At 40.2% G+C, this 72,089-nt stretch overlaps 1 protein-coding gene across 5 annotated transcripts; it reads left to right on the top strand.

Moving 5' to 3' along the window:
• Positions 1-18,034: 18,034 nt before the first annotated feature.
• On the top strand, positions 18,035-62,229 carry NUP58 (nucleoporin 58; the record flags this gene model as incomplete). Of its 5 annotated transcripts, none has more annotated exons than XM_079722042.1 (16): positions 18,035-18,141; positions 22,266-22,408; positions 23,696-23,731; positions 26,499-26,648; positions 27,260-27,397; positions 29,077-29,187; positions 30,886-30,910; positions 32,220-32,285; positions 32,605-32,779; positions 36,117-36,196; positions 38,769-38,887; positions 39,308-39,390; positions 42,338-42,539; positions 47,933-48,031; positions 49,623-49,718; positions 62,147-62,229. In XM_079722042.1, the coding sequence occupies 16 exons, from the start codon at positions 18,035-18,037 to the stop codon at positions 62,227-62,229; spliced, it is 1,713 nt and encodes a 570-aa protein (XP_079578168.1). The 5 variants fall into 5 exon arrangements, with proteins under 5 accessions (XP_079578168.1, XP_079578165.1, XP_079578169.1 ...); XM_079722039.1 differs by lacking the exon at positions 62,147-62,229 and adding an exon at positions 51,004-51,327; XM_079722043.1 differs by lacking the exon at positions 23,696-23,731.
• Positions 62,230-72,089: the final 9,860 nt, after the last annotated feature.

Here is a 72,089-nt window from a genome sequence, read left to right as displayed (position 1 = left end):
GGCAGAGAGATAATGGAAAAGTCATTATGTAGACTATGGAGTTAGACAAACCTGGATTTAAATCTTGGCTTTACCCCTCATGAGCTAAGTGGGCACTCAAGCCGATTTCCTCCTCTGTAAATGGAGATAATGTCCCAACTGGCAGCGTTAAGAAATGAGTGATAATTCTGTATAAATTAACATATTTGTGAACTGTAAATACTGTGAAATCATACCGTAGAGTTGGCTATACTGACATACAGTTGCTCAATAAATGGCAATTATTACTTTTCAAATACAGTGGTCTGAACAACACAGAACAAGTCACTAGTTACACAGCACTACTTACAGTCAATTCTTGATCGTGACTAAACTACACAGAGTTCAAAACAGCTAAATAAACTGAAAGAAATTCGTTTTTAGTTTTCAAATACGATTACTTTTGCAGCAAATTAACTGTCCAGGTGAAGGCTATGCATAATAGAAACAAAAAGTTGGCTATGTTCAAATCAATCTTTTAAGAATAAGTTATAATTTAGGAAAATATTATAGTCTACACAACAATTCTCAGAATGCATTGTGAGGGCCATGCCTGTCCTGCTCACCTGTCCTGTGTGCCTGTACAGTGTCTGTAAAGTGCCTGACACATAACAGGTACCTAGTAAGTATTTGTTTAATTGCAGTCTACATACAGCCACTTAAGAGAGCAGGAGTGGTCTAACGCTAGAAAAATAACCCAGAGTAATAAAGGAGCACAGTAGAAAATTAATCTTAATATGAAATTAGGCAGAAATCTTTTAGTCCTTAAAAAACATCATAAAAAGACCTTACTAAACCACGAGCATGGGCCCACTGTGAAAAGGTAAGACTAAATCAGAAAACTAAAGAAAAGTCCATCAACTGGTAGTTACAGAGGAACATCAGGCCAAATGAAAGTCACCAGAAAGAATCGTAAGGGAATAAGGGAGGGCTGCTATGACTATAGAAATAAAAACAAAGATATATACTCATAAATTTCAGGTGGAAAGACTTAAAATAAGCCAAGGGAGCCTAAAGATTTTCTAACATTCTGTTCTCTCTTACCGATCCCGAGGAATGGGGTTTGTTCTGATTAAATTCAGTTCACTTTTACTGTTTTTCTGTTACATGCTCTGCACTGTAGCAAGCATGATGAAAGGTGCAAAGATGAGGTTTCATTTGGCGCAGAAGGAAGTCACGTGCATACAGCTCCTGTCTGTGTGCAGAGATAGTACAAAGACATCTGGAACCTGGGAACCGGGACCAGACCCTGATCTGATGCCTACTCCAGTCCTCTGCATCGTCTACTAGTTTGGTTATTTACTTAATCACCCTTCTATCTTCAAACTTTAAGCGGCAGCAACTTGAATTCTAGAGTTACTTTACCTTTCTGCTCTTAAAGACACAAAGAGAAACTTTTTAAATGGGGTTACTTTTTAGCATCTTTAATTTTATTAGATATAGTACATGCCATGTTAAAAAAAAAGTTTTAATATAAATCTATGTCCACCTTAAAAAAGTTTGTGAAACATTTGAATGACACAGATCTCACGTCTTCCCTGGAACAAATGAAGAAGACGGATGTCTGCTCTTTCCCTAAATGAGCTATAACTTGAGGATGGGCAGCAACTGACCGATGGTTTCGGCAAAACCCGGAGAGTCAAGGTTCACAGTGGTCCTCGTCCCGATTCTGTTAGGCTCCGCGCGGAGCTTAACAGCATGCTATTCAGTTCTTCTGGTCTCGACTTGTTTCCTGCCCTCCCAAAGTGGAAGCTGAACTTCAATGTCGTCGGTAAAGTAACTTGGCAATATTTTGAGGTCACTTCCTTCCGTGTTCACAGTTGTACCAGAATCATAAGAATATTTGTTTGTTCTCAAAGTAAATGCACACAAAACTGAAAATCACACACAAAACTGAAGCACGGGATTTAATCAGCTCAGCTGGAGAGCATTTCCATCACCCGTCCTCCGTAACTCGTCTGCCCAACTGACTTGCCACTAAAGACACCCAAGTGTGAAGCGGAGCCGGAAACCCCAAACCCCCGGGGAAGTGAGGTGGAGCCGAACGCCGGTCCCAGCTCCCCCGACGCCTGCACCTTGCATCCGTGACCCGGGACCGCAGGACCCGAGCAGGGGAGGTGCACCGGCGCCCAGATGTGCTCCGGGCTACCAGGCCGCAGCAGCCCCGACTCCGCCCGGGAAGCCGCAGCGCTGAGGGTCGGCCGCCGGCCCCACGGAACGGACCCCAGACCCTCCGCACCCAACTCCGGACCAGAACCCCGCCTCACGCCCGCCCAGGCCGCCCCGCGTCCCCGGCCCATCCGCCGGCCAGCCGCACCCCGCCGCCCACGCCAGTCAAACCGCCCAGCGGCGAGCGGCCCTCCGCGCGCCCACCTTGGTCGTACGGATGTGCTCCATCCCGAAGACGCGTCCGCCGGCGGCCGCAGCACCTGCGCACCATAGAGCGGATAACCCGGGCCGCGGCGCCTCTGACCCGGTAGGCACCACCTCCAGCCGGCCGCGCCCACCGCGCACGCGCAGCTCGCTCGCCGTCTCCTGGAAACACTTCCGCAAACCGGGGCCGCCGAGAGGGCGCGGCACGGTGGGCAGAGCGGCGGCGGCGCTGAGAGAGCGGCTACGGTATCGCCTGGGGCCGCCGTGAGGACCACAGCGCCTCCTGTCGGTGGAGGCCTTCCAACCCCCGAGAGAGCGCGGTCCTCTCCTGGGAAACTGGCTAACAATTCTCCCCCGTGGACAGGGTCGTGTGGACGTGCTGTGCGAAGAGAATTCCGTGGGTGAGGGCGAGACAGGGTGACACCAAATTTCAGTACTTCATCTTTTGTCTGAGCTGCAGTTCTCACAAGAATCTACTCTAAGGAAATAATCAGATGTATTTATTGTAGCCTTACTCGAATCCATCACAATCTCCAATATTATGGGATTGTTATGTAAAGTGTGGTATGTCCATACACTGTTGATATCAGCATACCTTAAAAATTATGTGAGTAGGGACTTCCCTGGTGGCGCACTGGTTAAGAATCCGCCTGCCAATGCAGGGGACACGGGTTTGAGCCCTGGTGCGGGCAGATCCCACATGCCGTGGAGCAACTAAGCCTGTGCGCCACAACACTGAGCCCGCGAGCCACAACTACTGAGCCTGCGTGCCACAACTACTGCAGCCACGTGCCTAGAGCCTGTGCTCCGCAACAAGAGAAGCCACCACAGTGAGAGGCCTGTGCACCACAACGAACAGCAGCCCCCGCTCGCCGCAGCTGGAGAAAGCCCATGCACAGCAACAAAGACCCAATGCAGCCCTAAATAAATAAATAAATAAATAAATAAATATTTTAAAAATTATGTGACTAAAAGTAAAGGCTGAACAAACTGAAAAATCAGCAACTTTATTTAGGTCTATGAAAGAACTGAGGTCACAGAGCAAACCACTGACCCCCAAATTAGAGAGAGAGAGAGAGAGAGACAGGCAAGTACAGAGAACAACACCTTATGGGAGCAGAAACCCACCAGCAGCAACCTCCCTGGGAACCAGTGCCGGACAGGTCGTTTCACCCAGTACATCGTGTCCAACTATCCAGGAGACAAGACATACTAAAAGGCAAAAACACAGTTTGAAGAGAAAGAGCAAGCCTCAAAACCAGACTCAGCTGCGGCCCAGATGTTAAAATTATCAGACTGGGAATATAAAACAATTAGGATTAATAGGCTAAGGGCTCTGATGGGTAAAGTAGACAGAATGCAAGAGCACACAGGCAATGTGAGCAGAGAGATGGAGATTCTAAGAAAGAACCAAGAAGAAATGCTACAGGTAAAAAGCACTACAACAGAAGTGAAGAATGCCTTCGATAGACTTATGAGTAGAACACATGTGATGCAGGAAAGAATCTCTGAGCTTGAGGATACCTCTATAGAAGGCTCCAAAACTGAAAAAGAGAAAGAAAAAAGACTGACAAAAACAGAGCAGAATGCCCAAGGACTGTGGGACAACTACAAAAGGTGTAACATACATGTAATGGGAATATCTAAAGGGGAGGAAAGAGAGAAAGGAACAGAAACAAATATTTGAAACAATAATGACTGGAAATTTTCCCCAAATTAATGTCATACACCAAACCCTCAGAGAACACCAAGCAGGATAAATGCCAGAAAAACTACAATCGTTCTTGAATCATGGAAAATCAAAGATTAAAAACAGAAATCCTGAAGAAAGCAGGGGCGGCAGAAACCCTTATCTACAGAGGAGCAAGGAAAAGAATCAGATCTGACTTCTCTTCAGAAAGCGTGCAAAGCAAGAAGAGAGGGGAATGAAATAAAGTGTTAACAGAGAAGTCCACCAACCTAGAATTCTGTGCCCTGTGAAATGCTTACATATAAGTGACATTAATGACAACAATGAAACAAGGGGTGGGAGGGAGAAGTTAAGATTAGTTTATTAGAAAGTACTCACACTACAAAAACAAGTTATGCTGTAGAGGAACATTACATAACAAAAGTGTTGATGCTGAATTACTGAGTGAAAAATAAACCGGTTATAGAATGGTAGGTTCAATGTGAGTGTGTTGGGTCATTTTTATTTATTTAAAACGAAATACTGGGGCTTCCCTGGTGGCGCAGCGGTGGAGAGTCCGCCTGCCGATGCAGGGGACACGTTCGTGCCCCGGTCCGGGAGGATCCCACATGCCGCGGAGCGGCTGGGCCCGTGAGCCATGGCCGCTGAGCCTGCGCGTCCGGAGCCTGTGCTCCGCAACGGGAGAGGCCACAACAGTGTGAGGCCCGTGTACCGCAAAAAAACAAACAAACAAACAAACAAAAAAAACCCGAAATACTTACATTTCTAGATGGTTAGGATAACAGGTGACTTTTGTAATTCCTCTGTTTCAGCCATGCTGAAGTGATTTCAGCCTGGAGTGATTTTGCCCCCAGGGGACATTTGGGACATCTAGAGACATTTTTGGTTGTCACAACTAGAAGTGTGTGTCAGGCGGTGCTACTGGCATCCAGTGGGTAGAGGCTGGGTCTGCTGCTGAGCACCTTAAAATACACCAGACACACCCCGCCCCCAGCCACCCACCAAAGAATTATCCAGCCCAAGATCTCAGTAGTGCCGAGGCAGAGGAGCCCTGCTCTATGTTCTCCAAGTGTTCTGTCCTAAGCAGCTTCACTCTTTTGTAACTACAAAATGCTATTTTTAAAACATCACCACCATTTTTACATCATCTTTCTTACTATGTTTGGTGCTACAAAGGCCTCTCTACCCTCTAGGTTTTCTTTTCTAATTAAAAATTATGTTTTATTTTGCCAGTGTTTCATTCATTTATTTTATTCAAGTCTTCTTGGTGTTGCTTTGTTTTGAGTGCAGGCTATGTTTCAGAGAGATTTTCAAAGCAATGGAGATACTCACGGGGAATACATAATGAGGATAAGATTGCACGACCTAGAAACCAGCCTCGTACAGTATCACATCCAAAAGACACAAATCCGGCTAAAAAAAATTTGAAAACTAAAGCAGGTCTTTTCCAGAAGAAAAGGGTGAATTATATTGCATAACATACATCAAGACTTCCTTGATAAAACCTCTTTTTGTATTATTTTCCCTCAGATTTTTGTCATTTTCTCCATTCCACATCCCCAAACACGTTATCCTCACAACCCTATCTCCCTCTTCCCTTAGCATTTCTCACTTTGTCTCTATTACCAATTCTCATAGAAGGGTAATAATAATCATAACTAACGCTTAAATGATTACCAGGTGGCAGAAAGAGTACTAAGTGCTTTACCTGTACTATGGGGAAAATACTATTACCCTCCTCATTTTAAAGAAGAGGAAAGTGAAACACAATGAAGTTAAGTACGTTGCCCAATATCACACAGCAGATAAAGCCTAGATTCATGACATAAAGCCAGACAGTCTGTCTCTAGATTCTGTATTCTTAATACTATTCTATATCGATTTGTTTTTCAAAATCCATATAAAAGTTTCAGTTATGGTAATATGATAGGCTAGGAAATGACTCTGCTTTTTTAAAAAAGTAAAATAGTATCTAAAATAGAAAATCAGGGCTTCCATAGTGGCGCAGTGGTTAAGAATCCACCTGCCAATGCAGGGGACACAGATTTGAGCCCTGGTCCAGGAAGATCCCACATGCCACGGAGCAGCTATGCCCATGAGCCACAACTGCTGAGCCTGCGTGCCACAACTACTGAGCCCATGCACCTAGAGCCCATGCTCCACAATGAGAGAAGCCAATGCAATGAGAAGCCCGAGAACCACAATGAAGAGCAGCCCCTGCTCGCCACAACTGGAGAAAGCCTGCGTGCAGCAACGAAGACCCAGCACAGCCATAAATAAATAAATAAATAAATAAATAAATAAATAAATAAAATATATTAAAATAAAATAGAAAATCAAATCCTATAAAGCACCTATAAAGTAACTGAGAGGAGAGTGAGGACTTACAAGTGCAAAATATAAGGGAAAGTGTGTACCCAGAAAGGTAAGCAGGATACGGAAATTCCTGCAAGAGGACCATTTCCAAACCAGGTGAATTTAGTACCTGTTTTGATGCTCTCACAGGACGTAAGGTCCAGAAGTCAAAGTCTAGAGCCCACCCCATGGAGGAAGTACAATGGGCGACTCTCCCTACATAAAGCCTGGGCCAGAAGGAAATGCAACCAATCCAATGCCCAGAATACTGTGGGAAATTCCCCTTGACATTAAGAAACAAGAGGGGGGCAATAATCTCCTGTCTTGCAAATATTATGACCACAAAAATGTTATTAGATGAATTTACAACTTAGATTCATACCACCTAAAAACCTTTCAGGAAAACTTCAAGTTGTGAATGTAGTTTTAAAAGTTTGGGATTAGGTCTTCCCTGATGGCGCAGTGGTTGAGAGTCTGCCTGCCGATGCAGGGGACACGGGTTCGTGCCCTGGTCCAGGAAGATCCCACATGCCATGGAGTGGCAGGGCCCGTGAGCCATGGCTGCTGAGCCTGCGCATCCGGAGCCTGTGCTCCGCAACGGGAGAGGCCACGGCAGTGAGAGGCCCGCGTACCACAAAAAAAAAAAAAAGTTTGGGATTAGTAGTGCCTAGGAATGTTATTAAAGCAAACTCAAATCCTTTTTGGGTGGAATGCCACTCTACAATAGGTTTTAAATAATTCTTACAATTAACTTTCCAAGGAAAATTGTTAGTCACAATAAAAGATAACTAGCACACAAGGAAACAATTCTCAAGAGATAATTTGCAAGAACAGCATGAGCAGCAATAAGAGCTTTTATAACTCTCAGGCTTAGTTTATAAAACAATTATGCTCAATGCTCATTATGTTTAAAGAAATGAGACATGATGAAAATATCTGCAGTGTATGGGAAAAACAGTATCTTAATGAGCAGACATGAAGAAGAACCAAATAGAACTTTTATAAATGAAATGCAAAAATTGAAATGGAAAACCCACTGAATGGGTTTAACAGATTAGACACAGTAGAAGAAAGAATTAGAAAACTGGAAGTTACTTTTGAATTACCCAGAAAGGAATACAGAGAGACAAAAAGATTGTAAATAGGAAACAAAAGTTAAGAGAAATGGAGGGTAGCATGAAATGGTCTAACATAAGTCTTGCCACAGTTTCACGAGAAGAGAAGGGGGAGAGAGAGACTGGGGCAAAGATAATATAATACCTGACATTTTTCAGAATGCATGGAAGACACCAATCCACAGAATATGGAAGCTCAATGAATTCCAAGAGGAATAAACAAAAAGAAATCCATATCTAGACGCACCAAAGTGAACTAGAATCACTATGGTGAATTCACTATGGCAACACCAAGGACAAAACTGGAGAGCTTAAAATCATCCAGACTAGAAGAGGAACAAATTACCTCCAGTTGATCAACAATTAAACTGACAGCTGACTTCTCAGCAACTGAGGAAGCCATATAACATTGGAATAGTATCTTCAATATTCAGAAGGAAAACAATGACAATCTAGAATTCTCTTCCCAAAATATCTTTCAAAAAATGAAAATGGAAAAAAAAAACCGGACATTTTCAAACAAAAAATACAGACGGAGAGTTTGCCATGACCCATATTAAAGCAAATTATTCAAAAGTATACTTAAGGATAAGGAAAACGATAACAGATGGAAGATCTAAGATAAAAAAGAGGGGCTTCCCTGGTGGCGCAGTGGTTGGGAGTCCGCCTGCTGATGCAGGGGACGTGGGTTCATGCCCCGGTCCGGGAGGATCCCACGTGCCACAGAGCGGCTGGGCCCATGAGCCGTGGCTGCTGAGCCTGCGCGTCCGGAGACTGTGCTCCGCGGCATGGGAGGCCGCGGCAGTGGGAGGCCTGCATACCGCAAAAAAAAAAAAAAAAAAGAAATGAAGTTTTTTTAATGTAAAGAAATTAGTAAATGTAAACAAATATTGATGGCACAAAATTTTAATAAAGTTTTAAGAAGTTTAAAAAGAAAAGAATTCAAATATATGAGTTAGGCATGAGGTAAAATACTCTAAAATACTTGTATTCTCCTGGAAGACTGTAGGAGTGTTTGTTAATTTTAGCCTTAAAAAGTTATATTTACATACGTTTTAATTTCTAGGGTAGCTGCTAAAATATAGAAACAGTACATAAGTTCCAAGGTAGTATAAGAAGAAAATGGAGTTTTAAAAAGATGTATTTGCCACAGCTTAAAAAGAATATCAATATATAAGTTTAGCAAAATGTGTATAAGATCTCTATAGAGCATGTTATAAAACTACATGGATGGATGGATGGATGGAAGGATGGATGGATGGAGAGATAGAGAGTTAAAGAGATAGATACATAGATAGGTAGATAGATATTACACACACACACACACACACGCGCGCACACAAGACCTAAATAAATGGAGAGATGTACTGTGTTTACAGAATAGAAAACTCAATTTTGACAGTTTTTTGGAATACTGGTCAGATATTTTGTTGAATGCCCCTCTACTGGAATTTGTCTAAAGTTTTTCGCATAGTTAGACCAGGGTTAAGGGCTTTGCGGGAGAAGACCAGACAGATAAAATGCCATTCTTATCACATCATATCAATATCAAGTCATATTGTCAATATAATTTATCATTGTTGTACACCTTGATCGCCTGGCTGAGGTAGTGTTTGTCAAGTTTCTCCATTGTAAAGTTACTATTTTCCGCCATTTCTATCCTCTCCTCTCTCAAAGGAGCTCACTATTCGAAGTCCATACTTAAGGAGGAAGGAGTTATACACCCCGTCTTTGAGGGCTGAGTTTCTACATAAGTTGTTTGAAATTCTTCTGCACGAGAAAATTTTCTGTTCTCTCCCATTTACTTATTTACTCCATCATTTGTTTATATCAGGATGGGCTCATGAATATTCATTTTATACTTCAGGCTATATTCTGATAGTTCTTCATTTATTTTCCTGCTCAAATTGTTCTGGTTTTGGCCATTAGCAGCTCTTTCACTTGGCTCCTCTGTCCCTTTGATATACCCCCATCAATACTGGGGGTTTTGTTTGTTTGTTTTTAGCACTTCCTTACTTTCTGGTGCTACAAGAAGCTCCCACCTCATTTTGCATCTTTCCCACCCCAGCCCTTAGAATGAACTATTTCTCCAAAGAGCTCTGGTCCTTTTATTGAAGAATGATATTAGAATCCAAGGTCTGGGCCTTAGGTATGCCTTTTCCTACTGGAATGTTAGCAAGAGTTGTTTTGGTTTTTTTAATTTGTTTATATTTGGCTGCGTTGGGTCTTCATTGCTCCACACGGGCTTTCTCTAGTTGCGGTGAGTGGGGGCTACTCTTCGTTGTGGTGCGTGGGCTTCTCATTGTGGTGGCTTCTCTTGTTGCAGAGCATGGGCTCTAGGTGCACTGGCTTCAGTAGTTGTGGCTCGCAGGCTCACTAGTTGTGACACAGTGGGCTTAGCTGCTTTGTGGCATGTGGGATCTTCCTGGACCAGGGCTCGAACCCGTGTCCCCTACATTGGCAGGTGGATTCTTAACCACTGTGCCACCAGGGAAGCCCCAAGAGTTCTTTTTGTTTATATACATTTTCTGTTTGTTTGTTTTCTTTTCCTATCACTTTGTTCTGATTTTGTGGATCTCATCTCTCTAGGTACATAAGGTATTTGTTTGTTTGACTGTTTGTTTTTGCTTCCCCAATTATCTCCATTCCCTCAAGGTTTCTTTCTAGGTTTGTTGTTTTGGCTTCTGACTTTCATGTCAGAACTCTCCTCTAATATCTGATCATCTTTGATCATCCTTTCAAGTAGTAAAAAGTTAATTGAGAACAATCTTTGTTGGAGAGCTTGATAATTGGCCAGGATTGCTACAGAATGCTGGGGTGGCGATGTGGCAGTTTTATTGGGGATCTCGCACATCACAACTTGAAGGTCTTGTGCATGGGAATGGACACAAGGAGCCCTGGGAACAGATGTCCTGTTAGCAGCAGTAGCAGAGCCTGAGTAGAAGCTCCAGTTGGACACCACACACAGGATGCAAATGATCCAGACCATCTGCTTCTCTGTTGCTAGCTCTCCCCCTGGTGAGAACTACAAGATAACAAAGAGCCCCAATTCCTCTGTCACTACGAAGGGGTGGATTCACTCAAGGGAAATGAATAGACACTATAAAGGAGAAGAGTTTTGTTCACTGAGACTCATTTTTATTCTTACTAATGTTCCTAAAGCATAGGGTCCAATTTAAGAGGACCTCTATGTGCAGCAGTGTCCCTAAATTCTAACCTTCCCTAAAAAAGTTGGATCAATAAAAATTACCAGATTAAGTATTTTCTGCTGTCGTTATCACATTACTTACACAAACAGGTCACTTAATACAGTTACAGCACCAAGGGAGGAGTCCCCGAGACTTATAAGCTAACCTGAGGGAAGGCCAGCCAGCCAAGAAGAGTTCTGTCTCTTAGGGTTAGTCAGACTGGTGAATATCAAAATACCAACTTGATCATTGACCATGAGAAACACACGTTAAAGCAGACAGCAGTGAGGGTCAGCGTATTCTCTTCCTATAAAGCTAAGTGGACACTCTGCATTGAGAAGCTTGCTTAGTTAGCATGAATTCAGGCAAGGGAAATGACCTAAATGATATGACAGGCTGTTGTCATTCAGCCAAGATCCTGATGCAGCTGTAAACCCATCTGTAGTTGTGATGTACTGACTACAAGACAAGAGAGCAGTGTTTCTGGGCCAGGAAAGCCTCTGGGGGCAGCCCTGATGTCTCATTATTATAGGGGTATGTTATATATCCCCAATCTAGTTTCTGAACATCTCTGCGCTGAGACCCCATTTCTTTAGAAATGCCACCTGGTCTGCTAAGTTCCTATCAAGATGTAGCCTGGAAGCCATGCTGTCTTTTGGAGGGAGTCTTAAAACATCTGTGATTTGCTTAATTTTGTCTTGATGTGTATATTTATAATTTTCTTTATTATCCAACTTCTAGGAGACACCTAGATTTTGCCTTATATGTGCCTACAAAGACTACTTAAAATAACATACTAGTTATTGATGACTTTAATAAAATATAATTTTCTTAATTGACCTTGCATTTAAAAATGGAGGGTTTTTTGCATCAAAAATTAACAAATACACAAAAAGCAGTAGGTAAACAATCATGATGGTTTGAAATAATGAGGAATCAGTCTTCCACATTCATTTCTCCCTAACGCTTAGTGTTTATTTTTACACTTTTTTTTAAAACCCACTTAGTTCCCCTATAAAATACACAAGAGATGTCTGATGCTATGATTGTCATGTGAGAAAACATTTCATATTTTAAAATTAAATGTTAATGCTTTTATAATTATATTTACTGCTTACCGTCTAATGGGATATTATGAAAGCAATCACACTTCCTAATCTGGGTGTTTCTTAAATAGAAATAAATCATTAAAAGAGCAAGAATATTTCACTTGGCTGCATTTCTCAGCTTTTATTTTTAGGTGGATTACTGCAGAAGCTGAAGGCTATGCTCAGAATTCTTTCTGGAATCAAAGCTGTTTGAATTCAGATCTCATATCTGCCCCTTATTAACTGTGAATTTAGTAAAATTATTTAACTTCTCCAACTCCTGGTTTTCTTTTCTGTAAATAGCAATACTTACCTTTATCCCCTCCATGGAGTTATTTGTTTTGGTTAAGTGAAATAATGAACCAAAATCCATTAAGCAGAGCAGCTGGCCTTAATAAATTCTAGAAATAACAGTTGTGTGTACGTGTGTATCAAGCAGAGTGCATCGTGGAATCCCCAGAGGTATCTGTATACCTCCTGATCCTCAAGTTAATGCTGAGTTCAGAAATTTATTTGGATCAGGCTGTGTTCATTTGGGGAGACTGAGTGAAGGATGAAATATTTGTTCTTATCTGAGTGCACTGCATACTGTATTCCAATGATCATATTTGGTATTCTATAACCTGTGATTGAGGAGGCCCAGCCAAGTGCATACCTCCAGATGAGGCCACGTACAAGGCTGCTTCAGTCTCATGCTGAAGTTGAGACCTAGTATAATGTTTCCAGGTCAATGTGAACCTCACTCTCTCAGGATATGAGGGTTTGGAAGCTTGTCCCTTATTCTGTCTTAAAAGTTATTTGTAATTTTTCTGCTTTTCCTAACTGTGTGACCTTCTCTCTGAATCCTTTAGATAAGTGAATCTTGGTGATTTACCCCAGGGGCATATGTGTCTGCTCTTTCTGTCCATTTGTAACCGCTCTCAACTTTGGTCTGTACAGTGGCCGGTCGTGCCCTACTCTGTGTAACCACTTTATGGAACACTGGGCTTTTCAGGGGTGAAGTGGGCAGCAACTTTCTTTTTGTCCACGGCTGCCCCCCAAGCCTGCTTTGTCAGCTATCCTTTACCCTCTCCTCAGTGGGAGCTTGAGCTTGTAGAGAAGGACCGGTCACCCTTGGGTTTTAGAACAATCTGATTTTTAGGAGTTACAGGCTCATCCCACTTTCCCCCCATTTGCTTGCTAGCTCCTGCCTCTGCTCCCTGGGAATCAGGTCTTACTTGGCTAGCTCCATTATAATCTGGCATCACTGATGTAGGAAGGCCCCCTCTTTCTCCCTCGGGCACTCAGTCAATTAGTTAACCCTTCACCCATCCTCTGGGACCTCCAGACCGCCTCATTCCCTGAAGGAGCTACCACCCTCTCCAGTTTGTTTCTTAATGAGCTAGCTCTTGGTTTCCGATATACCCAAGGGCTGGCTATTCCTCTTTTAGATTCGCTTGAAACTTCTCAGTATCTGTACAATGTATTTGTCTTCTTATGTCTCCCCAACACGTACATACACTTGTGCTTGAACTCCGTTGAGAGGATTTCGATTGCTTGCAACCAAAAGAGGCCTAATTAAGGTATGGGAAGACGGATCAAAGGGAATTGGACAGGCTTGGGGGAAATTTTATCTATGCTATGGGAAGTCTTAAGAATGCATTCCTGCTTCACAGAAGTGGATATTGGTCTACGAATATGTGCTAGAATATTAAATTAATGTCATTAATATCAATTAATATTATCAATATTAAACAGCATTTATTGTTATATTCCAGTCCTATAGATGTTCTGGACCTTGGTTCATCTTGGATATTTCCTATGTTTCTCCAGTAACACGTGTAAAATTCATCTTTTAGTGTGGATTCCTACTAAAGATGGTATCCTAAATTTAGAATAATAGGGACTCAACTATAATGGCTTAACACAGAAGTTGATTTTTCTCTGAAAATAAGTCAGATGGTAGGCAGACCAGGGTTGGTTCGGTGGTTCTATAATATCATTGACCACCAGTGTTCATACTGTTTTTCTGCTACATCCTCCTTAGCGTATGACTTCCATTCTTAAGTTCCTCACGGCCCAAGATGGCTGTTGGAGAGCCAGCCATGTGTCTTGAGTTCCAGGCAGCGGGAAGAAAGAAGGAGGAGAAAGGCAAGAGGGATGTATGCCAGCTCTCTCCTCCTCTAAATGAGCCAATGCTCATCTCATGTCTCCCACTTACATCTAATCAGCCACATTTACCTGTAAAGGAAGCTGGGATTCTGGTTAGTGTACCACCTTGAACAAAATTGGGATTATTATTATTTTTTAAATAAATTTATTTATTTATTTACTTTTGGCTGTGTTGGGTCTTCGTTGCAGTGCTCGGGCTTTCTCTAGTTACAGCAAACGGGGGCTACTCTTCATTGCGGTGGCTTCTCTTGTTGCGGAGCATGGGCTGTAGGCGCACAGGCTCCAGTAATTGTGGCTTGCGGGCTCTAGAGCGCAGGCTCAGTAGTTGTGGCGCACGGGCTTAGTTGCTCCGCGGCATGTGGGATCTTCCCGGACCAGGGCTCGAACCCGTGTCCCCTGCAGTGGCAGGCGGATTCTTAACCACTGCGCCACCAGGGAAGTCCTGGGATTATTTTTAAGGAAAAGGGGAAGAATAAAAATTGGTGGCGACAAGACAGCTTCCCTCGTTTATTTTATGCTGACATCGCCAAGCTTCTTCTCCTGATCTTAGCTTATCCACTATGATCATCAGGTCAGGAAGGCGAGTTTTTCACGCCCCATGCCCCACACTCACCCATAGGAAGGATGTAATTTCAAAGTAAATGACCACACTTTGAATTAAATATATTTAGCTTCATGGAAAACTCCCTATAGTTCTTTCACTTTTCTCATTTGGGGGATGATGGGTGAAAAGTTTATCAGGAAACAGATCATCACTGTTCTGATCTGTTGTTGGGAACTTTTGTTTTAGCTTTAGTCTTTCCTCCCCAACTTTACATTTTGAAAAACTTCAAGCCTAAAGAAAAGTTGAAAGAGTAGTACAGGAACACCCATATACCTCACCTATAGAGTCACTGATTGTTAATATTTAGTCACAGTTTCTTTATGGATCTATCTCTCTATAAATTTTGTTGTTGTTGGATCTTTTGAAAATTTAGTAGGATTTTTAGAGGAAAAACACTATCTAAATCTTTAAAGTCAATACAGCCCTTCTAAGAAATTCAAGATAGAGAGACACTGGTTATAGATAGTCTCTAAAAGATAACTTCTAACTTAGATATTTCAGAGGATCAAACCGTACTTATTACAGATCCCTTTAAATAGGCTTGAGAATTTCACTTCCTCTCTGTGTTAGACCCTCTTAACTTCTCAAAGGGTTATCCTGATCTCAACACACCACTAAAACAAGCCTATTTAGATATTTTAATGCAAATCCAAATTAGAATTCTTTACAGTACTATTGCCTTTCAGATAATTCAGCTTGATTATAACATTAAGAATGTCATCATACAGCTAGTAAATCAGCAAAAGATGGGGTATCTTAACAGAATTTTCACAATATAAAACACAAGGCGGGGGGCTTCCCTGGTGGCGCAGTGGTTGAGAGTCCGCCTGCCGATGCAGGGGACGCGGGTTCGTGCCCCGGTCCGGGAGGATCCCACATGCCGCGGAGCAACTAGGCCCGTGAGCCATGGCCGCTGAGCCTGCGCGTTCGGAGCCTGTTCTCCGCAACGGGAGAGGCCACAGCAGTGTGAGGCCCGCATACCGCAAAAACAAACAAACAAACAAAAAAAAACCAAGGGGAAGCAAAATGGCTTACTGTCGAATTTAGAATTCAAATCACTAGCTTCATCCTCAGAAAGAAGCAATTCACATAGAACTGATACATGGGTTCAGGTCCCATAATGCCCAGTAAGAGTATTTGGAAACATGCTTTGGAACAGGAAGTTACTCTTGTCAGGAAAGGAAGGTAAAGCCAAATTCCAGTGCTCCATGGTTTTGCCTGGCTGGAAGGGGTTTTATCTTACACAGGCATGAAGCTTATGTTATTGCCACCTTACTGTGAAGTTTTCAATTGAATAAACAAACAATTGGGCTTACAGAAACTGCTTTCTTTGGAATTTTATTTCTGTAGAGCATACAGGTGAGAATTTTTCTTTTTGCTAATAGGACAAACAGAAGAAGGCATATAAGATTACAAAGCCTCTTTGAGGTCCAGTCTTGCATTTGGTGCCTCTAGAGGCATGTGGTAGATTGTAATACTGTTTATCAAATATTTCAGTTTCCATTTCTGCAGTGTGCCTCTGTGTGGGATTTTGGGGTTTCTGCAGCAATAACTTAAACTACTGTGACAGATACAAGACAGAAATGCTGTACTAAAATTTTTTAAAAATAAAGTTTAAAAAATAGGTTGTCAATTTGAGTGGCTCCCCTCCAAATTCTCTTCTCTGAGTGATTTTCTTACTATTTTCTTTTATAAACTTATTTTTAGAACTGTTTTCGATTTACAGAGTTATTACAAAGAGAGTTCCTATATACCCCACACCCAGTTTCACCTATTATGAACGTCTTATATTAATCCCTACTACATATTTACATGCTCTTTCCATCCAGCTAATCTTACATGTGTTGGTAATTAACATATATGCACTTAAGTGCCAGGAATTTTGCTCTTACTAATTTTATGTTGGTATTCTTCAAAAGTTTTGGAAAGAATATGCAATGGAATTAACACATAGGTTGCCACTTTCTACCTTTTTACAAAAATCATCTGGATCTATCTTTTTTTGTTTCCAAGTCAAAAGTACGCTTTGATTTTATATCCCCAGCTCTCTTAATGACCATCCTATACTCATCACTGATAATAGCATTCTCTAGACCACTGAAGCTCAAAAAACCCACAATATTTTTTCTCTTCCTGTTTAATCACTATGAACTTTTTCTTTATACAATAGTTCAAATACGTCCCTTTTCTTTTTTATCATTCCCACAGTGACTGCCATAATATTTGAAATGCAGTTAATTTTTAAATTATACACAGAGATGGTGTATTAGGCTGCTCAAGCTGCAATAAGAAAATACCACAGACTGGGTGCTTAAACAACAGAAATTCATTTCTCACAGTTCAGGAAGCTAAGTTCAAGATCAAGGTATTCATGGGCTCTCTTCCTGGCTTACAGAAGGCTGCCTTTTGGATGTGTCTTCAGAGGCAGAGAAAGTGAGTTCTCTGGTGTCTCTTACTGTTAGGGAACTAATCCTATCATGAGGATCCCACCCTCATGACCTCATCTAAACCTTACTACCTCCCAAAGGCTCCATCTCCAAATACCATGGCATTGGGGGGGTTAGGGTTTCAACATGTGGATTTTGGAGGGAAACACTTCAGTCCATAGCAGGTGGCAATGCCCAAGCTCAATGCAGGAGAAAGTGCTGCATTAAGGGGAGCTGTGAGACGTCAGGTTAGAAAGATCCGTGATGTGTAAGACTCTGAGCGCCACACGGGAAGTCCCACGGTTTCTGATCAAGCAGTGTCCTGGTGGGAATTGTTTTAGGAAAGCAAATACGGTGGTTGCTTATAAGACGTATTTTATTGGAAGAAATCGCAGGTAGGAAAACCCTCTGCAAGAGTAATGTAACAACCCCTGATGGAAAAATAAGGATCCGCATTATGAAGGCAGCACCTCGAACTCACCACCGCCCGCAAGCCTTTCCTCATCCCCCCGTCAGAGGGAATCTCCTCTTTAAAGCCCCATTTCCCTTATGTTTAAGGGTTGCTCACGAGGCAAGGATATAAGCAATAACTGAGATTAAACAGCCATAATGCAAAAGTTACGTCAGCACAGACGCCAAAACAGGAAGAACCGAGAGAGACACTGTCCCATTAGGATCTCCAGGCACCGCCCCCTCCCCTTCCCCCTCCTCTTCCCCTCCCCTCCTCTTCTCCCTCCCCTCCCCCTCCTCCCCTCCCCTTCCTCCCCTCCCCTTCCTTTCCTTCCCTTCCGCCCACTCCCAGCGGCCCCTGCGTGGCTGTCGCGGTCCTGGAGGTTCGTGCGGGCGGCCGCAGTATACGCGCCCTGCGCCATCTCCACACCGTCGGACCGGTCTTCGCGTCCGCTGGGCTCCGCGTTCGCGCAGGGTCGCGGCTGGGTGGGAGCGATGCTGCCCGGCCCGCTTGGTCCTTGAGGCGGGAGCGGCGAGCCGAGCCATTAGCTTGCCGACTGCGCCAAGCCCGCAGCCATGTCCGGGGGGTTCTCCTTCGGGAGCAGCACGCTGGGCTCCTCCACCGTGGCCGCCAGCGGGAGCGGCACGGGCGGCGGTTTCTCCTTCGGGACCGCGGCGTCTAGGTAACCGCGAGCGGCCTCCTTCCCGGCGGGGCTGGGGGCGGGTGGCCTGGGGGTCGCGGGCGGCCGGGGCAGGGGGCGCCGGCTTCCACGCGGAGGCCCGGCCGCGGTTTCGCCGCTTCTCTGGGCCCATCCCGGCGCCCGGTGAATGTCGGAGGGATGAATGGAGCTAAGGTTGTTGGATCTAAGCTCTTTTTAGAAAAAGAGACTTAATAGGAAATTGTAAGGGGGACAATGACAAGTTTCTCCCCGATAATTGAGACGCCATTGCAGGATATATGTTTTGGGACATTAATGATTTCGTGGTTATTTTAAACGCACTTTCAAACCTTTTGTGCCTTATGGGGCCCTATCTGTTCTCTTGGGTTTTTTTTTGGTTTCAAAATACTTGTTACAGCATTTTTTGGTGGTAGTTTTGAACAGTATGTGCAAATTAGTGTATCACAGGTGAGGATATTGTGCTGACTCTCATTGTCTTTTACTTAAATTGTGAAATGTAGGCGCCATAGTCATCGTCTTTGTGCAGCCTGCTACCTCACCTCCTCAAGTGATAACAATTTGGCCAGCAGACGTCCAGAAAGAGGCATTTAAAATAAAGATCATTTTAATGATGCGAGGTTTGCTCTTTAGAGCTCAAACTTCTGAAGATAAAAATGGAGATCATTAAATCAATTAGTGTGCCTAGAATGAGTTACAAGATAGCTCCCGAAGCTGGAAGATCAAGGCAAAAAAACCTTCAGTTTTGTCTGTATGGGAGGGGGTAGGGTGGGCAAAGACTACACAGTGAAGTCAGAAATCTGGAGTTCTCCTTAATAGCTCCTGTGCTGTCAGTCTGTGCACTTAATCAGTAAGGCCTGATCATTTTAATGCTTTACTTGCCATTTGCTTCATTTCCAGGGCCACCACCCTGTTGCAGGCTCTTGTCATTCGTGGAACAAATATTTGTTGAACGCATTCCTAAGTAGTAGGCTCCCCTTTAGGTGGTAAGATAAATAAATCCTGCTCTCCTGAAGCTTACATGAAAGATCGTAATACTTAATGACTCCTGCCAGCTTCTCAACCAGTAACCTTCTCCTGTTAGATGAAAACTGCTCCCATCACCTCCTACTTTGATTAGTTCCCTGGAATCCCAGTTGCTGTCTCAACTGCTTTTACATCAACTTCTTTTTTTTTTTTTTTTTTACAACGTTGTAGCCAGATTAAAAAAAAAAAATTCCCATTGCCTCCCTTCCGTGATTTTCCACTATCCTTGGAATGAAGTAAAAATAAACCTTACCATGGTCTGCAAGGCCCAGTCTGGAACCTCTTCAGACATCCTGAGCCCATCTTCTCATTTCTGTTTGCTCCAATTCAGCGATCCAGACCCAACTGTAAAAAAAAGAAAATAATAACATCTACAGGCATACAAATAAGTAACTGAAACAATTTCAGTGAAAGATACTACCCTTACTCTTTGATATTTTCTATGCACTTTGATATTTTCTGGGTTTTTTTTGGCCTGATATTTTCTATTCTGTTCCGTTTCCTTTTTTTAAAATGCTGGTTGTGAGCTATTAAATTGATTTTTTGCTCATCTCATGGGTCCTGATCTTAGTTTGAAAAACACAACTTGGGCTTTTTCTCAGTTCCTCAGGTGAAGGCCAAACCCCTTCCCACTTTAGGGGAGTTCCCTCTGCCTGGAATTGCCCTACAACCTCTTGTGCTCAGCTGATGCCTGCTTGTGGGACTCACGTGCTTACATCGGAGGGAAGCCTTTTCTGACCTGTCAGTGTAGAGAGGTTTCCATCCCTTACCCTGTACCATAGCACTTACCACAGTTGGATCAGTTCCTTACATTTTTTGTTGACTTGTTTACGCTCCATGATGGTGGAGATCTTTTCATGCTTGTTTTCCAGGAGACACAGTGGAGCTCAATATGTTATTTGTTGAATGCATGAATGATTGATAAATCTCTTTCTCTGGTTGGAAACTTCCTGAGGGCAGGGCCTGAGTCTCATCTGCCACTCCGAGTCCCTGTGACAGTGCCTAGCAGGGCTTTTATAAATACTTGTTGAATGATTGAGTAAATGAATTATTAGCAATAAACTAGAAAAATTCATACATGCTGTAGAAAGGCTTGGGAAATTAATAAAAGGAGAGACGGTCTAACACCTGCCCATTGGAGTACTGGTTTGGAGGCCTAACATTCTTTTGGTAAATGCACCTAGGTTAGGTTAGTTCCCAAGTCCACGGTAAGGCAAGATTCCGTTCCTCATCTGGCAGGGTCTGCTGGCTTTTCAACATCATGTCCTTGTTGAGGAATTGGCAGATAATATTGGTTGAGGCAATAATTGGTTAGGTCTGAGGTAGCTTTTTGTTTTTCTTTAAGTGAATATTTCTGCCACAGAAATTTCTCCTTTGCTTCTCTGGTAAAGTAAGATTTTACTCTGGTATATTTTCTCTGGTAATGTTTTCAACTTTATGAACTTGTGAAACACTTCATTGTCTTAAATTGTCAAGAAATTTTAAATACTTTGTCTTAAAAATACATACTTTCACTGTATATCTTTTGTGTATTTATGGAATAGCAGTAAAAACATGGGTTACTGACTTGTTTGGGAGGAAGGGTAGCATAATAAACATTTCCTTAATTTGATTCTTCATAATTTGCCAACAAAATGTTTCTTAAAAATACGTTTTGGTTCAGTTGTGCTTTAATTCTGGGTTAGACCTTGCATCCCTGCTCTGCCAGCCCCCTGTGCTTATATACACCGAGGGGCACGTACACACGTGCTCATAGGGAAAGACACAGTTAGGGTGCAACCTCTCCTTTTTCCTGCTCAGTGTTGATGACTGGTTTCAAGTTCTCCTTCCTTAAAAACTCCTCCTTCTCCGTTCCCCTCACAGTGATGAACTGGCATAGAACCTTGTACATGATATGTTTAGTTGAATTTATAAGTGCTCCTTATGATAACAGTAGCAACAGCGTTTATTGAGTGAAGTTCATTTGCCCTTCACAATCTCTAAATCTTTACAAAAAATCTTAGGTGGGTACTGTTATTCCCATTTTGCTGATGAGGAAATAGAGGCCCAGAAACGTTATGTCGCACAAGTACCAGCACGTTGGAGAGCTGGTACCGGAGCCTGGCCAGAGCACTACTGCTTGCCTCTTCCATTGAAATGCCACAGGCTTTGCAGCTTTTTAAAAAAACTGACATGCAGTTCCGCCATGGTGTTTATGTCTATGTGGAAGGCCAGGGAGAGAAGTAATAAAGATACACATATAGCATGAACGGGATTTCCCATTATGTTATACGTGTTGTAATCTCTCTTAACTCTCCGACATAATTTTTGAAGTGTCAAATTGTCAAGATTTTTTGGCTTGTTTTCGTAATTTGTTCTACCATTTATAGATAGCAAATTTGAGCCTCTGCAGCTTGCTAAGAACAGTTGAAAAGCTGTAAACTTTGTTCACATCACTTGTTATCATCAGCTGCTCTTTTTTAAGCTTTCAGAACCTCTGAAGAGGGTTTCTGCTGATCTTACACAGTCTTTGCAGAGGGTAGCTTTGCTTTGCAGCTTCCTCGTGCCAGGGTATGTCTATTCTTGTCCCTCATCCCCACCCCCAGGGCTGGTGATACAGCAACAGAGAGGTGGCGGGGACAGCTTCGAGTAACTTTCCTATTTCTGGGCATGTCTTTATGTTAGCAGTCGGGGAAGAACAAATGAGCTTAGCAGTGTGAATTGTACATACATAGTTCAGAAGGAAGATGATCCATATTTGTAGGATTTCCTATGGCTGTTTTAAAATACGCTAGCTTTCAAACAAAAACTGGTGAAAGCAGAATATATGTGATCTTGTTTATGATTCCTTGGCATCTGAAATCCTAATTGCTATAGATTCTGCTTTTCTTGAAGACTGGTGTTGCATTTTTTAAGAATAATTTTGTATGTGGATTTATTTTTATAGAGAACAGAAAAATATTTGAACGTGGTTGGTTGAAGGTGAGTTGTGATTACTTTTGTATCCTGTGGAGATCTGTGAGATGCTTAAATGGAGAAATAGTTAACCTCGAGGAGCTAACTTGCGTTTCCCTTAAATAAGTATTGGCCCTAGTAGACTTTGTTTTGTGTTTTCTATGAACAAGCAATCCTTCTGTGGGGCTCAGTTTTGGGAGTCTCGGGAGCACGGCAACTCCAGTGACAACATCTGCTCCTTCTGGTGGTTTTGGAACCGGGCTCTTTGGATCTAAACCTGCCACTGGGTTCACTCTAGGAGGAACGAGCTCAGGTAAGGAGGGTTGTCAGATTCTCGGGGAGTGGGTTTGGGGTCTTCATTCTTTGCAGGTTCTGTCCGGTGTCTCCTCCCTTTACAAGGATCGTCACTGGTGGTAGACCTAAAAAATGGTAGATACTGAGATGAAAAGGCAGACAGGGATGTGGGATCAAGGGTCAGAGATAGGGCCAGCCATTAGCTGTGACTTACTTCAGTGTAAGGAAGGACAACACACACATACATTTAAGAATGAAAGGAAATAGATCTATTTAAAAGTAATGAATTAAAGTAATTCAAGTTTATGTTAGATTATATAATGCAGTGTTTTATCTTGGTGAAGATTGAGTCAAGTTTACAGTTTGGACATTAATTAATTTAGCATATGGGACAGTCAGCTTCCTATTTTGCTATAACATTATAATTTACATTCCTAAGAGATGTTTCAGATTTTTTAAATTATTAAAACAATTGTTGCACTGGGAAAAGGGCAGGAGGTAAAGGTTTCTGGTGGACATTTCAATAATAAAAAGTTTTTTTAAAAAAATACAGATATTTTGTTATTATAAGCCAAAAATATGCTTCACTGGATCCACCGTTTTAAAAGTTTACTTCCTTATTTACCTTTATTCTTTGCCCTCAGAGTCTCTTGGTCTGTGTTACCACCTTTTGCATTGAGCTGCTAGCCTTGACTGCAGCACTTTCCACAGCTACAGAGACCGTGGAAGAACTGCAGGCGTAAACGTGAGACCAGCCAATGTGCCTCTTGAGACAGTGCCGGTGTTTTGGTTGGACTAGCTTTTTTTCCCTCCTTGCCGCGTTTTGTTATAGGCAATAGTTGTTTGCATTTTACAACTCTTTTTTTTTTTTTGCGGTACGTGGGCCTCTCACTGCTGTGGCCTCTCCCGTTGCGGAGCACAGGCTCCGGACGCGCAGGCTCAGCGGCCATGGCTCACGGGCCCAGCCGCTCCGCGGCATGTGGGAGCTTCCCGGACCGGGGCACGAACCGGCATCCCCTGCATCGGCAGGCGGACTCTCAACCACTGCACCACCAGGGAAGCCCCGCATTTTACAACTCTTAATCCCTAATGGATCAAATTATACACAGCCTGTGATACGAGAACCAGTGCTATAGAAGGAACGCTGTGTTAGGCAGTGGTTGTGGTGGAAGATACTGTGATACCCGTTAGTCTTACCAGCAGTGTTATCACTCCCTGAGGGTGATTCCAAGTCTTGCCCTGTTACAGGCCAAAAGAATGCCATCTGCCACTGATGATTGAAGTTTATTTCTCTTTTTGTCCCCAGGAATAGCAACAGCTGTAACTACAAGATTAACTCCGAGTAAGAATTTTTGAGGAAAGATCCCAGATCTGTGGTTTTTCTACTCTTTCCTAATCTCTCACAGAGCTGGGCTATAGAAGAAACATATAAGGAACTGAATATAGATCATAGATACTGACTTTTCAAAGAACCGTTCAGTATTTGACTACTTTTTAAAAATTGATGATTATGTAATCCTTTTTTAGTTCAGAAAAAAATTTTTAATACAGAATTGTCTTTTTCTGTCAAAATTTATTTCACATTTATATTTTTCAGTCATTTAAGCCCTTTTAGTGAAAAAAGAACCAAACTTTAGGCCAGAAGTCTTGGAATTAAGCGCTAGTTGTACCTCTAAATAATTGTGAGGCCTTAGATGGTCCTATCTGGCAGCTTTTAGTTATCTGTCAAATGAGGGTATTGGAATAAAAAGTTTTTGAATTCCCTTCCAGCTCAAAAATATCGTGGTTCTCTATCGTGATATGCTGCAGGGAATGTGGGTAACCAGGGTGACAGCACCCTGACCTGGATGCCAGGAAATAATGGCACGAGAGGACATTGAATGGACGAGAGGACAGTGAGGAACCTCAATTAAAATTACTTAATTTAATTAAATATAAACTTAAAATTGAAATAAAGATTGGTGAACTTTCTTCACTTAGATGCCGCTTACCTGTTATCAACAGAAAGCACGTCTGTCTGCCACCAAGGTTTCGGACAGGACTGGTTACAAGGGCAAGCAGTTGGATCCTGTCCTGAGATTTTAGAGCCTATGCGTGTTTTCAAAGCACGTTACTCTGGCACGGACTTCCACTTGTGGCAAGGACGATCCAGAAGCATAGTTTCTGACTTTTTTTCTCTGAGTGCCTTCAGGAGAAGCCAAAATGCAGGTCATTCATAATTTCTCCGTTTAGTAACTTTGAATAACTACTACTTCTTGGCTGTGGCCGTGAGTCTACACAGTGCCTTGATCACGGATTATAAGCCGAATGTGGTGGAGGACCCTGATGAGGGCAGGGGCCCCTGGTCCCTGCGCAAGACCTTCAGCCTGTTGTGAGGTAAAGGGAGCTGGCAGGCAGGACGATGGGTTCTTGTGTCATCTGATACGCGCTCTAGACGCAGGAAAGGCACTAGGAAGGCTGAGGAGGAGGAGAGAGTTGTTGATTGGCGGGGCAGGAAGCACTGTTCCAGGCAGGAGTGGAGAGTGCGGAGGCCCAGTCATTAAAGGATCCATGGAAATAGGAAAGGTACTTGGCTCTTGGAATTCAGGGTTCTGAGGGTAGGCGTGGTAGGAAGAGGAGATTGGCGGAGCGGGTTAGGACCACATAGGAAAGGGTTTTGGGTACCAAGCCTTTAGAATCTATTTTAAAGACTAATGTATAGACTTAGTGGGAACCTTAAGTTGGGGGAATCACCAGCATATTATTTTGTTCTTTTTTAAAGTAGCTGAGATAATTCCAAGAGTAGATGAGAGGTTGGAGGAGACTGATCGTGGAGGTTATTGTAATAGTTCTTGAGAGAGAGATGGCCTGAACTAAGGTTTTTGAGGATGTTTGTAATCCAGGGATATCTCTGAAGTGGAATTGACAGGACTTGTACTGATAGAATACAGGGGAGCAAGGGGATGTCAAGGATGATTATGATTTCTGGCTTGAGCAACCAAATTGACCCTGGGGGATTTAGGAAATTTTTTTATAGGGAGATGTGTAGGAGTCCAGAGGGACATCCAGGTAGAGCTAGTCTTTGGAGACTCAGGTAGATGTAGATTTAGACACATAAACCTATAGTGAGATTCTGAAAGTGGGTGAGATGTTTCAGGAAGTGAGGGAGCGAGAATGGAGCCATAGGCAGTATCATTTAAGAAGTGAACAGAGATACACAACTAGTATGTGTAAAGCAGATAGACAGCGAGGACCTACTGTATAGCACAGGGAACTAGATTCAACATCTTGTAATAACCTATAATGGAAAAGAACCTGAAAAAATATGTGTGTGTGTGTGTGTGTATGTGTATAAAATTGAATCACTTTGCTGTACAGCTGAATCACTGTAAATCAGCTATACTTCAATTTTAAAAAAGAGGCGAGGGCTTCTCTGGTGGCGCAGTGGTTAAGAATCCACCTGCCAATGCAGGGGACACGGGATTGAGCTCTGGTCCAGGAAGATCCCACATGCCGTGGAGCAACTAAGCCCGTGCGCCACAACTACTGAGCCCACGTGCCACAACTACTGAAGCCAGTGCGCCTAGAGCCCATGCTCCACAACAAGAGAAGCCACCGCAATGAGAAGACCATGCACCAGAACGATGAGTAGCCCCCACGCGCTGCAACTAGAGAAAGCACGCACACAGCAACGAAGACCCAATGCAGCCAAAAATAAGTAAATCAATTAAAAAAATAAAAAGAGGTGAACCGAGGAGGGAGACAGACAGAAGGGACTGGAGGGCACTGACAGACACAGAAGCAGAGGGGGAGGATTTCAAGCAGCAGAGAAGATGTTTTAAATAGTCTTGGAGAAGAAGGACTGTTTTCTGTTGAGTATAAAGGAGAGGAGGGGGAAGTGCCGTTTTAGGTGTATCTAGAGGTAGGGCTGAAATTGAATTTCAGTATTACCACATAGATGGGATTTTCGTCTTTAGTACGCACCCTGATTTGGTGAATGGCTTTTCTCTCTCGTACGTATATAAGTACATAGACCTTTGTTCCATCTACGAGAAGTAGACCTCTAGGTTCCAGATTGGTACCTGTATAATACACATGCGGCTACAGTAAGCTGGGCTGTTTTTTTACAGGCCCGCCGACCACCACCTCTGCGTCCACGGCAGGCTTCAGCTTAGGCTTCAGCAAACCCGCGGCGTCCGCCACACCCTTTGCGCTGCCCGTCACGTCTGCCTCGGCTGGCGGTCTCACGCTCTCGTCCGCTCTGACGTCGACTCCTGCAGGTGAGGCGTGTCGGGGAAGGGTGGCATTTTCTGGTTGAGTTCTTACTTCACTCGGTCAGTGAATGTAGGTATCCACCTTTGGTAAAGATAACTTCAGTTGGGGAGAATTTTTATTTCAGTCATTCAGCAGTGTTGACCTACTGAATTACTGGTTTGTGAAGACCAGCCTTGAGCATTAAAGCAGCAGAGGCCCTCTTGGAAGTTGGTCTCTTTACAGAGCAAAGCAGGGGAGCGGGTGAGAGGGCACATGTCTGCATTGTTTTCAAGGTGCACTTTGGTGACAGGGAAGGGTAAAGAGTTTGCATAAACCTTGCTTGGCTTAGGATTCATCCGGTTTTGAGTGTGGAGTTGGTAGCCTGGGTTGAAAACTCTATTACTGTCTGGAGTCACTTACCTGATACCATGCTGGTATTAACCAAAGCCCTTATTCCTGTCACTGGTTTTTGCTTTAAAGGTACTATTTCTTTCTGTTCTTAAGTATGTATAATGTCAGCTTTAGTGAGTGGTTTTTCTCAAGAGCCAAGTTTATCATGACGTCAGTTTTTAAGAAAGTGTCTTGTGTTTTCTGTGATGCTCGCGCTCTCGGGGGCTCACGGGCTCTCTGTTTATAGCGTCCACAGGATTCACTCTCAGCAGCCTGAGTGGGACGGCAGCCGCAGCCACCACCGCACCGGCAGGCCTCTCTTTAGGGGGAGCCTTGGCGGGTTTGGGAGGGCCGCTTTTCCAAAGCGCAGGCACAGCGGCATCAGGTAACTGTGATATTTACTCTCCAGAAGAGTAAATATTCATGTTTAAATTTACTCTGTCTTTGTTTTGGTCTTTTGTGCAGATCATGTGGTCTCTTGAGCCTTTATGTTTTCCTTTTAGTGTAAAAACTGAATTATAAAATAAAGTTCATACATGATTGCCATATTTTAGAAATGCATTTTCTCAGCATTGACTGACGAGGTAAGGAGGCAAGAAAGAGCCTGCTTCCGGAGTCAGTAAACTATTCTAGAGAAATTTGTCTTTTTAATAAATGGCAGTTGGATAGTCTTGAATCCTTTAGCCTCTAAATTCATTGTGGCACAACTTGACCTCATAAGCCGGGTTCTGGGAATGGCTTTCTGTTGTAGATGTTAGGAAAGGGTGTTAGAGTGCTTTGAAGTCAGGACATTAAAAACAAGCATTAAATGATTTTTTTATAGTGAATTTTGTAGGTGTCTTCTAATAACCAAATGATGAGATGACTATAACGTACATTTCTTTGCAGGATAAATATTTAAACATCTTTCCCAAAGATTCCCATGGGAGCAAAACACAAAAATAATAGAAACAAGAGTTAGAGGGTAGTTTTTATGTCTCGTTATTGAGTTTTTAGGTCTGTTCTGATTTTTCTTAGGCTCTTTGACACAATATTCAATGCTTACTTTATGGTTATGTTAACCTAAAGGTGCCACTGGTTTTTTAAAAATTCATAACATTTATTCAGCTCTGTTTTTTCACACATTGTCAGGATTTAAATCCAGTTTTCATTTATCCCATGCTCTTATCCAGTATATCCTACTGTTTCCTGTTTTTAAAGTAAGTAGCATCTTGTCTAAAAAGAACACAATTGTGTCAGCTTGAGAATGCATGGACTTATGTGATTTACCAGTGCAGGATCTTTGAAATTTTGCTACTTGATTCACAGGTACACATTGATGACTTAAGATTACTAGAGTCTAGCTCCAGTTCCTTCTGTCTGTGAAGTAGGATTTAAATAAGTGAAGTCTACTTTTTTTTTTTAAGTTTAATGGAAAAAAACTTGAGAACGTGAAATTTTGATGTTTGAACTTCAAGTCTTTAATTATCAGTTCTTTAAATTTCATTAGTAGTAGAACTGTTTGCTTTATATTATACTAAAATCTTGTGAAATCATGCTAGATTATTTTATTTATTTTCCCCCAGCTTTGTTGAGGTATAATTGACAAATAAAATTGTGAGATATTTAAAGTGTACAACATGAAGATTTGACTGTATACATTGTTTCCCCCCCATCAAGTTAATTAACACATCCAATACTAGATTATTTTAAAAGTATAGAATTCCAAAGCATGATTGGAAGACAAGATATATTCACCTGAAAATATGCAAACTAAAACTGCTTTGATAGAGAGGGTTTACAAACAACAAATAAAATCAAGTATCCACAAATATCCATGAACAGATATATTCTGGCCGTTTTAATAAATAAAATCACATCATTCAAACTACATATACCATTGAATCCAAGCAAGATTATCAGTCTTTGTCCAAAGCCTGCTCTAGACTTGTATCTTACTATTTGTCTAAATCAAGAATGAAAATAATCTGGGATCCAACTTAAATGTATTTGAGTGCTTTGGTCAGTGGGGAAATCATTATAAAGACTGAGGAACTTCATGAGTGGCATCTGGCTTGCTTGTAGGACTTGGACAAAATGCTTTAGGTCTGTCTCTGGGAACTGCAGCAGCTACTTCAGCTGCTGGCAACGAAGGCCTTGGAGGTATAGATTTTAGCAGCTCATCAGATAAAAAGAGTAAGTAATGTTACTCTTAATTTCACATTCTAACAGTCCTGTTGAGGGAACTTAAATTCCTAGGTCTGGAAGATTGTTAGTTAAATATTCAATAGTAAAGGTATTATTTTTAAGTTTGCAGTATATTTCACAAATTTTGTGTGTGTTGTGCATTTAAGATTTTATTTTTGTAGACAACTCAGATTTGTATGTGCATATGTCTTATGTAACTATCTTAATGAGTGTCTTAATATGCATTTTAAAAATCGGGGCCATGTACATGTTTTGTAACCTGTTCTTTCTCGTGTAATATATCACAAGTTTTCGTCAGTGTCCGTAGTTCTTTACAAATATTTTAATGCTGCTTCATGTCAGTTTTATGAATGGATGTGTCATCATGCAGTCAGCCATCATCCTGCTGTTAGTGTTTGTTTCCAGATCTTCGCTCTGGGAAGCGTCACTGTATTGGGTATCCTTGTAGAGAGAGGCAACCTAGTGTGGTAGTTAAGTGTCGGCTCTGTAGCTGGTTTGCTGGCTGCAGATCCTGGCTTAGCTGTTCACAGCCTCTGTGACCTTATTCAGGCTATCTCGGTGCTTTTGTAAAGTAGGGGAAATAACAGTCCCTGCTTCATGGGGTTGGTTTGAGGATTGCTGTTTGTAAAACCTTAGGAGAGCCAGGCACACAGAAGATGCTGTGTGCTTTTATTATAAATTTTGTTCATATTTTGGTTATTTCCTTAGGGCAGATACCTAGAAATTGAATCATTGGCTTATAGGGAGGGACATTTTGGAGTGTCTTGGCATATATTGTGAAATTGCTTTCCAGAAAGGTTTTACCAATTTATTTACTCACCAACCAGTATGAAAATGCCCTTCTTGCTGTGCTCTTGGCATGCCTAATATTCTTCAAAAATTTTTTTCCAACCCAAATTCATTTTGCGGTTTTTTTGTGGTTGTTGGTTCTGTATGTGTGATCTGCTTGTTTTTTGTTTCCCAACACCTGTTCTGTTTCTGGTGAAAGCATGTCCAGCTGGAGTGCGTATATACACACTGCACTGACCGCTTGGAAGGGCTTAGAATGGCATGATGCCCGAAGCTGTAAAATATTCAGTGTCCTATGTCTGTATAGGGATTTAAAAAATTGGACATGGGTTTTATTGTAGGAGATACTTGTTTTAAAGTGTGAATTACTATCCTAAAAGTTGGTAAAATCCTTTTAATCTTAGAAAATTTGGATTTATTTCTCTTTGAATGAAAAATTTAAACATAAGGTCCTGTCTCTTGTTTTTACTTAATTTTCTTTGTAATAACTCCATAATTCAAAAAATAGCCTTAGATGTTTTAGCAACTTATTTTTTTTTTCTCAGGTGGAGCAGCCTGTTAAGAGGGCCTTAAAAAGTGTCAGATAAAGCTCTCAGGAGTTAAACTCCTAGGCAAGAAGATTTTTCAGGGAAGATAGTTGAAAAAGGAAGATTCTTGCCCTTGAAAGAAATAGATGCAAATCAGCTACATAACTGTGTTTATGTGTACATAAACATGTCTGTAACATGCTGTGTTTAGAGTTTGTGACAAGTCGTGACATCACATGCTGTTTAAGAGGCATTCTAAGAAATCCTTAACAATTTTTATGTATACCTTAGTTTGTGTTAACTTAAAATTTGTATTTGGAATACATTGATAAATAACCTGTTTTTACACGAAGCTTCTTGAATTTTCTAGGTGATAAAACAGGAACAAGACCAGAGTAAGTTTACAATTTGACTTTTAAAATATTTTAATTAAAGAGTTTTACTTATTAAACTATAGGCCAATGTATGGTTGGAAGTAAATGGAACCTTATAGGTATTTAGAAGAAAAATTCTTTTAAAGTTTTTGTCAAAAATGAAATAATAAGCATAGGCTCTGGAGAGATTATGGAAGGTCAGATCTTTAAGAAAATTTATAACTATTTCTTTCTAGGAAATAATTGGCTTTTCCCCAAATAATATAAATAAACACAAATATATGTATGTGTCTTTTTAACTTAGTAAATGTTGAACAACTCATGGAACTTTACTCTTGGAGCACTTCTTATTTATATATACAAATTAAAAATGTATATATACTGTTTATTTTATATATAAATTACTGTCCCAGCACCATTCACTGTTGTTGAAGAGGGAGAATAACCTCCATGTACGTCATATATACATTTGAAGATCATTATTTTCTTGCCGATTGTATTCTCATATAATTTCTATTACACATAAATAAAGCAGGACGAAGCTCCTGCCTCCCAAACATCTTGTGTGTATTTGTTACGTAAATGGGGAGGCAGCGAGAGCCTGCCGTTTGCCCAGGGTTATGTCCCCGAAGTCGTACAGATCTGCGGCTCCCGCCATTACAGCCCAGTTTCATTTATTGCTGTCTTCCTTAAATAGTCATCAATCCTTTAAGCTACTCCTAGGTCTTATTTTGTTGAAGAACAGATTGAAGTTGTAAAATATTGTGAGCAGCTCATTGTGAGAAGTTTTGCAGACTTCCTTTAGTGAATGCTGTAATATTTTTGAACTGAATGAAAAGTCAGTCATGGAATTTTTGAGCTGGAGGAACTTAGATTAATATCTCATCCCGCCTGTAGTATTTTCTTATTTTGTTCTTAAACATTTAGTCAAATGCATCTACGTGTGCTTATTATAATAGATGCCAATCTCCTTAGAAAAGAAACCTCCATGTCAGATGAATTGTTAGTTATTTTGTAGATCACGAAGTTTATTGTTCTTTATAAAGAATTTCAAAATCATCCAAGAAGACTGTAAATGGGGAATATTTGCTCTGTTTTCTTGTATCTTAACACATACTGTTGTAGAACTCAGCTGTCAGCTTTTTTTTTCTTTAACATCTTTATTAGAGTATAATTGCTTTACAATGTTGTGTTAATTTCTGCTGTACAACACAGTGAAGCAGCTATAGGTATGGAAGACCTAAAGAGACATTTCTCCAAAGAAAATATACAGATAGCCTTCAGCTTTTTATGATCTCTGGTGTTAATGCGCCTGTGGCATCTTTCTTAGGGATAGTAAAGCGCTGAAGGATGAGACTCTACCCTCTGTCATCTGCCAGGACGTGGACAACCTGCAGTAAGTATGTGAGGTGTCATCAGTAGATGAATCAGACTGGAGTGCCGGGAGGTGTTTCAGGGGGACCCTCTCCTCCTCCTAAGCGTTTTAACTTGGGGAGCATCGTGGTGCTTTTAGAAATCAGGGAGAACGCAGGACAATGGAATTAAATAAATAAAGGAATTTAAATTCTGTAACTGCCATTCTGTGAACTTTAGGTGAATTTTTAATAGTTGCTTCTTAAAACACCTGGACTTAAAACTCTGACCAGCCTACTTTTTTTTCTGTATAAAACCAAAGGTGTATTTTTTTAAAACTCAGTTTTATTTATTTTTTTTAGGAAATTTGTGAAGGAACAAAAACAAGTCCAAGAAGAAATTAGTAGAATGTCTTCAAAAGCAATGCTTAAAGTGCAGGAAGATATTAAAGCTCTGAAGCAGCTTTTGTCATTGGCTGCCAGTGGATTACAGAGGAACACTCTCAATATTGACAAATTGAAAATAGAAACTGCTCAGGTAAACTGTCATTTTATTGTAGGATTTTTGTTTATTTTTTTTTTCAAATAGAAATAGGTCTTTTTAAAATTATGAAGTTTCATACAGACATGCTATAAGAAAACTGTGTAGCGCATATACTTTTAAATTACTAATAGTTACTGGGTTTTATTGAGTGTTTACTATGTATGAGGCAGTATTCTAAGCAATTTAGATATATTAACCTAGTGATTTTTCACAACAGCCCTATGAGGTAGGTACTGCTATTACCTCAAACAAGAAAACAGAGAGCTTTGTTTCTAAGAGCATAGATTCAGACCCTGGTAATCCAACTCTAGAGCTTATGCTCCAGATTGCTTTGTTTCATAAGCGTGCCTACTGCCTAAATTATTATACAAGAGGGAAAAACACATTTTTTTAATCTGTCAGTGGTTAAATATAAATTATACCATGCTTTATAGATATTAAGTTCCAGTGACTTGCTAGTTTCGTTAGGTCTTAGTTAATAAAAATGGTAATGAGGCTAATACCTTCTGTCACTAATGTCTACTTGCTTCTTGTCCCGGCGGTATAATATATAACGTAAAATATCTTCTTTACATCAGTGCGGAAGAATGATGATAGATGATTTACTTGTTTTATATTTCACAGTTATACAGTATACTTGATCTGATCATTGCAACCTAGAAATCTTTCCCTAAAGTTTTCCCTGATCTGTTAATGAACTTTATGTGATATGCCTTTTTAATGGGTTTATCAGAGTGCTATGCTCTTCATAAATTAAGTGGTAATATTTTAAGTAGAAATTTTTAAAGTGCTTTGTGTCTTTTTATTGAAATGTAATTGACATATAATGTTATTAGTTTTAGGTGTACAACATAATGATTCAATGTTTGTGTCTATTGTGAAATGGTGACTACAAGAAGTCTAATTAATACCCATCAGCACAAATAGTTACAATTTTTTTTCTTCTTCAGATGAAAACTTTTAAGATCTACTGTCTTAGCAACTTTCAGGTATACAGTGTAATATTGTTACCTGTTGTCACCATGCTGTAGGTTATGTACCCAGGACTTACTTATTTTGTAACTGGAAGTTTGTACCTGCTTATGTGTCTTTAAGTCAACTATTGGAGAATACTTTGTGACATTTTTAATAAATGTGTTACCAAAAAAAGCTAATCTAAACTATGATACTTAAAGAGGATTCAAAGGCTTTATTGTCTGCTTTCACGTTTCCTGGTCACTTACAGATTCTTTGGTTAAATATGAACAAAGTATTCCCCCATGTTTCCTTCCCACTTATTCTTCCCTTATCATCAGATATGTATTTCCTAGGAGGAACAGAATGTTACTTAAGCCTTTAGACTGTGGAGAGTGTTTTGACTCTGATTAAACATTATAGGAAATTCTAAATTTCATGTGTGAAATTTTTATGAAATTACACGCACAAGGTCATTATCAAAGTAATAGAGGAGGCAAACTCAAGGGAAAAAAATGAACACAAGAATGGGAACCATTGTAACTCTCACACTGGGTGATTCCATCCACAAGCACTTGTGAGACACTTGTCACATAACCAGACTTGTCTTTCAGAGACAAAAGGAGAACTCCAAAGTACTAAAGTCCGGTGGGCTAAGTGAAATGCTCAAAGATTGAGAAAGAAGAGGGTAGGAGTCGAGAGTTCCCTTAAGGGAAAATGGCTCTGAGTTGAGTTGAGGAAAGTTTATATGAGAACTCAAAGGGGTTTGCTCTGTGGTTTCTCTTATTTCAAATACACAGGAATTAGTGCTGTACCCACAGTCTTGTGAATTGGCAATTGAAAACAGAAACATTCTGACTCCCTTAGTGAAGGAGTTACCCATCTTACTAAATCCAAAACCTTTTGTTCAAAGAAAGCCTTTCTGGGAAATAAAAGCAATTCTGAGGTAAGGAGCAGCGTTGAGATTGTGAAGACCAGAACCTTATGGAAGTGAAGTCTTTCACATGCCCCGTCCGGGGGCCATCACTTAAGAGTTCAGATAAGTCGCGTGGTTAATGTTTTCTGTGGGCAGGGCAGGTGCCACGTGGTTCGTTGAAGTTATATTGCTGAGTCCACAAATTCAGAGAACCTTTTTAAGCATCTGTTATGTGCAGCACACTTCCTCTGGCATTTGGGATCAAAACACTTACAGTGTCCTAGGGAGAGTGAGCTAAAGCAGTCACGTAAGTGTTCAGGGACAAGGTGTGACGACGGAGTGCAGGGGGTTCAGTGGGCGCTTCCAGCCCCCCTCCGGAGCAGGATGGAGCGGTAGTGGCACACTCAGAGTTGAGCCTTGAGAGCTGCGGCGGTGGTTCCCAGGCCGCGAGGAAGGGGCAGGGTGGCGGGAAGGCGCGGAGGCAGGAACAGGGCGTGTTGGAGGGCCCGCAGGCCGGTAAGCCTCATGGGAGCCCCGCCTGGCGCGGCTCAGCGCTGGGCAGTCCAGGCTCTGGGCCCGTGTCCGGAGTCACAGGACGGAAGCCTGAGGTGGAGGGTCACACGGAGGTGGAAGGGCCAGTTAGAGACCGTTAGAGACTTCACAGCTGGGCAGTAAAATGAGGGCGGGAAGTTGCTGCAGGGGACGTAAAGTGAGGATAAGAGACTTCTTTTTAAATAAGGGAAAATTAAATAGATGTTGAAATAGAGGTTGCAGGAGCAATGAAATGATAGGAATGTGGAGCGTAAGTGGGTTAGATGCATTATGAGTCTTGAAAAACCATTGGCTGGGAGATAAGAGTGGCCCTGAAGAGGAGTGGAAGGGAGGTTAAGTGTGTGAGGCATAAAAAATTGGGCCCCTAGACTCAGGTCTTGGGTCTTCCAGCTCCGTGGCCTTGGGCATATTACTTAATGTCTCTGTAACTTCGTCACCCACTTTATAGAGTTGTTACTGAGGAGTGACCATGATAATAGAAGGAGAGCCTGTAGCACAGGGCTTGGTACACAGTAAGTAAGTACCCAGCATGTTAACTGCTGCTGTCATCAGCCTCAGGGTTATTACTACTGCCTTGCTTTTTTTAAATAGTGTTTTCTATAGTTGTATTATTACAGATTTTAAAATAGTAACACCGTCTTTAACTGTGGATGAATTGACTTCACAAATCCTACAGGAATCCATGGTTTCTTAAAATAGACTATAAATTTATTATAAAGTTTGTTAAAAGTGTAGTTTGTCTTGCCTGGAAGGAGGCTTTAGCACCTTGTAAAGCGGCTTCATCCATAAGTTCTCACAGCATATGAAGCTCCAGGAATGGCATCATTGAAGTTTCAGTCTAGAGGTAGTTGGTATTTTTAGCCTAACTTTTAATTGGCTTTTTCTTTTTCTTAATCTCTATTATATCAGGAGTTAAAAAATGCTGAAATAGCTTTAAGAACCCAGAAAACACCACCTGGACTCCAACATGAAAATACAGCTCCTGCTGAGTAAGTTAAACAAATGTTTCTCTCTTTAAAAAAGCAGAACAGGGCTTCCCTGGTGGTGCAGTGGTTGAGAGTCCGCCTGCCGATGCAGGGGACACAGGTTCGTGCCCCGGTCCAGGAAGATCCCACATGCCGCGGAGCAGCTGGGCCCGTGAGCCATGGCCGCTGAGCCTGCGCGTCCGGAGCCTGTGCTCCGCAGCGGGAGAGGCCACAGCAGTGAGAGGCCCGCGTACCACAAAAAAAAAAAAAAAAGCAGAACAGTAAAAACAGTGTACAGGGTAGGGATTTTTAGTTTACTTTGTAGCAAGTCTGGGCACCTTATGTGGATTTTTAAATTTAATTCTCATCATAACTCTGAGAGAGTATATCATCCCCATTTTATTGAAGGGTAAGTGAAGGCCAAGGTCTGAGGTTTTACCCACTATTATGCAGTTGCACTTCATATTCCTTACAGGGTCTATTCTACTTGATTACATTGTGCAGATAGTAGAAACTTATAATTATACCCATAAGGACTTTCAATTAAAAAATACTTTATAATAGTCCATTCCTTAAACAGGGCATACTAAGTATAGTTTAACTCTTTCACATATTTCCATAACTTTTATTTGCATACATAATAAATCTTCAGGAAGAAAAATTACAAAGTGTAGATAAGTGAACCTGAAAAACCCGCCTGTACCCAGCTTGTATATTCACGCGGTTTCCATGCCTGTGGTATATGTCTTGTCTGTGTTGTGCAAGGGAGTAATAGCTGATATTCTCAAATGCTTGCCATGTGCAACGCAGCGCGCTTGGCACTTCACCTGCTGTATCTGCTTTCCCACAAACCCTCCACAGCTCTCACATTCCAGTCTTAGAGGTGAGGAGCCTGAGGCTTGAAGAGGGGAATCCTGAGCCGCTGAGGGGTAGGGGTCTGTTTGACTCCTGGACGCTCACCCTTTTTGTTTTTCTCTCTTTATTATAATTTCAGATTTACAAAAAAGTTTCAAGAATGAAACAAAGAATTCCCATGTATCTTCCATCCAGATTCCCTGCATGTTAACATTTCTACTGTAGTTTTGTTCCTTGCTCTCCGTATGTGTAAATACATTTTCCCCCTGGACAGTTAGAGTTGTTTGTAGACATGATACCCATTAATGCTTGAGTACTTTAGAGTGTATTTCTTAAACATAAGGATATTCTCTTACATAACCGTAGTACAGTGATCAGAATCAGGAAATGGACAATGACAGTGATACTCCTGATATCTTATTCAGATTAGCATGGGATGTGGTCCTTCGCTGGGCTTCCTCAGTATTTTATTCTGCTGTCTTGTTCTTCGTGCCGCCATCAGAGATAATTCTGAGATGGGTTGAATTGTGTGATTTTCCACTGTGAAAAGCTTTCACAGTTCCCCCTTTCTTTTTTTTTTTTTTTTTTTTTTAAAAGGGAACACTTTTTTTTTAGAAGATGTTGGGGGTAGGAGTTTATTAATTAATTAATTTATTTTTGCCGTGTTGGGTCTTCGTTTCTGTGCGAGGGCTTTCTCTAGTCGTGGCGAGCGGGGGCCACTCTTCATCGCGGTGCGCGGGCCTCTCACTGTCGTGGCCTCTCTTGTTGCGGAGCACAGGCTCCAGATGCACAGGCTCAGTAGTTGTGGCTCACGGGCCCAGTTGCTCCGCGGCATGTGGGATCTTCCCAGACCAGGGCTCGAACCTGCGTCCCCTGCATTAGCAGGCAGATTCTCAACCACTGCGCCACCAGGGAAGCCCCCCCCTTTCTTGAGGAGTCATGTTCAGACTGCGTTTTGTGCTATTCAAGGTCCCTTTTTATCTTTCTAGCAGTTTCTTGTTAAATTTATCAGAATGGTGATTATAATTACATACTCTTTCTGTAGCACACTGTAGTGTTTTCAGTTTAAATATCAATAGTATTTCAGATTATAAACATAAGAACTGTAAGTATTTAGCTGTAAAATCTAGTTGACAGTTGCACAGTTTTTTTTTTAACTTTTTCTTTTGAATTTTAGACTTACAGAAAAGTTGGGAAAATGGTAGTACAAAGAATTTTTTTATATCCCTTACCTGCTTCCCTTACTGTTAACATATTACATAATCATAGTATAATTATCAAGAACAGGATTAACATTGGTACTATATTAACCAAAATACAGAACTTATTTGAATTTTACTGTCTTTTCCACTAATGTACTTTTTCTGTTCTAGGATTCTTTTCACACTGGATTTAGTTGTTATTTCTCCTTAGTCACTTCCAATCTGTAACATTTATTCAGTCTTTCCTTTTCTTTGATGACCTTGACATTTTTGAAGAGTATTAAGTTATTTTGTAGATTATCCCTTAATTGGTATTTTTTCATGATTGGAGTAAGGCTGTGCCTCTATTTTTGATACCTTGGTAACTTACAAGTTTGGGTTTTTGATTCAATAATACCTCTGTCACTTAAAGATACATTATGTCATCAGACTAATTCAAAGGCCCTACTTAAACAGGGGCATATTTTTGTTGGAATTTTGAATATAAAGGAAACAGTGTTTTAAAACTGTGATCTGACTTGGTAAATGTTATTGTATAGCTACTTCAGAATCCTGGTTCAGCAGTTTGAGGTGCAGCTCCAGCAGTACAGACAACAGATTGAAGAACTGGAAAATCATCTTGCCACCCAAGCGAATAATTCACATATCACCCCTCAAGGTAACATGCTTTCTGTGGTAATTTTTTTTTAATAGCACTATTTTTTCAGTTAGAGAGCTTAAGCTGTTGTTATATAGTCGATATTCTAGATTATTACTAGTAGTTGTCTTAAACTGCCATAAGACAATTTCCTTAAAAGTCCTCGATTAGATCTTTATTTCCTATAAATATAAAATGCTTTGTTATGAATTGTTATGATGTAATGGGCAGATGTCCTAGGGCACCCCCCCACCCCCCAGATTACTGATGGAGGAATCCTTCTCTCAGTCTGTTCTGCTGTCTTCTCTCATCCATGGAAGTATTGGTGTAGTTTATTCATCCTATACATTAACGGTACCAAAAATTGGACTCAAGTAATAGAAAAATAATATCGATTGTGTCGTATACATATTTGTGTGATAATATGATTTTCTTTTATAGATTTGTCAATGGCTATGCAGAAAATTTATCAAACATTTGTAGCTTTAGCTGCACAACTTCAGTCTATTCATGAAAATGTGAAGGTAAGTTCTCATTGCCTGTTCATCTATCTGGACATCTACACCCAAGTGAAGTATTTATTTGTTCATTCATAGGACAGAAGTATCCATGCTTATTACAGAAATCGCTAAAATTATATGTAAGTGAAAAAGACTAAAACTAAAATAATCCAAATCATGCCCAGACACAGCCATGGATAAGACCTTTAAAAAAAAAAAAAGATCCAAGTGTCCTTTGCACTCTGTTACTTTAACTTTTTTCATCATTGTGAACCACATTCCACGTTCATACACACACTTCTTCACCATCATCTTTAGTAGTCAGGATTTCACTGCATGTGTTTATGTAGTTTGTGTAACCCGTTGTCTTCTGTTGGACATTGGGTTGTTTCCATGTCTTTTAGTTTATTTCTTTAGAAAGTAAACAGTCTTAGTAGCAAAATCATGTCTCACTGCTTTAATTTTATGTGTGTTTTAAATGTTTATTGATCCCTGCATAAAAAAACTTGCTAACAACATTTGTCCCTTTTAAACACAGGAAACTGTATTTATTAAAATAATAAAAATAAAATAATTTGTCACTGAATATTTTGAACCTTGTGTAATATGTTCATTTTTAGAAATTATTTGGGTGAAATGTTAACATACATACACTTTTTCCAATCAAGCAAATATAATTAAAAGTCTTTCTTGGAGTTACGTATAGTCGGAGAAAACCTTTAAAATTCAAAGCATCCAAACCTGAGTCTAAATAAATTCTTAACTGTAATAGAATTTCATGGAGATGACCAGTATTTTCATTTTTATTTTAATTTGATGCATGGTAATAGAATTTTTTTAAGTTAACCTCTTAAATCATACCATTTTTGAAGTGATAGCACACTTCAGACCTTTTGCTTTAATAGATTTAAAATTTTAAACCAAATCTTTAAAATAATTTAGTTTTAGAGGAGGAATTTTTATTAAATTCTCTTGAAACTTTGTCTGTAATTAGTGTTTAGTTTTTTCAAGTGCTAAAGGTGATTCTCTGTTGGCGCTTTGAAGTCTTTGTTCTGCAGATGTTTTTTTCCCGTTCAGTTTTATTATGAAAGTTTTCAAATGTACACAAAAGTAGAACACTAGTATACTGAATGCTCAGGTACCCACCCCCCAGCGTGGGCCGTTATCAGGATCCTGCTGAGGTTGTTCTGTCAGTTCTCCACACATGCTGTTTTCCCCTGGAGTATTTTTTTTTTCAATTAATACATTTTTATTTTATTAAAAAAATTTTTTTATTGAAGTACAGTTGATTCCCCTGGAGTATTTTAAAGGATATCTGAGACACATCATTTGTAAATATAGATGTTTTTTCAATGGCAGTTTCTTCTCTCTGGTTTGAAAACGACCTTTTTTGGTAACAGGGCCATAATACAAGGAGACAGAGATTTGCACAAAAAGCTCCAGTTCATGTTGGATAAACTTGACCTGAAATTCTGACCTACTCCTGTTTTTAATACACATCCCAAGAACCAAAGGCTGTTCCATGATCAGATTTGACATTTATTTTCAGCTGCGTTTACTGAACTGTAATTTCTAGACTTGTTCACCTCCTATAAGAGGGTTTTTTTGGTTCCTTTTGTGGTGTTATTAACAACACAGATAGCCTGTTGAAACAGGCTTGAGCCACCTCATCAGCCAGGCGTCCACAACATTAACAAAATTAGGTGTAAATTTTATTAATTCTGTAGATCATGGCTGGTGTCAGTTTTTTGTGTTTTTTTTTTTTTTTAAACTAAATGTCTTTCTTAAGTTTCTAAGGTAGGTCATTATTTCCCATTATCTGAAGTAGAACTAGAATTTATGGGCTATTGATGTCACACACTGCATGGTATGTGCTTGTAATCGCACAGAAAGAGGGAGGATGCGTTTGGGGGAGATCTGTTGTCGTAAGCTGTGGTTTCTGATGTCACAGACCCACTTCTGAGTGTATTTCCCCAGTTTCCAGCTCTCGGCAGGCCCACTTGCATACGTTGCAGAGGTGGGAAAGCTTGGGACTGGAGCATGATACACTGACGTCCACATGGAAGGAGGCGATAGCTCTCAAATGCTGGAAATACCTGTCACAACCCAAAGCCTCACATTTACTAATTTCCGCTAAGAACAGGTTGGAAATATGAAAATCCTACGTCTCTTCAAAAGTAATATAAAACTGATCTAAACTAAGCTAAACCCTTAAAGTATTTAATAATTCTAAGGTGAAACAATCCTTCCTATTAATGACCTTAATTAAGGCAAATGTTGTATTGGGTAATCCAGCCCACTTTATGAACTTGGTAATTTTTCTTTCTTACTCTGAAATTACAAACTCTCTCTTTTCTTTTCCCCCCAGTTTGGTTACATAAGCTCAGCATGAGTTATTCTCATTGTAAAATAAACAATGTTGATCAAGTAAGAGCCCTCTTTACACCCTCCAAACTCTCTCTGCTTAGGTGATGTCTTATTTTAGTATGTGTCACCCATGCCTTTTATTATTTATTTATATATACCGATAAAAAAGGTATTTAACAAATATATATTTAGTGGGCTTTTTTTTTTTTTTTAAAGCTCTTTGAATCTAAAAGTTATCCAAAGTTTGGCCTTTGGAGGGGAAATTTTCATGAGAAACTGGAATTTAAAGTGGAATTTTAGATATTACTTTGCTTGTCTAAAAGCTTAGCTAACTTATTTTAAAGGGGGCCTCCTGAAGTCAGAATATGTTAGGCAGTTGATCGTAAAGACATATGACTAAAATAGGGAAGACAGTATAAAAAGGTGTGATAGAACTCTCCGATCCATCACTCAAATCCTTCTGATTTGAAGGTTAGATGAAGTGTGTAATGTTGGCAGTGTTTTTGATCTGTCTTTGCTAACTTATTTCATGGTTATATTCATCCTTATATTATCCAAGTCAGCACAAAACTTGATTAACCTTTCCTTTTTTTCATTCCTGTAGGTGCTCAAAGAACAGTACCTTGGCTACAGGAAAATGTTCTTGGGAGATGCTGTGGATGTGTTTGAAGCCAGGCGAGCAGAAGCCAAGAAGTGGCAGAATGCGCCCAGAGTCACTACTGGACCCACCCCTTTCAGCAACATGCCAAACGCAGCAGCCGTTGCCATGGCTGCAACACTTACACAGCAGCAACAGCCTGCTACAGGTCTGAATGCATTCAAGTTATAGCTTCTTACTGTTAAAATGCAGAGCATTTATGTGCATTTTTATGAGTCTTCCTTTTGTGTTAGCACTGAAGAAATTTCTATGAGTAGCTGTTCCAATACAGTCTAAAAATTGTGATGGACACAATTATATACCTGATAAAAATGCAGGGTAGTCTTAGCAATAATTATACATCAATTAGATACTGAATATTGTGAATTAATGTTATTTGCTGTATTGCTATAAATGCCCTTTAGAACACGGTGTTTCACTACTGAATTACATTTAAGAGCAACAGATTCTAAAATTGTGACTGTATTGTATATTGTTTTAAAGTCAGAGGTAAACCAGCCATAGGTTGCGTTTTTCGTACCTGATGCTGACGGGTGGTGTGCTCTCACATGCAGTGGTTACAGAATGCCCACACTCAGGATGAAGTATGTCTTTATCGACTGAAGGTGTGTTGAAGATCAATAGGTTTGTTTGATCAGAGAACAGGCCTTCTTAACCAAGTTTGGAAGAAGGTACATGCTAGAATTGTTTGTACCTTTTCAAAATGAACAGAACAGAGGCAAGAGCAGGAAAAAATGTTATGAGATGCTTTGGATTATACATGAAGAAGTATGAGCTGGGAGGTTGAGCAGATGAAAATAACTGGTGAGATACTGGAAAGCAGATAATTTTAGTCCTTGGTTTAATTTAACTTCTTACGAGAGAAACATTTTTGTGGTCTAGTTCTGCAGTGTTTAGTTTGGTCTTGTGTCTTTCAGAGATGATTACTTATCTTTTTACTCTTGCAGTCCCTATTTTGTCAGGCTTGAAGTGTGACATAGAAAAATATAGTCTTAATGGATACTGATTTTTTTTACTTGTTCATAAATTTTTGTGTAGTGCTTATTATTCTATAGCATGTGTGTTTCTGAGAGTTCCTTATAGTCCAGTAGTAAATTATAGTACAAAAAAGTAAAAAACGTACATCTCTAGATTGCGTTCAGGCTGCCTCTACTAGGGAAGCATTCTCTGGGTTTCACTATTGGCAGTTTAAAAAATTGTTCTTCACGTTTGGGGATGACAGAATTGACTTACCATCAGTAAATGGTTGATGATGGATTTATGTGCCAAACCCTCCACGCTCCATGGCTGGACCCATGTGAATAGTGGCTGACATAAGGACTGTGTAGTAGTTCTCTAGCTGGCTGGAGGATAGGGTTGCATTCTCCAGTTACAGAGGGAAAAGAAGTCACTATGGAGTTGGTTCCTATCAGGTCATTATGGGATGGATAGATACCAAATCAACCCCATAATGACAATCATCAGTTCTCATGATTATTTACCCAGCTAATCAAACTAACTATAGTACCAGTTTACTTTTTAGAGTTAATATTAATCCTAAAATAGATCAGAGAAGCGGGATTTGGTTAAGTGTTCTTTAAACATAAGGGATTTCTATTCTAATCAGTAAAACTTGAGAAAAGTCAGTTAACTAAACTGCTATGCTGTAAGGGAATTTAATTATGTTCTGCGGTGTACAGCTAAAATTGAGGCAGAACCACCTGTCGGATTTTTGTTTTATACACTTTGTTACGTAGGCAGTTTTGAGGGTTTGTAGGTTTTCACTCTTACATTTTGGGCTCATGGGCATCTGAAGAAATATGTTCATTCTATATGAGTGCCGCCTATGTGCTGGGCTCCAGGGATATGAAGGTAAACAACAGAGATAACGGTCTTTGCTCTCTGTGGTAGTGGAGAATATTAGCTGAATTTAGTCATCCTCTTGAAGAGACTTTTGCTCACATGCTTTAATTTTTTGTGGACTTTCACCAGGCTTTGGGGAAACTGACTCCCTTGTACATTCCCTGCAGTTGTGAAGCCCACATAAGGGCTTTCTAATCAGGTGGCAGGAATTGTAATTTATTAACTTAAACAGTCTTACAGTGTTTTCATTTTGAGTTGTATGGATTTTTGGAACTGAGAAGCTAAACAATAGCGATCATTTTGTGTTGTCTTCTTGTTTCCCACTTGTTTCTCTAAAGGTCTCGCACGCTCCACAGCCCATCCCTTTATGTCTCTCCCCGTCAGGATTAGCTATTTTAGTCCTGTCACCACTAGCCTGAGACGCAGCAGCTCTGTTAGATGCATGCAGCCCATTTAGAAATGCCCCTCTTTATTGCATTGTGCTATGTACCCAGTGACTTATTCCTTCTGTCCTGTGACTGATGAAATCTTTTTAAGTGCCAGTAACAAATTTTAAAGACCATCTAGATGAATCTGGGTGAGGCTTGTGTGCTGTTTTTACACAGCCCTGTCGGTGTGTGCAAGGTTTGAGTTGTCAGGGGGGTTTTGCTTCTATTTGCATATGGGTTCTTGACTTTTTTATGTAAAAAAGCAGACAGCTTCTTAGGCTGATACCTTCTGAAGGTGCTTTCTGTGTAGTCTTTCTTGGAGGTGGAAGTATGGACATAAGTGACTTCTTGATCCTTCTTCAATGTCTTGTAATGAAAAAAATATATGATAGAACTTAGGCCTGTGTGATTTATGGTTATTGCTTCTGAAGGCTGAAGAGAACTGATGAAAAACTCCGCAGGCTATTTATGTATGAAATAAGCATCATATGTGGATTACATGATGGTAGATCTGGAGTACACTTGTCCACCAGTGCTTCTGAAGCCTCTTAAAAAGCTTAAGACATTTACGTTAGGCTTTTCGGTATAATTTTAACTTAGGATAGGTTGTTTTAAGCTAATGTACTGGGATTAAGTTTTGCTGTTGTGTTTTGACACTTTTAAAAGTTCTTGATGTTTACATAAAAAGACTTTTCTCATGTGACTTAGCTGCTGTTTTTAAGGAGAGCTGAGACATTTTGTTAGGAATTCCTACTTTCTAGCTTTTAGTGTAGGTTTGGATGTTTAAGGTGTAGTGTTAAATAGGAAACTTCTTCATTTTAGTTTCTTGTGATTTTATGATTTTGTTATATTTAATAACCAAAGGACATTCCCCATTAAATCAGTAAAATTTTTGAAATTGGGGAAGACATTTTTTGTTTTTTAAGAAAAATTATTATTTTAAAAAATATGACTTAGGAATAACCATGCTAGTGACATTAGGTATTTTGAGTGATCATTGAAAATTATAAAAAGAAATTTAGCACTTTAGTCCTTTTCCTGAGAATGCAGTTTTACTTTTAAGAAAGTAGAATTTATTCTGGAAAATACGAATTACAGTGCTAATCTTGATTTTGTTGTGTGTGAATATATTATTCAGTAACTTTTGTAAAATGTTACTCTACATGAAGATTTCACTTTGGGCAATCACTGGGATATGTTACTACTAACTTGGTTTTATTTATGGAACTAAGAGCCTCTCATTGAATGACTAACGACTATTCAGATTTTAAAACAGATTTCTTGAATTGTTTACGTAACATTTGCCTGAAGGATGTAGATTCTGCTTTCTAATAGTGAAAATAATTTATATGGTGGCCAGAGTGTAATATATGCTGATACTTTGGCATGGGAGATATTTATCATGAGTTTTTACTATTAAAAATGTTATACATTTGCCTACTAGTTTTATAAATGATGTTGCCTTCAGAATTTGTGTGAAGGTACAAAACTCAAAATATCATGTACCTGTTGTGCAATGGAAAGTCTTGTCATCGTTAGAGTTCTTGATTACCTGGATCCTGAATCTTAATGACTAGAGTTGCTCTTAAAAGCAGACCCGCACACAACACGAAGCATGTTACTTGAGTAACTCTTAGGACTTGTAGGGCTGAGGGCTGTGGTGTGCATTATGCTCTAGGGTCTTCCACCAGCAGTGCCTCCTGTGAACATGTGACACTTAAGTCTCTCAATGTTAAAGAAACTGGACGTGTGTTTTCTACATATTACTCTCATTAGAAATAAGAGGGTAATATGCTTAGTTTCTTTTTCCTGTAGTAACATTTTACAAAAGAGCTGCTAGGCAGGTATTTTATTCTCAAATTGATCTCAAACTGGATGTAAAAATTTAAATCTTTTTTAATTTATTTTTTAATAGTGGTGTAAGGGCTCTGGCTGCTGTTAGTCCTTATCCTTTATTTTCTGGGTAGAAGCTATTTGGAAAGTCCAGTTTCTGTCCCAGTGTAGCAAGATGTAGTTCCTTAGTTTCTTTTTCTTTTCTTTCTTTTTTCTTTAATGTTTTATAATTTTACACTACCTTTTTGAATATACAAACCTCATTCTTCATTGAACAACTTGAAGGCTTTGATTTCTTTAAGAAGTCTAAATATCAATCTGTATATTACTTTGGCAGTTCCCTCGGCTTTGAGATGCACTGATCACTGTGCTTGAAAAAGACAAGACTGAAGATTGTACTATGAAATTTATCAAATAATTTTCATAAATTATTTATCAAATATGAGAGATTTATAGATTTTTGTATTCTGCTTAGTTAAAAAAAAAAAAGGTAGTTAAAAAAGAGAGGCTAGTAAGTTTGATGCTATTCTTGCCAAACAAACTCAGCCAAAATCTTTAAAGTAACAAATGGGAAAAGGATGACTAATCGTTCTGCATCTGAGTACATTTTCCAAGATGTTGGAAAGAAACTTCTGAATTGAAATCTTGAATGTATTGAATCTGTCAAGGTACACAGCGGTGCCTTTGTAAATGTTCATTCTCTATCTTATTTAATCAGGTGATAAGTGGTGTAATGTAGCAGAGCTTAACAGTAGAATTCAGTTATCACTCTTTGTGAACAAGTTGGAATTGTCATGTTACTGTGTAATTTGCTTTAAGATGAACAATAAATTTAATAAAATAAAACATTGTCTTGTTTTTTATCTATTTATTTATATATCATTTATATTTACTATAAGAAATCATGCCTAGTTTTTAGTACTTACTCTTATTAAGTAACATGATGGTTTTGCATGTTAGTGTCAGTCTCTTTTGATCAATTGAGACTTGACTCTAACAGTTAAGGAACTTATTTTAAAAAGAAAAAAAGTAAAAACGTTTACTGAATGCAGCAACTAGTTTTATCAGAAAACAAGCGGAGAGCTCTAAAACCATTCTAGAAGTAAAACTAAAAGAATTATAATTTACAATACATTAAAGATTTCAAATTATTTAGTAGGTTAAACTAACACTCATCTTTCCATGTGGTAAGCCTCTTTTAATTGTCTAGTGTGAACAAGTTAATTTTTTTTAAATTTATTTTTGGATAGGTAAATCAGCTGGGACAGATAAATTAGACATCCTGAAAACTTAAGCTTTAGCAAATAGAATTTGTTAAAAGTAATCACTGTTCATTTTAAAAAATAATTTCATAAAGTAACTTTAATCTTGAAAGAGTAAGGCAAATTTGTTTTTTTTCCCCCCCCATTTTTTTTTTTTTTTTTTTTTTTTATACCAGGGCCACAGCCATCTCTGGGAGTTAGTTTTGGAGCGCCATTCGGCTCAGGTATTGGCACTGGCTTGCAGTCAAGTGGCCTAGGTTCTTCAAACCTTGGAGGTACACTTTAACTTTTCTCGTATTGCATTGGACTGTGATACATTTGAATTGCTACCAGCCTGTAAACACTTCTAAGAGGATCTGCTCTTCGGGAAGTTAAGGTTCTGTCTGGCAAAAAAAGGGTTCTCCAAACATAATCAGTGCTTTCTAGTATTAGATTCAGAACTTAAAAAATCATTTCATGTCTGTGAATAGTAAATATAAAAACGTATTAAAAATCAAATGGTAGGGATGTTCATATTTTCAAAGGAATATGCTAAAATATGAACTTGAAAATTACTTAGTTTTATTAAATTAACTTTAAAAAAATGAGTTGGAGTCCAAACTACTTCTGGACATACATTCTCCTAAGCATCTTCTCTTTCTGCAAATGAACACTTTAAATGGGGAGATAATTGTATTATAAATGGAACAACTTGGCTTCTGTCCATTCCTGAGCACTTTCGGCATATTTGCCTTTATGCATGCTTGTATACAAGGGCAAGTAAGTTTATTTCAGTAGACTCATAAGTTAACTCTAACTAGTACGGTAAGTCTTCTGCAAAAACATGCTAAATACAAATGCATTCCCAATTCTCTGGTGTGGATAATTGAAGGTTGATTGTATTTTGACAGGTGCATTGTCATGTAACGAATAAGATTCCCTTATTTCCATTAAAATATATCATTATAAGAGGGAAAGCCTATAAGCTATTATGGTTATGTAATATATTACACTCTAATAGGGATTATTAGGATTATGGCAGACAGCGTAACTCCTATGATCTATATTCCAGTTTGTCGCCATATTTCATAGAGTTACGGGCAATAATACTGTCAGGCTCAGTATTTTAGATAAGCTGTTGCAGAGTAGCTGAAGATGAATCGGATTTCATTTTCTGAGCACTTGAAACCAGTCTTCCAGCACTTGGCAAATTCCCCTCTTGCACTCTGTATGATGAAGACACATGCTTCGTTTAAATTGTGACCGTAGTGTTGTTAGGAGAGAAGCCTCGCTGCTCCCCCTCCACTTTCTCAGCATTGCGTTGCTGGTTCTGTGGCAGGGGGCTGCTCTTCCTGAGTAGCTGTAGAGTGACCGACCCTTGTGTAGTCACGCAGGGTTCCAGTGGTAAACTCCGTAAGTGAGAATGTCTTCGCAGAAAGCAGAGTAAAATTACTGTGTGGTACTTTGCATTTAAACTGTTGTGCGTGCCTTGCTTATTTATGAATTTAGTCTTTTTTTTTTCCCGAAATGAAATATCCTTAAGTAGATATGTGTCTATCTGTTCGACTAAAATCATACTTGAATGGTCACTGAAATTTCTAGTCCGTTTGGGAGAGAAAGTACTAATATGATCTTGTTTTTTATGGCTTTGTTCTTTAAAAATGATGGATGGGTCATAAGCTTAGTCTAAGTAGATCTAAATGTTTTATTTCAGAATTGATCTGGTTCTTCCAGAAGTCTTATGCAAAGGAGTAAAGCAGATCTCCTTAGTAAGGCCGTGGTTCTCAACACTGTTTATTAGACCACTGATAATTTGGGTGTTACTTGTCAGTATCCTTTCACCTGTGTTTTTACCTGCCGTGTGTGTCTCTCTATCACCCCCACTAGGCTTTGGAGCTAGCTCTGGTTTTGGATGCAGCACCACAGGGGCCTCCACATTTGGATTTGGAACAACAAATAAACCCTCAGGAAGTCTTAGTGCAGGTTTGTGTGTTTTGGCCTGAACTTCAGGCAGATTCAAAGGTGCACATTATTTAATTTTAAAAGTATAAGTGTTGTTATTTCCGGTATCCAAAAAAGATCCCTGATTCAGTTTCTACCCACTGGGTGAACCTGCAAGCCTACTAATCATATATAGCTTTCTCTCTCTCATATGCTGAAGGTCAGGTTTGTAGAACGTTTCTAACAACTTAAGTTTGATATAATAAATAACTACATCCTCTTTTTAACTATGTAGAGATTATTTTGAACCCAAAGACTAGTTTTATGTTTAAACAGTTTTCTTCATTATTACAAAAATGAACCCATTGCGAAAGTTTTATCATTATTCATTCAGGAGAATAGTTTCTCTTCTAAAGAGGTGTTCTTTAGTTATAAGCCCCCCTGATTTTAAGAATACCAGTCTTAAAAAAAAAAAAAAAAGAATACCAGTCTTACAAACGATGATTAACTGGATTCTTTGTTCATTTTTGACATAGGTATAATCTCTTGACGCTTCTAGTAGAAACTTCCAGATTTCATCTACTTTTGCATTTGTTTCTATATTTGTAAATAATGACTTGTTTTAATGTGCAATTCTTAGGGATAAATAGCATGCCTAAAATAATAGTACCAATTAAAGTTTTTAATTGCGGGAATTTGAAGGAAATTCCATTTAAAATTAAGTGGTGTTGAAAATCAGTAGTTCCTAGGGAGTAAGATAATAGAATTCAGCGGTATCAGGATTATAATATGTATATATTAATATTAGTTAGCTAGGCAGTAATAGTATATGATCCTAATTATTCGAGGGCTCTTATAAAATCAAAACAGTGGGTACTACTCTTCTGTGTATTCATTGTCCTGAAAATTGTGGGTTAAGGCTTTCTTGGAGGACTTAGAATTGCAAGGGTGGGTCCAAAGGCTGTGAAAGTCTCTTCTTTACATTTTGATAAAATGTTTCTGGAGGGCTGAGGAGGAGGGTACCTTGGCATATTTAATTAACACGAAAGTGGCTGCCAACTTGAAGTTTTCTGTCGAGTTCAGTTATTTGTGTAAGGTTTCTCTCTTGGTCTGGATCACTAAACTTCTGTCTGTAATGGTGCCACTTAGTTGTCAGCTAAATTATTTTCCTGTAAAATTCCATGTCAGAAATTCAGGGCCCTAAGATATTTGCTATTTGTATAGGTTATATATTCTTTCAGCTAGACACTTACCTCTCATCCCCATTTTTTATGTTTGTTTTTGTGATTTAACTTCTGATATGAATATTTTCTTCCCTAAACATAAGGCTTTGGCAGCTCAAGTACATCTGGGTTTAACTTCAGCAATCCCGGCATCACGGCATCAGCTGGTTTGACATTTGGGGTGTCCAATCCTGCCTCAGCAGGTTTTGGAACAGGAGGACAACTCCTTCAGTTGAAGAAACCTCCAGCTGGAAACAAAAGAGGAAAAAGATAAACATATGGGTTGATGTGTTGAGAGGATCCATAGCAGCATCGTTCATTCTCTGAATCTATTTTTCTAAAGTTGAAGCAGTAATTAAATTGCAACCCAGGAGATTTATAAAGTTTTGATAGTTTTTCCTTACTTCTGGAATTTGAACTCTGTTCTTGTTTGCCGTGCTAAACAACTTTTCTCTTGTGTATTTGAAACCTAGTTGTGTATTTTTCATTATTTTCATTCTCAGTGTAAGAAATATTACATCGCTGATTGGTAAGACCTACTACTATTTAACCTAGTGTTTTAGCAATGTTTTTGTTGATAAGGTTTACATTATGTGAATATATGCACATTTGTTTCTTATATAGATGGTATGAACTCTAGGGCCTATACCAGAATCACTTTGTTCCTTGATAAAAGGCCTTTTGAACTACACTGCAGGGCATCTTGTGAATATGTATGTAAAATATATACAACATAATACACACAATTGTGTGCATATAGAATATATATTTACAGACCTACAACTTTTGCCTCAGACTGTTCCCCTTTTCTAAGGGTATTCCATTTTTCACCTTTTATGCTTCAAATCCTCAGTGCTTGTAGAACAAGGAGCTAAAGGTACCAAGTCATTGTAGTTATTTGCTTAAAGACTTAGTGAAATGGTTACTGGTGTAAATATTGACCAACTCAACGTCATTGCCCCCAGTCTTTCCCATTTTTGTTTCCATGTTAATCTTAGCAGCTACTCCGAATGAGGGCTGCTGAGACTCATCAGACCGATTTCAACAACTTTATTATCCTATGTATCCTCATATCTGAAATGAACCTTTAAGAGCATATTTGAACTCCAGACTGGTGTTCTGGGGGCAAAGAGCTATTAAGCCAAATTGATTCTATGCAGGTGAAGGATGCACTATTATTTTAGTGGAAACTTCTAGCTATTCCAATAGAGTTCTTTCTTATAGGGCTATTGATATTGACACCAAATGGAGTCGCTTATCAGCCTCTTTTATGTCTTAAGTAAGTGCTTAATTTGGAATAAAGAAACAGTATATTTTAAGAAAAAAAGTATTCTTTGTAGCAACAGTAAACTATCCCCCATTTTAACAGTGAACAGAGCTCCAGGTAATAACATATATAGACATGTCAGGTTTCATCTGTGTGTTATTTGTATTAGTATTAGTGACAGAGAGTGGGTGAAAAAGAGAGCCCTTGGGAAGAGAACTGCCTTAGCCATGATTTCACACAGAAACCGTTATGTAGACCTATTTTATCTTTCAAGTGCAGTTTTCAGATGGGATGTGAACATGAAATTTCATTGAAAATAGTTTAATTTTTTTATATAGAAGGTTTTGTACATAATGTGCATCAAGTGAATATTTTCAGAATCATTTTCACCAAGGCACCTTTTTTTCTAAAATAGGTATTACATATATACACACACATATATATATATATTTTAGTATAACGTTAGTTGGGTTTGATTATAAAAGTGTTGTCAAATCTGTTTTATTTATCTGCATATAGCGATGATTGGCTTTTGGAATTGAAATTTTTGCGCCTTGATGCATTAAAATAAGGAAAATGCTTTGTTTCTGAGCATGAAAGTTGCTTTTATTTTTGCATACTTCCCTAATACTGCAGTGCCCAGATCCAGGTTTTGGGGAAGGGTAGGAAAACATGTGGTTTTGTGTTTTGAATTACTGTCAGAATTAAATACACATTACAACAAACTTTTTTTAAAAAGGACATTGCATTGTGCTGCAAAAATCTGGATATTTATATTTCTTGTGTTTTTTTCTTTATATATTTTACATTTTAATATGTTGACCATTGGGAATTTGTAACAGATCAATTTGTGGCGGGAGTTTAAATGTGTCGTCACTGTGTCCATTGTCTCCACTTTGTCCAGAGCCTGTCATTATGTAAACAATAAAATTTACTGTGTCAGTTGCTTTGAACCTTTATAGGTGTCAGTAGTTGTTATTCATATGTAATTTTCTTATTATTCCTCTTCTGTTCTCTGGTTGGTTTTTAGTGTTTCATTTTCACTGGTTTATACATCTTGCTTTTTTTAAAAAAAACAAAAGGCTGAATACAAGATAGCAAGTTCTTTGTCACTTGCTTTTGTCTTCTCAAAATTACAAAAACGTTTTAAATTATACACAAAAATATTGAGTAAAAAGTGAAAGTTGCCTTCAGCTCCTGGGCCCCAATCCCACTTTCTTCCCCACAGTGTCTGCTCTTCGTGGTTTTGTGTGTATCCTTTCAGGTCCTTTTTAAAAATGCCTTTTCAGCATGTGTACAAATGTTCATTCTTTTTCTCTCTCTCATTTTCTCACATTTATTGTCTCTTAGATTCTTTTTTTTTAAACAAATGGGTTAACAGTCTGTGTGTTCTGTGGCTTGCTTTTTTTCCCCCTTTAGTGGCGTATCTTGGACGTCTCTGCGTGTCGGTCCGTGGAGACTGACTTTTTGCTTACTGTCCTGTGGCATGGACGCCCGGTGATATGTTCCAAATGTTCCCTTTTCTTTCCAGTATTTCGCTTTCACAGAAGAGCTGCAGTGAGTATCCTTGAACATGACTCTTGGTGCTTACGTTTAATGTTTCTCTGGGATCGATTGTAGAAGAGGAATTGCTGAAGAGGCATACAAACTGTATGTTTTAATGTCAGATTGCCTTCCAAAAATGCTATATAAACAGACACTTCTGTGGTATGTGTGAGTACCCACTTCCTGTCTGCAGCCCTAGATAGTATCAGTCCTTAAAACAAGTACATGTGAAGTTGAACTTTTTAGCATGCACGTTAGCCATTTACATATTAACCTAGTTGCATGGTAATGTCTTGTGTCCGTTTTTACACCAGATCATTTAGGAGTTTCTCCTTATGGTCTCTGTAGACACTGTGTGCTATTTAGTATTTTTCTTATCAGACAGGTTGGACTTCTGGAGCCAGCTGGGCCCAGACCCCTGCCTCGAACCTGTGTGGTGTTGGGCAAGTTTCTTTTCTACACCCCAGCTTCAGCACCTCCCAAGTGAGGACAGTAAAGGCAGGTGGTTGTGTGAAGGTGAAGTCTACCTAAGGCACTTGGGTGCAGGACCTCTGACGCTGCAGAGGCATTTACCGTTCCCGCTCCAGTTCCCCAACTGCTCACTATAGCTGGTTGCTTTATATCGGTTCCTGACGGGGAAGCTGCCCTATCTTCTTTTTCTGTTTTTTCTGTTTTTGTGTTGGGTGGCTATTCTATGACGCTTATGCTCTTTAGGATGTATCTATTTTGTCAAGTTCGATTTTTCTTAGGAAAAATCCTCCTGGGATTTTTTATTAGGTTTATACAAATAAAATATATATCTGGGGAGAATTCACATCTTCATATGTACAGCATGGTATATGCATTTATTAGGTCTTTTATTTCAGCAAGGTTTTACAGTGCTTGTTAGATCCCTGGTGGTTTTCCCTGTCAGCATCTTAATTTTATTCCTCAGTGAGGATTTTTATCCTCCAGTCAGTACAAATGCAGCTTAACTGTTCTTTCGTGATAACACAGTAAGCCCAAATTAATGTACTACTAATCTCAAATAGAGATTGTTGTTTTTCACAACGAGGGAAGCTGAATAGTGCCTTTAGAAGTTTTGCAGTGGGATACTTTCGTGTGCAACGTATTTGGGTTGGAATGGTCTATCGCGAGATAGGCGGCATCCCCTTCCTCTGTGCCTTGCCCCCGCCTCTCACTGTGGGTAAGTCTGGCTGCACTGTGCCTTTGGGAGCACGCCACACGGTGTTGCTCAGGGGGCACGACTCGGGGGCTCGCTAACGTGGGCCCAGGGGTCTCATCTGACTCACGGTCGTGTCTTATTTGTTGTGTGTAGTCTGTTCGGGCAGCACACTCAGAACTCTATATACTTGACCTTGTTCAGGCTCAGTATTATCCTAGAAAGCAGAAATCTCCCGTGTCTAGATGAAGGAACTGAGGTTTAGGTTAAGCAGTTTCCCCAAGGTCACACAGCTGTTGAGTCCTGGAGCTGGGGATTTTCTGTGAAACAGGAATAGCAGGCTAACCTTCATGCCCATCCTCTGAAAGGCACCAAAGGTCATGTGGTTCCATGATTTATACGGGGAAATTGCACACATACAATAGACTGGATCCCTGCAGGTAAGGGAAGTACCAAGGGCCCTGGGGCCTGAGGGAGAATAGTCACCCTCTAGGGTGTAAGGAGTGTTAGGAAGACATCCCAGCTCCTGGCATGCAGGGTGGTCTGTCCACCTCGGGCAGGGTAAGGGGAGTAGTCTTGGCTGTTTGAATCTTGTAAGAAGTTTAACAGGAAAGCCTTTCCAGGAAGCCTCGCCTGACCCCTGTAACTGAAACGAGCACCACCAACTCAGACCGAGTGCAGCTGGATCCTTTTCTTGCCATGTGGAGATGCACCTCAGTGGCCCAAGGAAACCATGGAAATGGGCCAGAAGCTGCAGGGGCTGAGAGACAGCAGCAGATGGAGGAAAGGGTAGGGATTACCAGAAAAACTGGTCTTGGCCCAGAATATTTTTGCTTTTCTCCTTCATTCAGTGCCCATTTTTCTCTTCTTCTTAACCTGTCAATTCAAACAAACAACCTACCAGGTCACAAAGGTTGCATTGCTGAGGGTAGGCTGTAGATTTAAGTTGCAGAGAACTTGGTTTTGTCATCCTCACCCCTCTGAGTCCCCTGGTAGCAGGTCAGTTTACTTCAGTAAATACTTAGATTTGTCATGTGTGAGTCGCTGATGGGAGCTTAGAGGGTAGAGATATAACTTGTTTCCGTCAGTCCTGTGAGGTGGATACTATTATTCCTTTTTTACAAATGAGAAAACAGGCACAGAAGTTAAGTAACTTAATGGTCACTCAGCTAGTAAGTGGCTGGGCCAGAGTTCAAACCCAGGCAGTTTTCTCAGAGTCTAGACTTTTATGCAAATAAGTATAATGTAGGGTGGGCTCTCTTATTAAGTTATGGGATAAAGATACAAAGAAAATTCTTGAGAGCACGGAATAGAGATTTTTCAGGCTTGGGGCAGTCAGAAATTTATTGTACTAGAAAGTGGCTTTGAGCAATGAGTATGAATATGATTTATTTTTTAAAGTATTTACAATTTGAAATTAAACATTTAATTAAAAGTAATCATAAATAAGTGTGAACAGCATAAAGGGATAAAATTAAAAGCAACCAATACCCCACTCTCCAGAGGAAGTTCCTACGTTTCTTTTCATCTTGATTCTTGTTTTTCTTCATTCTTTTTAACAGCTGCATAGCGTATATGTCTATATCCTGTTTTAACTAGTTCCTTTGGTGAACACTTAGATGGTTTCTGGTTTTTTGGGGCTATTAGAAATGATTCTACTAGGATAGGTGAAAATAGTATCCAATTTTATTGACATTTCTTTATGTGAGTTTGAACATTTCCATTTGGGTGTTGGCCATCTTAATTATTTGTAAGAGCTCTTTGGATGCAATCACTTTCTGTAGAAATGTTTGGAAAAATGAACAATTTTAAATCTTTAGTCTTGGATCCATGTGACTGTTTTTTAAAAATTTACATCACCCCATTTCATGTTGTTTTTAAACATTCTTAATATTTAAATTACTTGTCTTATGTATGGCAAATGTTTCACAGTTAATCTTTTCATGTCTGTTTATGGTTACTTGTTTTTGTTGTGTAGAAATTTTAATTTTCTTATGTTGCCAACATGTATTAGTCTTTTTGAAATGACTTCTGGGAATGAGTGAAAACTCGGGAGGAAAAAAGAGAATAAGACATTTTAAGTTATACAGTTTATAAAGTCATTAATATTTCATTGACACATCATCACTGTATGAAGATGCCTTTACAAGATTCAGCTGGGTGGCTGGGGTCAGATTGTAATTGGCGTGTCTGGACCGAAAGGAGGCTTCACACTGCGAGGAATTTTTTGAGCCCTGCAGTAACATTAAGGCTAATAATGTTAACCTTAATAATGGTACGGTAATTTCTCTTTTACAGATGAGGGAAGAAGCTAAGTAATTTGCCCAAAGTTATGCAGGTACGAAGTGATGACGCCAAGACTCAAACCCCAATATCATAGGTGTCATTCTAGTGAAATCCTCTTGCAACAGGTGATCATACGGAAAGCACTTTCAGCCCAGTGTCAGATATAATTAAAATCACTCATATATGAGTAGAATAAAATGTCATTGACAGTCATCCCTATTTTTGATGATATGTAAATATTTAAAGATATAGTTTGTATATCAATATTTTGCCCCTCTATTTGACTTTATATTATTAGTCCAGGGAATTTATTAGCCTTGAAAATAGCAGGATTTGTCTTCATTTTTTAGTTCTTATTTTTTATCAGAATCACATGACAAAGTTTAAAGAGTCAGATGTCTCTCTAAGGTTCATTACAAAAGCAGCACTCTCCCCTTCCTCTCCCTTTTGAAGGGGCTGTTTTGACCTTGTTAAGCTTTCCGTCAGCTCTGTTTCCAGTCCTGCCTCCACTGCTATTTGCAGAAATACAAAGGCTTCCCCACTGCAAGCTTCACATTTAGCTTTCTTGATTTTGCTGAGTCAGTTATTCCCATTCCAGTTTCTAAAATGTCATTGCCTCTTTTCCTATTTTCATTGTCTCTGTGGTTTTAGGCCACTTTTAAAACTTTAATCTTTTTATGGTGGTAATTTTATTGGAAATTCATTTAATTTAAAATTTCAATTTTCTTTTCTGGAAGTTGTAATTGGTCCTTTAAAAAGTATGCCTGGGTCACCTTTTGGTAATCTCTTATTCCTTATTTACACTTTCTTTATGTATTATTCAACACACTTATTTTATATTTGTCATTGGTAAGTCCAATACCTAAAGTCAGTAGGGTCTGATTTTGTTATTTGTTTTCTCTGCTGTCTTTTGTTCCATGTGACTTGTCTTTCTCCTTGTTTCGTAATTTTTATTTGTGAGCTCGTCTTTGATAGGAATTTGTCAATTCTTTGAGGCCGAAGATGTGCTCCTCCAGACAGGAACTTCTGTCAGGCCCCTGAGGGCATGGCCAGCCCGGGTCCACTTTAATGTACCGTCTCACTCTGAGGATGTTTTGGACCATGTATGAAGTGTGACTTGAAACCATAGTCCCTGCTGAGAGTCAGCTCTAAGCAGTGAATTCTCAGAGCAGAATTTTCTTTCACTTCAGAGAGCCAAGGCTACAAGAGGCAAGTTTTCTTTGTCAGATACTTTATCTACATATCTATCTGCCTATCCTATCTATCATCTGTCTCTATCTATCTATCATCTATCTCCCTCCCTATCTCCCTCCCTGTCTCCCTATCTATCTATGGTAGTGCTAAGAAAGGGGTTGGCAAACTATAGCCTGTGGGTGAAAACCAGGCCACTTCCTGTTTTTATAAATAAGGCTTTACTAGGGCACAGCTATGCCCACTTGTTTACTGACCATCTGTGACCGCTTCTGCTCATCCACAGCAGAGGTAAGTAGTTGGGACAGCGACTGCATGGCCCGTGAAGCCTAAGATAATCACTCTGGCCCACTGGAGAGAATGTCTGCGGACTCCTAGTGTAGACCTTTGACAGCCCTGTTCGGAAGGGGTTCTTTGATCTCCTTGCCTCACATGGCTTACATCACTTAGGGTGTGGTCGAGCTGCTTTATTAGAGCACTCAAGGTACAGTGGCTTAAAGAAGATGGTTCTTCTTTCACGTGGTGGTGCAGGGAGCTGTCTGGGGGTGACATGGCTGCTCGGGGGCCCAGACTCCCGACAGTGTGGTTCTGCCCCATCTGCGTGGTGGGATGGATTTGCACTCAAGCTCCTGGAGGAAGGAAAGGGTGGAGAGGAGAGGGACACTTTTCCTCTGCAGAGTGTGATCCAGCAATTCCTCTGCAGAGTGTGATCCAGCAATTCCTCTGCAGAGTGTGATCCAGCGGTTGCATATGTCGCTTCTGCTCATGTCAACTGGCCAGAACCTCCTCGCAGAGCTGCAAGCGAGGCTGGGGATGTCTTTTGGTGGGTTGGTCTCACACTCCCCTAAAACTCCTGTTGGTAGAGAAGAGGGAAGAAGGGTTCCTGGGCCTCGGCTTGACTCTTGAACAGCTGCTAAGACTTGGGATCAGGGGCCACTACCAGTCTCAGGGCCCCCCTTCCTCAAGCTTTGACTTCATTTCTGGCTTCTAAGAATCTACCTTACTTTTGTGCTAACTCAGCTGTGAGTTTAAAAATTATATCCATTACTTTCAGCTGTTTTGTAGCTGTTTTGTATTCTTGGACATCTAATCCAAATATAGTTTTAAATAGAGAGCCTTGACTTAATTTTTATAGGCCTACCTTCTGTTGAATCTCTCTTATTCCTGATTTGGGTGTAAGCGGACCTAGATTGCATCTGAGCTCCGTAGTGATTCTAGTCTCCTTTGTCCATGATCTAGTCTATATTATTCTTTCTTCAGAATAACTTTTCTTCTCTTGGCTTTTACTTTCTCACTCTGTTTCTGGTGTTGCTCTTTAGTTTTGGCTTCTGTAACTTTACGTTCAGAGCTTACAAACTAGAGGTCTGCCACTTGATCTTTCTAGTCCACAGAATGTTTGCTGATTTTTACAAATCAGATTTTACATAAAATTCCAAATCTCTTCCTTCTGAGCACTCAGTGGAAGGATCTGGCAGCAGTGCCTCAGCCTTCCTGCAGAGGGAGCCACCCCTTCAGCTGTCACTCACCCTCCAATTAGCCCCACTCCCCACCCCTCTCCACCGCCTCCTGCACTCACATCACTCTACTGACTGAATCATCTGTTTCCCACTGGCTTTGTCCACCCCTTCTTCCCGCTTTCATTACCACGGGAGTCCTCTCCACACACTCCCCACTGGTGCCATGACTCGTGTAGAAGGGTGGGGGAGGTATTTTCTCCATTTCACAATAGGGAAAACCAACTCACACAGGGCAGGTGTCAGGCACAGGCGTTCAAGTTCCGATGGTCAGTCTGTTCACAAATAAGCCTTAGGAAGGAAAATGTACTCACGTGTAGTAAATTCCTCGGTGCTGGGAAAGCATTTGATGTCAATCACTGAATGCGGTGAATCTGAAACTGGAGCTCTGCAGAGCAGGGCAGCTGGCAGCAGGGGCAGGAGGGGTGGTTTCCTTCCTATCCCAGGGCGAGTTATAAACGCTGCACAGGTACTCGGCACACAGTGTATGTTTCCTAACCTGTTGTGTTATGACAGCCTTCTGTAATGAGACGTTTTTTGTGTTTTACTCTTTTGTAAGTACGTTAATAACAAGGAATGATTCTTTCCAATCATTGTTTACATCTTCTGTATTAGCTGCACAGAAGATTGGTCTAAAGAGCAAGGTTCTTTTAAATAATTTAGCCCAAAACAGTAATGTGCTGAGTATTTATTCCTCCTGGTCTCAAAAAGAATTCCTTCTGCTCCAAAATACTATGTTTTATTTACAGTTGGTTTAGAATGAGTGATTCTTCACTTTTTAAATCCTATGTTTGCAGATAACATATTTTTGAACACCTATTGTAAGCCAAGCAGGCTTTAGTCTGTGCTGTCTGAAGTGGTGGCCACTAGCCATATGTGGCTACTGATCACATGAAATAGGGCCAGTGGGACTGGAAACCTGAATTTTAAAATTCATTTGAATCAATTTAAAATTTTAAAACTGATGTTCAGTTCAAATACTGGGCAACATTTAAGTGTGTCTGGAACAACTTGGGTACATGAGTCTACTTTTTCAAATGTAAATTTTACAAAACCTAAATGCAAACCAAGTAGTTCTAAGGTACATTTAGCATCCAGATTGAGAAGCATTTGCGTATAAAATTCACACTGGATTTCAAAGATTTAGTGTGAAAAAAATGTAACATATTAATATTTGTATATTGATTTCATGTCGAAAAGATAATATATTGAGTTAAATAAAACATGATTAAAGTTAATTTCATGTATGTCTTTTACTTGTTTTAATGTGGCTAGTAGAAAATTTTAAATTACGTATGTGACTTTATATTTTTGGGACAGTGCTGGTCTAGATGATACTAACCATGGTCCTGGGACCATATATGGCTTAATTATACACCAAAAAGAGAAATAAATTGCAGATTTTTAATTTGCTTCTTTTAAAAATAATCTCCAGGTCAATCGCTGTAGCAGCCTCCTGCCTGGTATCCCTGCTTTCATTGTCTCTGCCCTCGTCCACCAGCAGAATTCCTAGTTACCTTCTCAAAACGCAAATAGGATTATGGAAAGCCAAGCTCTCTGGCGCCCTTTGTTGCAAACTCTCTAGCATAAAATGCAAGCCCCTCACAGCCTGGTCCTTACTTTCACCTGCCCCTTGGGACACCGTCACACCAAGGCCCTCCTAGAACTGCACATCCCTTCCACCCCTCTGCTTGTGCATGAGCCGTTTCTTTGGAGTAAATGCTGGCCTTTCAGTGCCATCTTGCCTTATCCTTCCCAGCTCCTCCTGCAAAGTGAATACACACCTTTGCACTCTGCTTAGACTTTGGGCCTCAGAGGGCAGGCTTCCCACATCATGGTTTTGTTACTTGATGGTCTGTTTGTCGCCCACGTTAGATTGAGTAATCCCAGAAGAGGAGCCCTGTCTTGTGTTTGTTTTGGTTTGGTTTTGTATCCTCAATACTTATCATCCAATTGGACTCCATAAATACCTCTGAATTAAGTAATTAGTGCAGTGGGAAAAGGTTAGTTAACTCAGTGACCCATTGCCGACCTACCTGTCTAGATGTTGGAACCATGCTGCTGGGGTAGAATCTCTCCTCCACCACTTAGTAGGTGTATGACCTTGGCCAAGTTTAACATCTTTGTGCCTCTTTAGTAAAATAGAGTGACCAATACCTGTGTTCCAGGTTGATTGTGCAAATTGAAATGAGTTAACTTATGCAAGGTGTAAGCTAAGCATGTAGTAAATATTAACTACACTTCTCCTAACACAGTCTAAACTATTTTTCTTTTTCTCTCAGGCAACAAATCACGGGTTTTAACTGGATTTCGGAAACCCAGTGTTGTAGAAACCAATGAACTAGGAAGAAAAATCCAGTTCTGAGCAGGCATTGAATCAGCAAATATCTACTTTGCAAGGAACTTCTGATTATCATTTTGGGAATCTCATTTAAGAACACAACTACATGTCGTAGAGTGTTTGGTCAAGATTTTTAGAATTCAGGAAAGAAAACTTGCCCCTGTTGTTTAAGGACAATGTAATGGAATATATACGAGATCCTGGGAATGTTTAAAGTTGCAAGCGGCCCACTAATCCAGTGTATGGAAGGAGTAGTGGAAAATTCATAGATGGAACAGGCAAAGTTGATACAAGAGACAACTGGCCAAGTAGAGTGAATTAACTGTTTGTAACTTTATGCAACTCATTCTTTTTTAAAAAAAGAACTTCACTGAGATATAATTCACAGACCATACGTTGAATGAAGGGTGCATTTCAGTGGTTTTTTAGTGTATTCACAAAATTGTGCAATGTCACAATCTAATACTAGAACATTTTTGCCACCCCAAAAAGAAACCCCATACGCATTAGCAGTCACTCCCCATTCCTCATCGCCACCACCCCAAGCCCTAGGGAGCCATTCATCTACTTTGTGTTTCCACATATTTGCCTATTCTATTCACATAAATGTGACTAGCTTCTTTCCCTTAGCATAATGTTCCCTAGGGTCATCCATGTTGTAGGATATATCAGTACTTTATTCCTTTTTGTTGCTGAATAATATTCCATTGGGTGGATATAGTCTATAATCAATAAAAATCAAATCTGAAGAACAGAAGAAAGATTGAAAAAATATGAATAGAGTTTTAGGAACCTGTGGTATAAAATTTATAAATATAACCTTTGTGCGAAAAGAGTCCCAGAAGAGGAGGAGACAAATGTTGGAGCAGAGACAACATTGAAAGAAATAATAGCCAGAAACGTTCTAAATTTGATGAAACACATACCTTTACAGATTCAAAAGGCTCACCAAACTTTGAGCAGAACAGATTCAAAGACAGTCTTCTAGATATAGTCAAACTACGTAAGACCAAAGATAAAATAATATTTAAAGTTACTAGAGGAAAATGACAATTTGCATAATGATGGATTTCTCCTGAGAAACCATGAGTGCCAATAGAACCACATCTTTAAAGCGCTGAAGGAAAATGTGTGTGGACGTAATGCTTACGATGACTCTGAGGCCAAGGGCCTTGGGGGAGGAGGAATCGGACCTCTGTGGTTGCAAGGTTTCTACAGTTCATTAACTCCAAATAGATTCGAAAGTTTAAGGATGTATATTATAATCCCTAGAGCAATCACCACTACCAAACGCAAAAATACAAGATACAGCCAAAATGCCAAAAGATGAATTAAAATGGAGATGGAATGCTAAGTAAGCTCAAATATTGAAGAGAAGGCAGTGAAGGGAACAGATGAAAACTGGGGTGAAGGAAATGTTTGTTATCTTGACTGTGGTCATGGACAGATAAAGGCATTTACCAGACCGTATCACACTGAACACCACGTGTATGTGGTCTACTGTACACCAGTTTTACCTCAGAAAAGTAAAAGAGAGAGAGAATGGAAGAAATTAGGGCAGCAAGAAAAGGCAACCCTTTTGAGGAGATTCTTGAAAAGTAGGGTAAGAATTGGAGGGAAAATTAGAATCAAGAATTTTTTTTCAGATGCTAGAAATAATGGTCTATTTGTATGTTGACTGAAAAGACCCAATGAGAAAGGAAAAATTGGTACGCAAGAGAGAGAGGAGAGAATTGTTAGAGAGATGTCGTTGAATAAATCATGGGAGGGGGGTCTGTCTTAAGATTGGAGACAGCAGGTCACAGTCACTCAAGGGGAGCGGGGTTTACGGGCATCCGTGAGGAAGGTGGGAAGACCAGGTGAGCGCTTGTGAAAGCTGAGTGGTGATGCAGGTGGAAGTGTGGAGGGTTGAGAGAAAGTTATGAAATAATCACCTCATGACAGCGAGAGAGTGAAGAGATCAGATGGCCAGGCAGTACCGAGTACCCTTTAAGGTTGGCGGTCATGAAGTCAACAAGCCCAGTCAGCACAGTGGGCATTTTTCTTCTCCATGTTCAGATGTTCAGATTTTAGTGTATAGAAGGTAGAGACTTGCACGAAATCGGGTTTTAGGTTAGCCAAGCAGGTACGATAAAGGTAGAGAAGGACAAGGGGTTTGGGATTCTAGAATTGAAACTGGATAAGGAGGGAAATGAAGAGTTGAACGCAATGAAATTAGAATCAGTGGGTTTTAGGTCCTATGGCAATGGAGGGGTTATTTGATATTCAAGAGAATGTGCTGGAAAACTAGATGGTGGAGGAGGATGTGATGACTGAGGTTGAGATCCGGGAGGTTTTCCAGTTGCTCGTGATGACTGGGGTTGAGATCCGGGAGGTTTTCCAGTTGCTCGTGATGACCAAGTCTAGAGCTGCGCTTGCCAACACAGTAGTCACCAGCCTCGGCTAGTGGTTGCGTAAATTAATTAAAAGTCACTAAAAGGGAAAATTCAGTTCTTCCATCACACTAGCCACCTTTGAAAGCCGCATGTGACAGATGACCACCATATTGCACCGCACAGATATAGGGCATTTCCATCATCGTCGCAGCCCTCCCTACCAGACAGTGCCGGGCGTGTGCCCGCGGGAGTGGATGCTGACAGAATGGGTGGAGAAAGGGAAGCTGAGGAACCCTGAGGCTGGGGCGCCGCATGGATCACGTGCAGGGATATGGAGTCATCCAGGATCACAGCAGGAGTAGTGCTGGAAAGAGTGGGAGTCACTCAGGAGCTGAGTCTTTGAGGAATGAGAGAGGAGGGATGACGCAGGGTAGCCAGGGGTACAGCCCGATGGCCTGAACTCTGGAGCTCAGGGGTTCTTTGGAAGAGGAGAGAGACTGGCCCAGAAGCAGCCATGAAGGGGAGAAGGACAGGTCGACTGTCTCCTGGCCAGGTGCAGGGGATGAGGGGAAGGCTGGAAGAGATGCAGTGCCCTGGGGGAGAGGTGGGTTTCCATCACAGCCGGAAGGCGAGGGGTCTTCAGAGCTGAGGCTCTAAGGGACTTGCTGATGACTGACCTCCATTGCTGAGGACACTGAACTCAAGAACTGGGGGAGGGCGAGTGAGGGGACTAGGGGTCAACGTGCAAGGTGTAATGTGTGTGCATGTGGGAGTTGAGGGGTAAGTGGGGGCCCTGGGGTAGTGCGGGTCTGGCAGGAGGGTAAAGGACATCTCGGGCTTCGTGCTGCTGGTGTCAGGGCTGCAGGGTTGAGTGGTGGGCCTGGGAATCCAGCCTGGAGCTTGCAGAATCCCAGTGAGCCCCTCAGGACCTGCCAGGGGAGGTCTGCAGCCTGGGGCAAAGCTGTTCTTACTTTGAGCACGTGGGGCTCCCTCAGGACTCTCGTACACGGGAACCTGGACCAAATCTACAGTTTTCTTCACTTAAAAAATGTATTATATAATCTTTGATACATACAAAAAAAGGAAGAGCAGTTTACATGGGATAATAACAAAATTAATGCAGGTATCCTATAAGAAGTCTATAATAATAACAAGCATATGATATATAATAACCATCTAGGATGCATAATACGTATAAATATAAAAATAATAAAAGTGTAAGTTATGAGTAATAATGATAAACACTCATTAAATCACCATCTAATTTAGAAACCAGAACATGGTCAACGTTTCTGAAGCTGTGTATTCTTACCTGACCCCATCTCCCTGGCTCCCCACAGAAGTAACCACTGTTCTATTGTATTCTCCCTTTTTCCTTTGATGTTTTAAACGTAATTTTAAAATCCCAAATGCATATTTCCCTAAACATTTCCTTTTCCTTTTTTTTTAAAATTTATTTTTATTTTTTGTTTGCGTTGGGTCTTCATTGCTGCTTGTGGGCTTTCTCTATTTGCGGCGAGCAGTGGCTTCTCTTGTTGCGGAGCACGGGCTCTAGGCACGCGGGCTTCAGTAGTTGTGGCGCACGGGCTTAGTTGCTCTGTGGCATGTGGGATCTTCCCGGGCCAGGGCTCGAACCCGTGTCCCCTGCATTGGCAGGTGGATTCTTAACCACTGCGCCACCAGGGAAGTCCTTTGCTTGTTTTTGAGTGTTATAAAAATGCTATCTTGTATGTAGTCTGCAAATTGCTTATTTTCACTCAACATTATATTTCCAGGGTTTACCCATGCCATATCTAGGCATATCTAGGTTCATGAATTTTCACTAAGACATAACGTTCATTGTGTGAAAGTAATTGTCACGTCTCCTTAGGGTGGGCACTTTAGCACTCCTACACTGTTTTCTATGACAAACCCATGAACATTGCCACGTGTGTTCCTGACACACCGTGTAAGAGGGTCTCCAGGGTGGTGTTTTTCAAACTGTGGGTCACGATACATTAGTAAGTCATGAAAACAAATATAGCAGAATGCAACCAGCACCTGTAGATTTCAACTAGATCTGACATCTTTTAGTAATCTCCCGAATGGAGAACAGAAGAGGTACAGAGGAGGGGCCTGGTTAAACACATGGGAATCCACAGAAAGGCCATACTCTGGACCAGGAAATGTAGCCCGTTCTAACAGAAAGGCCTCACAAACATTACCATGGCAAAGCCGGGAAGAATCCAGAACATCAAACACCAGGTTTCTGAAACTGTTGGGTCAAAGAAGATATTTAGCAAGAGAATGAATGTGTGATTTGTGCATAATTATTAAGCACCTCAAACGAACAGAGGGAGCTTCCAGGAATGTGAAGAAAAATGATCCGACACAAATGGAAGTGGAGAGAGAGACACCTGGCTTCAGGGGAGCACCAGCCTGCTGTGCCCAAAACAAGTGCCTTATGGGAGGCCCGAGGTAAGAAGTCTAAGCTGCCGTGTTAGATTCAGTGCAGGGTTGGTATAAAAGAAGGGAAGACTTCTGTATGAAAAAACAGAGCCCATCAGACTGTATCACACACAGAAAGAGCCAGCACTGTTTTTGTAAGCACGTGGGTATACTGGATGGGGGTGTGAAATGTATTATTTTGTGCTGAGAGTCCAAAGGCGCGAGGTGGCCCCTCTGTGGAGTGTTTGAGTGTGTAGATGGTCAGGTGTAGACGGTCATTGTTGTTGCGGGACTTGTGTAGATTTCCATCCCCAGCAGCAGTGTTTGTGAGCTCTGCTCTTCCACATCCTCACTAGCATTAGGAAAGAGAGATTCCTTACTTTTTGCCAATCTAATTGGTATTCAGTGGTACCTCCTGGTGGTTTTAATTTTGTTACTAAATGACTAATAAGGTTGGAAATATTTTCATATGTCTATGGGCCATTCATGCTTTCTTTTCAGTTAAAATACCTGTGATATTTTGCCATTTTTTTCTATTGTTTTTTTCTTATTAATCCATAAATTCTAGCTGTTCATCCTTTGTTGGTTATATGTGTTAAAAATATGTAACCACGGTTTGTGGCTTGTCTGATAATGTCTTTGGATGAGAAGTTCTTAGTTTTAAAGTAGATGAAATCATTCACCTTTTTCCTTTATGACTCATGGATTTTTGTTGTTCTTTATTTTAAAAGTCTTTCCCTATTAGAAGTCATAAAGGTCACTCCAACTGGAATTGACTTGTATGTGGTGTGAGAAACACAATCTCATTTTTTTCACTTGGAAACTCAACACTGTTTAATCATCTATTATTTCCCCACTGCCTGGAGTGCAGCCTGTGTCATAGGTCAAGTTTCCTGTGTGTGTACATCTCTGGCTCACTATTCTGCTCTGTTGGTTTCTCTCTCCCAGCATCAATTCTACACTGACTTAACTGTTATAGAGACTAAACTATGAACCTAATTTCTGTAACTTCATAATAAGTCTAGTAGGTTAAATTCTCCTACTTTGTTCTTTTGGGGGTATCTTGCTTATTCTTGGCTCTTATAAAGTTGAAAATCTACCTTTCAAGTGTCATGAAAATTCCTATTGGAAACTTGTTTTAAATTTGATCAAATCTGTGGATTAATTTGTGGATAATGACATCATATAACACTGAGTTTTCCTTCCAATGAGCATTGTATAGGGGTCTATTTTGGGGAGGTCTTTTAAATATCTTTTAATAAAGTTTTAGAACTTTTTTCCATAATAGTACGTGCACACTATTCGTTAGATTTATTCACAAGACCTTATTGCTACTGTAAGTGGTATGGAGTTTTTAAAGAAAACAATTTGCATTTCTTATTTTTTATTTATTTATTTATTTATTTTTTTTGCGATACGCGGGCCTCTCACCGCCGTGGCCTCTCCCGCTGCGGAGCACAGGCTCCAGACGCACAGGCCCAGCGGCCATGGCTCACGGGCCCAGCCGCTCCACGGCACGCGGGATCCTCCCGGACCGGGGCACGAACCCACGTCCCCTGCATCGGCAGGCGGACTCTCAACCACTGCACCACCAGGGAAGCCCAGCATTTCTTATTGTATAGCAATGCAATTGAATTTCATGTAATGACTTTGTATTCAGCAATCTTGCTAAATCCTTTATTCTAACAATTTATCTGTATATGTTTTAGAAATTTCTACTTTGACAATCGTATTGTCTGCAAATAATCAGTTTCGTTTCTTCCTTTCCAATCCTTTGTTCTTATACTTGATTTTATTCTCTTACTCTCCTGGCTGGGTGTGCTGGTACAATGTTGAATGAAGTGGAAATAATAGCATCGGACTTCCCTGGTGGCACAGTGGTTAAGAATCTGCCTGCCAGTGCAGGGGACACGGGTTCGATCCCTGGTCCGGGAAAATCTCACATACCACAGAGCAACTAAGCCCGTGTGTCACAACTACTGAAGCCCGTGCGCCTAGACCCCATGCTCTGCCACAAGAGAAGCCACCGCAATGAGAAGCCCACCCACCACAGCTAGAGAAAGCCCGTGCACAGCAACAAAAACCCAACGGAGCCAAAAAAAAAAAAAAAAAAAAAAAAGTCACATCCTTGTCTTTTTCCTGATCCTAAAGGAAATGCTGTATGTCACCATTAAGGGTTTTTTTGTTTGGTTTGGTTTGGTTTGGATTCTCTTTATCTAGGTAAAGAAGTTCCCTTGTAGACAGTTAAAAAAAATCATGAGTAGGTATTGGATTTCTTGCTTTTTCTGCATCCATTGAAATGATAATATGGTTTTCTCCTTTAATCTGTTAATGTGCTAAATTGTATTAACTTATTTTCTGTTAAACTACTCTTGCATTCCTAGGATAAGCCAAACTTGGTCTTGATGTATTACCTTTTTTACAAACTACCCTCTCATCCTCTCTCTCTCTCTCCATGCCCACATTCCCCCATCCCATGCAGTTTATCTATTTTATTAGTCTTTTGAAGGACTAATCTTTTGACTTTGTGATCCTCTGATTTGTATGTTTCTTTCCTATCTCATTAATTTCTGTTCTCATTTTTAGTACCTTCTATCTTCTTTGGGTTTACTCTGTTGCTTTTTTCTATTTTCTAAAAATGGACATTTAGCTAATAAATTTTTGGGTTATTTTTCATTTTTTTTTCTAACATAAACACGAGGTCTCTAACTTAGCTCTCTGTGTCAGTTTAGCATTATCCCACAAGTTTTTTTTTTTGGTTTTTTGTTTTTTGTTTTTGCAGCACGCGGGCCTCTGACTGTTGTGGCCTCTCCCGTTGCGGAGCACAGGCTCCGGACGCGCAGGCTCAGCAGCCATGGCTCACGGGCCCAGCCACTCCGCAGCATGTGGGATCTTCCCGGACCGGGGCACGAACCCATGTACCCTGCAACGGCAGGCAGACTCTCAACCACTGCGCCACCAGGGAAGCCCTATCCCACAAGTTTTGATAATACTTTATTTTCATTAATGTTCAGTTCTAAGTATTAATTTTCAGCACGAGTTCTTTGATTTGTGAGTCATCTAGAAAGAAATCTACATTTTCAACCATATTCCTTAAAATACATATATTTATTGTTGTCATTAATTTCTAACTTAGTTGGATTGTGGTCATAGAATGTGGTCATCTGAATATTCCATTTTTTGAAATTTTTGATATAGCACTTGTTCTATTTTTACAATGTGTACTTGAAAAGAACATTTATTCTCTTGACCGTTGAGTGTGAGGTTTCAATGCCTATTAAAAATTAAACTTTTAACTGTGTTATTTAAATCCTCTACCTCTCTTGCTTGTTTGTTTGCTTTTGGTCCACTTGACCTATCAATGATGAAATAGCAGTCATAGAGCATTTGCTATGTACCAGGCAACGTTCCAAACTCTTTATATTAGTTACTAGGTAGTTATCTTAACTGTCCTGTAAGGTGAGTACTATTATTATCTTCATTTTACAGACGAGGAAACTGAAATAAATTGAGTAACATGTCCAAGATCACACAGCTAGTAAGGACCAGGGTGAGTAATCACACGTGGCCTTCTGGCTACAGAGGGCATGCTCTGAGCTCCCACAATATTGGCGTAAGTATTTTACACTACAGTTCTATCAGGGGCTTCCCTGGTGGCGCAGTGGTTGACAGTTCACCTGCCGATGCAGGGGACACGGGTTCGTGCCCCGGTCCGGGAAGATCCCACATGCTGCAGAGCGGCTGGGCCCGTGAGCCATGGCCGCTGAGCCTGCGTGTCCGGAGCCTGTGCTCCGCAGCGGGAGAGGCCACAACAGTGAGAGGCCCGCGTACTGCAAAAAAAAAAAAAAAAAAAAGTTCTATCAGGTTTTCATTATATGTACTAAGGCTATTGTGGTAGGTAAATTGAATCTTTTCTCATTAGGCATAACCCTTTTTGCCCCTAGTAATATTACTATTATCTACTTCGTCTCTTATTAACATAATCACTCCTGCTTCCTTTTTGTTAATATCTGCAAAATGTTGCTTTTGCTTTCAACCTTTCTGTGTGCTTATATTTTTGGCATGCCTCTTATAAACAGCATTTAGCTGGATAATTAGTTTATTTCAATTTTTATTTTTCTTGGTATACGTGTTTAAGACTACACATTTTATCATTATGTTTAACAGTACGTCATAGATTCTGATACTTAGTGCTTTTCAATATCTTGATTCTTTAGAAATTTTGTAGTTAAAAAAAAATTTTCCCCTTTCACCTAAGAGTTTGTTAAAGGCAAGGTTTTACTTTTCCAGTGGAAGGACTTCTTAAAAATGCTTGTTTTGCTGGGACTCTTTAAAGGGAAAGAAGCACACAGACATACTCACACTCAGGCCCACTCTCTGACTTCAATCTATTGGGTGTGCTACGTTTGGTGAAGTTTCATCAAATTTCCCAATATGAAAAAAAATAACCAAACTAAAATGGATGGAAATACTGAAATTGAGATAAATATTTCTTCTCAATTTTTTAAAAGATTTTTTTGATGTGGACCATTTTTTTTAAAGTCTTTGTTGAATTTGTTACAAACTGCTTCTGTTTTATGTTTTTTGGTTTTTTGGCCACAAGGCATGTGGGATCTTAGCTCTCTGACCAGGGATCGAACCTGCACCCTCTGCATTGGAAGGCGAAGTCTTAACCACCGGACTGCCAGGGAAGTCCCAAGAGGCAAATATTTCTTGACTGCAGGAACCATTAGTTTCCAAACAATTTCTTTCGTATGAAGGTAAGACCATGAAAAAATAATGAGAGGCTACAGTCTTTATACTATATATATATTTTGAAGCATGCGTTAATTTTTTTTTTTTTTTTTTTTTGTGGTATGTGGGCCTCTCACTGCTGTGGCCTCTCCCATCGCGGAGCACAGGCTCCGGACGCACAGGCCCAGCGGCCATGGCTCACGGGCCCAGCCGCTCCGCGGCATGTGGGATCTTCCCAGACCGGGGCACGAACCCGCCTCCCCTGCATCGGCAGGCGGACTCTCAACCACCGCGCCACCAGGGAAGCCCTCATGCGTTAATTTTAAACAGTGTTATTAGCTTCCTATT

This window comes from Hyperoodon ampullatus, assembly GCF_949752795.1.
Source record: "Hyperoodon ampullatus genome assembly, chromosome: 16".
Classification (NCBI taxonomy): domain Eukaryota; kingdom Metazoa; phylum Chordata; class Mammalia; order Artiodactyla; family Ziphiidae; genus Hyperoodon; species Hyperoodon ampullatus.
The sequence above is the reverse complement of the archived record's forward strand: the minus strand, read 5'-3'. Positions and strand labels throughout refer to the sequence as shown.